Source organism: Notamacropus eugenii, chromosome 3, assembly GCF_028372415.1.
Source record: "Notamacropus eugenii isolate mMacEug1 chromosome 3, mMacEug1.pri_v2, whole genome shotgun sequence".
Classification (NCBI taxonomy): Eukaryota; Metazoa; Chordata; class Mammalia; order Diprotodontia; family Macropodidae; genus Notamacropus; species Notamacropus eugenii.
This window is the reverse complement of record NC_092874.1, coordinates 131,809,627-131,881,715: the sequence shown is the minus strand read 5'-3', so window position 1 is coordinate 131,881,715 and position 72,089 is coordinate 131,809,627.

Genomic DNA, 72,089 nt, shown 5'->3' with positions numbered 1-72,089 from the left:
ATTTTGGTAATAGAAAACTCCCTCTTTCCTCTAGTAATTTATAAAGTGACAGAGGATAAAGATAAACAACAAATTTACTATTTTAAGAATTTATTAGGGTTTTCTGTCTACTTTACATCTTCAGATTATTTCCCCGAACATTCATTTTTGTTAATATAGAACAGTTGAATGTGGGTTACCCTTCAGTAGCATTCCTACTTTTTCTACTATATGCTAAGCTGCCAATCTGATCTCTAGATAACCCACAATTAGTTTAGTAATCAATTCAGAATTTTTGGTTTGTATAATACTGGTTAACTAGCAATTCAATTATAGCAAAGTTTCTAAGACTAAGAAGTTTTTGATAGGCATGAAAAGCATCTTAGCTCAGTACTACAATTATAATAGAAGATTATTTAAGTTTTTTTTCATGTTCTAACAAAAAATAAATTAAAAGTTGTGGTATTATCCATTTATAGAAATAGATACACACATACACATGTATAACCCTTAGAAAGTCCATCCTCTAGCCCTAAACCATTTTCTAATGCTTTTAGTATGTGTGCTAATAGTTAATATTATAATTTTGTGAGGATAATTGTCCTAAGAGACTATAAACTGCTGGAGGGTAGTGACTATGTACCATATAGACTGACAGATAGATAGAAAGAGAGAGAGATACATACATACATATATTTGTGTGTATGTATATATAATATATATACACATATATGTATATATATTATATATACATATATGTGTGTATATATATATATATATATATATATATATATATATATATATTTAAATCCCTCAGTGCTTAACCTAGCAGATGCTTTATAAATCTTTGTTAATTGCAATATATGGGTGGCATTAATCCTAGTAGCTTCAGAAGTAGAACACTTTATAATAATGGTTTCTGAAAAGTTGAATATGTAACTCACAATTCAAAAACTGAAACTGAGAGAATAGAATATCTAATCTGAAGATCTTCACTGCCCTTCTAGCTAATCATAGTTTTACATTTCATGGATTGCTGATACCTAGGAAAAGATATTTTGTTTTGTTCTAAAACATAGATTTTACTGTTCTCACCTGCACCATAGCATATATTTATCCACAATTAGATGTTAAATAATAATTTGTTTTTCATTAGCTCTTCTGAAATGAGTTGCACATGAAATTACTTGAAACAAAACATTGTCCCTTTTCTCAGAGAAGGGAATTGCAAACAATTTTGGAAAAATTAATATGACAGTAAATAAGTATAATCAAGCAATTAACTGTATTGACTGAATGACTTTTCTTTTTTTTGAATAATTTACTTATTGATGAAGCTAATATTTTGATAATATCAGAATAGCAGTGAATAACATAAGAACCAATTTGCTTATTATTAGAAGTAATAATTAGTATTATATGTTTGATCACTTTTTATATCAACTTTTAAAAAATCTGCAAACCTCATAGTGACAGCAACCTCTGTATAAGTCATCATGTTGGAGAATATGAATGACAGCTCTCTTAGGCTTTAGTTTCTGAAACATTGCCATCTAGTGGCTAACATTGTACACTATTTTTCTACACTAGCTCTTAACAAAAAAAAAATGTTCCTCTGTCAAGCTGACTTGACCATGTTCAACTTAAAATTAAGGAAACAAAAGCAATGGGAGTTATCAGTTACCAGTGGGAGTTATCAGTCACATCGCTGAGCTTTACTTAAAGACCAGAGTTATGAATTACTAAAATAATTATGTGGTTAGCAGTTATTGAGTTAATGAATTCTTATGAAAATTCTTAGAAACTGAAGGAGCTTATTCTATAATCTTAGTGTTTAGAGTGTCTGTGAGGCAAAATTCTATTTGAGGAAGCTCTTGTTTATTTTCTGGTACTCTGAGAAGTGGGCTAATACCTTTGTCCCCTTCAAATCTCAACATGTTCTCTTCCCTCAGAGTTAGTAAAAGAAAATTTTATGGAGTTGAATGGAGTGATAGTAGGTTGAATGTGAATCTCCCTACCAGGTGCAGTGACAAAATGACCATACTCAGGGATATGATGTATACCCAAAAAGGATTCTTTGCCCATGGATACAGGAAATCAATATAATGTTTGGTAGTTACCCAATATATTGAGGCATATTTTAACAACTGCATGGAGGCAAGGTGTATTGAAGAAGCAAGATGTCAGTGAAAAGATGGCAGATTTGGAGGACTACTTTTGGGCATAAATCTTACACTTAGAATTTTAGAATCTTAATTTTTAATGTTGAGAAGATTTAATATCATAATTACTAAACTCACAGTACTTTGAAGAGAATTAAATGTTTACATACATATGACAATTTGTAGAGTTAAACCTAGAGTACAAAGACTAAGGTTTTAAATCAGATTGACAAATTTAGAGGATGCTGACAAGCACTTCACAGTAGTTTGTGTAGAAACAATAAAGCATCATTTGGTTAGCAAGAATAATTGGTCAAAATGAGAAACTACCAAATCATGGATTTGAACTCCTATACATTCCTATACCATCCCTAGAGATATGTCCCAAATCAATGACCTTGTGCCACTATTCCATAGTTTTTATCTTCCCAACAGATGAAATTATTCCCAAGCTCACCAGCAAAGAGGGAATGATGTGGGCCACTTGGCTTTCATGCAAATAATATTCTAGTCATAATTCTGTATATATGTGTATACATATTCATCCATATAAATATGTATGTGCATTATGCATGTGCTGTATAAAGATCAGTGCAAAGGATACCTCTCTTGAAAGAAGACAAAGATGAGGCCAATATTTATAAACATTTTAAATTCTACAGGTCAAAAGCACAGCAAGTCAAAAATATGGAGGAAAAGTAAATGCCTTTTCATTTTGTAACTTAAAGAGATTTTCATACTATGAAAGGAAAATTCCTTATGAGGCAACTCTGTCCTTGTTCCAATCCTCTTTTCCATTTTATGCAGCTGTGTAGTAATGTAAGTAATACCAATGAACTCAACCTTGTAGTAAACTCTGCTAATCCTTCTGCCAAGTATTTTGTGTTTCCCTACAGCTAAGTCAGCCCAAATCAGATGCATTCAGATTTTGCTATGCATCAAACCCTAGATGGAAGCCCTAGCAGTAACTCTCAGGGCTAAACTCCCAAGGTATAGTCAAAATCATTGCTGTCCTTCTTTTCATGGCATCACTTGCCCAATTTCAAGGACTCAGTTTTAATGAAGAGGGACAATAAAACAGCTTGGAACAGATAAAAATATTGACATTGCAACACACCAAACAGAATCTTCTTTTTGAGAAATAAGTCTTGCATTAATGTTCACTATTGTTAGTGGCTTAGTTCAGAATAGCATTTGCATCTAATTCATAACAGAAAAGACAATGAAAGTTGTCATTGGCTGTCTATATAAACAGATGAATAGAAACAATTGAATGAATAAGAAGCAGCCCAGCAAACATGTAGAAACTTGTTAAATGAAAAATGGAAGAAAAACTTGGATGTGTTATTACTTCATACTAGCCCTATTTCCATATAGGAAGTTGTTTCAATAATGAAATGCTAGTTATATCACACCTAAAGGACATACTAATATAAACTTATGATTTTCATTAATATGGAAAATAAAATTTTAGTAGATTTATTATTTCTTTGAATTTCCCAGAAAGCATAACCATTGAAAGAATAATTCAGATCTTTTTGGAGCTCTATTTTAAAGCATCAGAAATGTATTTTTTTTGTATAAAAATGGATATCCATGATTTTATGCAATTGCTTGAAAACAGATCTTTAAAAAACATTTTTATACAACAGATGTGGTTCTGAAAATAAGAGAAAAAAACAGAAAAAAGACAGCTTTTAATATCATGCTCCATTTGCCTAAACCTTGACTAAAGGCTCAAATAAGCCTTTGAGTTATTTGGTTTTATTTCCTTTTGGGTGCTGGGAGAGAAAAAAAAAACTCTGAATAGATCTTCACACATTAAGAAATAGCAGGTTGCAAAATCATTCCCAGATCAGAGATGACCGTCTGTTTCTTTGTTAAATGTGAGTGGGTAGTGAAGCAACTCAGTGAGGAAGAATGCCCAAATTCTCTTCTTTGAAATTAAATATACAACCAAAATGAAATACATTTGTTTATCTGATATGATAAAAATGGAATCAAAATTCCATAGAATGGTAAAGCTTTGTTTTCACCTATATACAATTCATAATAGAAGGTATCTAAGAAAGATATGAGAATTTTAAAAGTGATGAAAAGGGCAAACGCATGATCAAGAGCTCATTTCTACTTTATGATGATATATAAACATGATAATTCCTCTGTGCTCTAATTAATAACAACTTCATCTCACTAGCAAAAATTGGCTTAATTTTTTTTCTGATTTAATAATAGGTAATGTTATTTTATATAGTTGATGTTTTTCCCTTTCCCATTTAATGTCTGCCTTGCCCATGGGCAACAAAATTGAAGGAAAAGTGAAAGTTTTACAATTACGAAGTCAGGAAATTGGACCATACTGGCAGCAAGTTGAAATTTTTCCCTTGTGTCCTCTTATAATATCCAGGCTCTTGAAAACTGTAAAAATAGCTTTCCTTCTTCCCTTAGTCTCAAAGAAGAAAGTAGGCTATTGATAGTTTATTGGGTCAAATTCATCACTTCCTTAATAGGAAACATCATTTCCCCCTTACTCTGTTAAATTTTTCTTTCTCTCTAAACCCCATCCATTCCAAATTCATACATACAAAAAATACACTGATATCACTTTGAAAAGAAATCACAGTCCCATTGAAATGAAACACAGCTATTTTTTTTTCTTTAAAACAACAAGCATTTTCCATAAAATTGCTTATCTAGATATAAGTAATTTCCTAAATGGTTCCTTTTTTAAAAAAATAGTCTATCATTTTCACTTCTCCTCTAGTTGCCTAGATTATCCACTAATAAAATGTTATTGATTTCCTTAGTAATGAAATTTAACTCTGTCCTTTTTTCCAGATGACATAAGGAGAAAAAGAAAAATGGTAAACAGAGGGAACAAGTGAAAGACCATTTCTTTCCAATTGAGGGAAATAGCATGGATTACTAGAGACTGAAGGAACACATTTGTGGATGAGCTCATGAAAAGTAGAGTGTTTACAGATTTGACCATGTAGCTCTTCAACTCAATCAAATGCACTAACTTTCTAATTTCTCTAGGATAAAATTAAATTCCTCCTTTTAGTTTGTGAAGAACTCCAACTTATCTTTCTTTTTTTTTGAAGGCTATGAATAATTTTATTGTCTATGTCTTTTAAATAAATAAAATAAGATTGTAAAAAAGATTATATTTAAATACAGTTCTCAATTGATGTATATGCATGCATGTATTGTGTACATGAAGACACATGACACATGCACACATTAGTTCTCCTACAAGATTTTGAGTTCTAAATTTTCTCTCCTTCCCTCCCCTCTGTTCTCCCAAGATGTTGTGTGATCTTATATAGGATATACATATACAATCATATTAAATCATGTCACATTTCTACAGTAGTCATGCTGTAAAGAAGAATTAGAAACAAAAGGAAAAAACCATGAGAAAGAAGAAACAAAAAAGGGAGAGAAAGAAGTGCGATTCAAAATGCTTTAAGATTCCATAGTTTTTTTTCCCTCTAGATGTGGATAACATTTCTACCATCAGTTTTGGAATTTTCTTAGATCCTAGCATTGCCAAGAAGAGCTGAGTCTATCAAAGTTGGTCATGACACTGTGTTACCATTGCTATGTACAATGTTCTCCTGGTTCTGCTCACTTCACCAAGCATCAGCTCATATAACTCCAGTTTTGTTGTTGTTGTTTTTCTGAACCCTGCCTGCTCATGATTTCTTATGGAACAATAATATTCCATTGCATTCATATACCACAACTTGTTCTGCCATTTCCCTATTGATGGACATTCTCTCCATTTCCAATTCTTGGTTACTACAAAAAGAGCTGCTATAAATATTTTTGTATGTGTGGGTCCTCTTCCAATTCTTATAATCTCTTTGGGATACTGACCCAGAAGTGGTATAGTTGGGTCAAAATGTATCAAAGTTTTAGAGCCCTTTGGGCATATCCAAATTGTTCTTCCAGAACTGTTAGATCAGTTCTCAATTCCATCTGCAATTTTTTAGTGTTCCAATTTTCCCACATCTTAGCCAATATTTGTCATTTTCCTGTTTTGCCATGTTAGCCAATCAGATAGGTGTGATGTAGAACCTCAGAGTTTTTTCATTTGCATTTCTCTAATCAACAGTTATTTTTTCATGTAACTATAAATAGTTTTGACTTCTTTATCTGAAAACTTCTTGTTCATATCCCTTTCCCATTTATCAATTGAGGAATGGCTACATTCTCATAAATTTGACTCAGTTCTCTATATATTTTAGAAATGAGTCAAAGGATTTGAACAGGCAGTTTTCAGAGGATGAAATTAAAGCTATCTCTAGTCATAAGAAAAAATTTTCTAAATCACTATTGCTTAGAGACATGCAAATCAAAACAACTCTGAGATACTACATCACACCAATCAGACTGGCTAGTATGACAGAAGAGGAAGAAGATAAATATTGGAGAAGATGTGGGAGAGCTGAAACACAAATTCATTGTTGGTGGAGCTGTGAGCCAAATAAACCATTCCGGAGAGCAATTTGGAAATATGCCGATAGGACTACAAAAATATGCATAACCTTTGACCCAGGAATACGACTTCTAGGACTGTATCACCAAGTGATCATAAAAATGGGAAAGGGTCCCACATGTACAAAGCTATTTATAGCAGCTATCTTTGTGGTGGCCAAAAACTGGAAATGAAGGGGAAGCCCATCAATTGGAGAATGGTTGAATAAATTATGGTATACAAGTGTAACAGAATACTATTGCACTGTTTTATTAGCTTTTTTTGTACAAAAACCTTTTAATTTCGTGTAATCAAAACTATTGATTTTGCGTTTCATAATATTTTCTACCTAATATTTGGTCACAAATTCTTCCCTGTACCTTAAATTTGATAGGTAAACTATTTCTTGCTCTCCTAATTTGTTAATAATATCAGCATTTATGTCTGAATTGTGTGCCTATTTTGACCTTATTTTGGTACAAGGTATAAGATGTTGGTTTATGTGTAGTTTTGTCATACTATTTTCCAGTTTTCCAAGTAGTTTTTGTCAAACAGTGAGTTCTTATACCAGAAGCTGGAGTATTCGGATTTAACAAACAGTAGACTGCCACAGTGATAGACTATTATGCCTTGTGTATGTAAACTGTTCCATTGATCCTCCACTCTAGTTTTTTAGACACTACCAAGTAGTTTTCATGATTTCTGCTTTACAATATAGTTTGAGCTCTGGTGCAGCACAGGCCTTTTCATTTTCATTTGTCTTTATTAGGTCCCTTGATATTGTGGACCTTTCGTTCATCCAGATGTATTCTGTTAGTTTTTTTAGCTCCATAAATTTTTTTTTAGTAGTTTGATTGGTATGGTCCTGAATAAGTAAGTTAGTTTAAGTAGAACTATCACTTTTATTATATTAGCTCAGCCTAATCAAGGACAATTGATTTTTTTCCGATTGTATAGATCCGATTTATTTGTGTGAAAACATATAATTATGTTCATATACTTCCTGGGTTTGTCTTGGCAGATAGACTCCCAAATGTTTTATATTATCTACAGTTACCTTAAACAGAATTTCTTTTTGTATCTCTTCTTGCTGGGCTTCATTAGTAATACAAAGAAATGCTGGTGATTTACGGGTTTTTTTTTGTATCCTGCAACTTTCCTAAGTTGTTAATTATTTCAAATCGTTTTTAGTTGATTTTCTAAGATTCTGTAAGTATACAATCACATCATCTGTGAAGAGTGATGGCTTTGTTTCATCATTATCTATTCTAATTCCTTCAATTTCTTTTTCTTCTCTTATTGCTAAATTTACCATTTCTAGCACAGTATAGAATAACAATAGTGAAATTGGATATCCTTGTTTCACTCCTGATTTTATTGGAAATGTTTCTAGCTTAACTTCTTTACATACAGTACTTCCTGATGGGTTTAGATAGATGCTACTTATCTAAAGGAAGACTTCATTTATTCCTATGATCCCTAGTGTTTTTAATAGGAATGGGTGTTGTATTTTGTCAAAAATCTTTTTATCTGCATCTGTTGAGATAATCATATTAGTTCAATTAACCTTGTTACTGATGTGGTTGGTTAAGTTGATAGTATATTTTCTAATATTGAACCAGCCCTTCATTTCTGGTTTAAATGTCCTGGTGTAATTCTGGTCATAGTGTATTATCCTTGTGACAAGTTGCTGTAATATCCTTGCTAAAATTTTATTTAATTTTGTTTTGCATTCATATTCATTTTTTATTATTTTGTTTTCAGTGTTCTAAAATCACTTCCATATACTTAGAACTTTCTCCCTCCTCCTCCTCCAAATCCCCTACCTCCCTACTCCCTCCCTGAGATGCATACAATTTTATATAGATTCTGCACATGCATTCTGATTAAATACATTTTCATCTTAGTCATGTTGCATAGAAGAATTACAATGAATGGGAGAAATCAAAAAACAAAGCAAAACAAAATACAAAAGAAAATTATCTGCTTCATTCTGCATTCAAAATGCATCAATCTTTCTCTGGATGTAGAAGGTATTTTGCCTTAAGAGACCACTGGGAATTTTTCACTTCCTTGCATTGCAATGAAGTACTAAGTCTACCAGAAAAATTCCTCTCACACTGTGGTTGTTGCTGTCTACAAAGTTCTCCTGGTTCAGCTCCTTTCACTCAGCATCAGTTCATATAAGTTTTTCCAGGCCTCTCTGAAGTCTCCCTTTTCATCACCTCTTATGACAAAATAGTATTCCATTACATTCATATACCACATTTTATTCAGCCATTCCCCAACTGATGGGCTTCTCCTTCATTTCCAGTTTGTGATCACCACAAAGACAGCTACTATAAATATTTTGTATGTGGGGGACCCTTTCCCATTTTTATAAACTCTTTGGGATACAGTCATAGTATTGCTATAGATAAACACACTATTGCTTACTCCACTGTTTTTTCTATTACTGATCTTTATGCCTAGATCACGTATCCATTTGACATTTATCCTTGTGTACAGTGTCAAGCATTGGTCTAAGCTTAGCATCTGCCATATGGTTATCCAGTTTTCCCAGCAATTTTTGTTGAAGAGTGACTTCATTTCTTAGAAGCTGGGGTCCTTGCATTTATCAAAGAGTAGATTGATGCATTAATTGACTACTGTGTCTTGAGTACCTAACCTATTCCACTGGTCTACCCCTCTGTTTCTAAGCCAGTAGCAAGTGGTTTTGATAATTGCTGCTTTATAATACAGTTTGAGGTCTGGTAGAGCTAGGCCACCATCCCTAGTATTTCTTTTCATTAGTTCCCTTGATATTCTGGACCTTTTGTTCTTCCAGATCAATTCTGATATTATTTTCTCTAGATCTAGGTCTAGAAAATAATTATGTGATAGCTTGATTGGTATGGTACTAAATAAATTAATTAATTTAGGTAGAGTAGTCATCTCCATTATATTGACTCTGCCTAACCTAGAGCAGCAGATGTTTTTCTACATACTTAGATTTGACTTTATTGGAATGAAAAGTGTTTTGTAATTGTAGTCATGTAGTCACTGGGTTCGTTTTGGCAGGTAGACTCCCAAATATTATGTAGTGTCTACTGAAGCTCTAAAAGGGATTTCTCTTTGTATCTCTTGCTGTTGAGCTTTGCTAGTAATATATAGGAATACAGAAGATTTGTGTGGGTTTATTTTGTAATCTGCAATTTTGCAAAAGTTGTTTATTATTTCAAGGAATCTTTTACTTGATTCTCTGGCATTCTCTGAATATATCATCATATCATCTCCAAAGAGTGATAATTTAGTTTCTTCTTTGCCTGTTCTAATTCCTTCAATTTCTTTTCCTCCTCCTATTGCTACAGCTAACATTTCTAATACCATATTGAATACTAGTGGTGATAATGGACATCCTTGTTTCACCCCTGATCTTATTGGAAATGTACCTAGCTTATCCCCATTATATGTAATGCTTGCTGATGGTTTTAAGTAGATAGTGTTTATCAATTTATGGAAAGTTCCATTTATTCCTGTCCTCTGCAGTGTTTTCAATAGGAATGGGTGTTATATTTTGTCAAAAGCTTTTTCTGCATCTATTGAGATAATCATGTGGTTTCTGTTAGTTTTGTTGTTGATATGATCAATAATGTTGAAAATTTTCCTAGTATTGAACCAGGCTTGCATTCCTTGTACAAATCCTACCTGATCATAATGTATTATTCTCATGATAAGTTAATGTATTCTTTCTGCTAAAATCTTATTTAAAATTTTTGCAACGATATTCATTAGAGAAATTGGCCTATAATTTTCTTTTTCTATTTTGGCTCTTCCTGGTTTAGGTATAACAACCATATTTGCCTCATAAAAAGGATTTGGGAGGACTCCATCCTCAATTTTGCCAAATAGTCTATATCATATTAGAATTAACTTTTCTTTAAATGTTTAATGGAATACACTTGTAAATCCATCTGGCCCTGGAGATTTTTTCGTAGGGATTTCATTGATACCTTTGTTCAATTTCTTTTTCTGAGATGGGGTTATTTAAGTATTTAACTTCCTCTTCTGTTAATGTGGGCAATTTGTGTTTTTTAAAATAGTCATCCATCTCATTTAGACTGTTAAATTGATGGGTATACAGTTGGCAAAGTAATTTCTAATTTTTGTTTTAATTTCCTTCTCATTAGAAGTGAGTTCAACTTTTCATTTTTGATATTGGCAAGTTGATTTTCTTTTTTCTTTAATTCAATTTGACCAAAAGTTTATCATTTTTATTGTTTTTTTCATAAAACACACTCAGTTTTATTTATTAGTTCAATAGTTTTCTTAATTTCAATTTATTAAATGACTCTTTTGCTTTTCATTATTACTAATTTGGCATTTACTTGGGGATTTTCAATTTGTTCTTTTTCTAGCTTTTTCAGCTGCATGCCCAATTTATTGATCTCCTCTTTCTCTATTTTATTCATGTAGGCATTCAAAGATATAAAACTTTCCCTAAGAACTGCTTTTGCAGTATTCCATACGATTTGGAAGGTTATGCCATTATTGTCATTCTCTTGAATGAAGTTGTTGATTATTTCTATGATTTGTTGTTTAACCCATTCATTCTTTGGGATTAGATGATTTCACATCCAATTAATTTTTGGTGCATCTTTCCATGGCCTTTCATTACAAATAATTTTTATTGCATATGATCTGAGGAGGATGCTTTGACTATTTCTGACTTTCTGCACTGGAGTGTGAGGTTATTATGCCCTAATGCATTGTCAGATTTTGTATATATGCCATGTACCGCTGAGAAAAAGGTATATTCCTTTCTATTCTCATTGTTTTTTTCCACATATCTATTATATCTACCTGATCCAGAGTTTTGTTCACTCTCTTAACTTCTTTCTTGTTTATTTTGAGGTTAGAATTATCAAGTGCAGTGAGTGGCAAGTTGAGGTCCACCACCAGTATAGTTTTGCTGTCTATTTCTTCCTGTAACTCTCTTCACTTCTCCTCTAAGAATTTGAATGCTATATCACTTGGAGCATATATGTTAAGTAATGAAGTTGCTTCATTGTATATGGTGCATTTTAGCAGGATGTAGTTTCCTTCCATATCTCTTTTGATTAGATCCATTTCTGCTTTTGCATTGTCTGAAATTAGGATTGCTACACCTGCTTTTTTTTCCAGCATATAAAGCACCATATATTCTGCTCCACCTTTTTACCTTCACACTTTGTGTATCCCCCCATCTCAAATGTGTTTCTTTTAAATAACATATTGTTGGATTTTGGTTTTTAATCCATTCTGCTCTCCATCTCCATTTTATAGAAGAATTTAACCCATTTAAATTCACAGTTATGATTACTACCTGTGTCTTTCCCTCTCTCCTCTTTCCCACCATTTGTGCTTTCAGTTCTCCCTTCTCCCTTCCCCTCCACAATAGAGTTTTAATTTTTGACCACCACTTCCCTCAGCCTTCCCTTCCTTCTTTCAGTCCTCCTACCTTTTACTCTTCTTTACCCTTACTACTCCTTCTCTCCCTTTTATTTGCCCCTCCCTTTTCTTTCTCTTTTCTGCTCCTACTGCCTATAGACCTAGTTAGATTTACATGCTTAATTAAGTTTGTTCTTCTCTCCTTGAACCAAATCAGATGAGAGTACCTCTCAAACAATGCTCATCTCACTCTCTTCTTTCCCTCTACTGTAATATAATTTTCTGGTTCTTCCTGTGATGTAATTTAACATTTTCTGCCTCCTCCTTTGCACATCTCCTGTTATAATCCTTTTGCATGCTTAAATCACATTTTTGTCATCACATCATTTACTTTATGACCACTCCCTCTATCCATGTATATCCCTTTTATATTTAATAATAAATATAAAATTCTCAAGATTAACAAGTATCATCATCCCTTTTAGGGAGGAAACCAGTTTGTTCATGCTGAGTGAAAAGTTTTTTCTTTTTCTTTTTCCCCCTGCTTTCCTTTTCATGCCTCTCTTAAGACTAGTATTTGCAGATCGAATTTTCTATTCATTTCTGACCTTTTTATCAGGAAGGTTTGAAAATCCCTTATTTCTTTGAATGTCCATCTCCTTGCCTGAAATATTATGCTCAAATTTTCTGGGTAATTGATCCTTGGTTTTTGTCCAAGCTCCTGTGCCTTATGGAATATCATATTACACTTCTTTCAGTCTTTTAAGGTAGAAGCCTCAAGGTCCTGTGTGATCCTTACTGTAGCTCCTCGATATTTGAATGTTTTCTTTCTGGCTCCCTGTAGTATTTTTCCCTTCACTGGTAGTTCTGGAATTTGACAATGGTACTCCTTGTTCTTTTTAGATGGGATCACTTTCAGGAGGTTAACAGTGGATTATTTCAATGACTATTTTGCCCTCTGTATCTAAGACCTTTGGGCAGTTTCTCTTGATGATTTCTTGGAAGATATTGGCCAGGACATTTTTTTCATCATAGCTTTCTGGTAGGCCAATAGTTCTTAGATTTCCTTTCCTGAATCAATTTTCCAGGTCAGTTGTTTTTATGATTAGACATTTTTGACTTTCTTCTATCTTCTCATTCTTTAGATTTTGTTTGACTGATTCTTGATGGCTCATAGAGTCATTAACTTCTACTTGCCCAATTATAATATTTATCAAATTGTTTTTTCAGTTAACTTTTGCATCTTCTTTTCCATCTGTTCAATTATTCCCTTTAAGGAGCTATTTTCTCCAGTTAGTTTTGTACTTTCTTTTCCATTTGTCCAATTTTCCCAATTAGGTTTTTTGTTTCTTTTTCTGTTTATCCAGTTTTCCTTTTTAAGGATCTGTTCTCTTCATTGAATTCTTTTTTCATGCTTTTAAAAATCATTGGCCAGTTTTTCTCCTGTTTCTCTAATTTGGCTTTTAAAATCCTTCTTCAACTCTTCCAAGAGTTTTCTTTGTGTCTGCAACCAGTTCATAGTCCCTGCTAAATTTTCAGATGGGAATATAGTCTCAATGCTGACCTCTTTTGTATTTGTGTTTTGGTCCTTGTCCCCATAGAAAGATTCCATGATCTTTTCTGTCCTGTGTTGCTTCTTACTCATGATAATCACCTTTTTCCTGGATCTTAAAGTAGGTCTCTGCTTCTATGGCACGAGGGTCTCTGTCCCACAGTTCTTGTGTCTTGAACTTGGGGCTTTGTGTGCTGAGGCCTCTGGTTCTTTCAGCTAGAAGATAAAATGTTTCAGTTTACCTGGTGCTGAGCTGGCTGGTGTGAGAAAACAGAGGCCAGGTGAAATCTTTTTGTGTTTCCCCAGATTTACTCTGGAACTAGCTTGTTAAGTGTGGGGGAGGGGTGGTCTGGCCATAGGTGGTCTCCTCTGCTGATCTAGAGCATAGGAAGCCTCAGTAGTTGGGGTTCTTGGCTACCCTAGTGTCTTCCTGATTCCCATGGAGTGCTGAGGCACACCTGTGGTATTGCTGTTGGTGATTGTGGGGCTCCACCACCCTGGGACTCTGGATCTCCTTCAGGTTTGCTTGTGTGGGGCTGTGTGGGACAGCTCTGATCCTGCACTGTTCCCCTTCAGTCACAGCAAGAGGGACCCTGCTTAGCGATTTTCCTAGCCTCACATGCTAAGAGATTGTTTGCCCCTTTTACTGATCCCACTGTTCCAGGATTTTTGTGGGAAAATGTTTTATGATTCTTTCAAGGTCAATAAGGGGAAGGGGAGAGAGTATTTACTGATTACTCTGTCATTTTGGCTCCTGGAAGTTCAAGTGGTGATTTACAGACATTTAATCTGTGGGCTTATAATCTCAGGAGCAGCTAGTGCAGATATCTGGGTCTCCAATCCTGGGCTGATATGCCTGAAATTTCATAGTGCTGCCTCTGTCTCAGAACACTCAGGGCTTCCTGCTAGACCCTGCTGTGGCAGAGGCACATTGGTACAGCCTGTGTACTGTGCACTGTGTGCTCCTCCAGCCCCATGCTTTGAATCCTTTCCGTTGACCTTCCAGTCTATCCTAGGCTGTGAATCTGTCACAGCCTGTCTCCTATTGGAATCTGCCCCTCAAAAATGTGGTCAGATTCTCTTTTTTAGAGATATCTGAAGGAGTTTGTCTAAGAGCTTAGGTGAGTAGTTATTCTCTCTCCACCATCTTGGTTCCCTGCATCTATATTCATTAAGGAAATTGGTCTATAATTTTCTACCTCTGTTTTGGCTCTTCCCAGTTTAGGTAGCAGCATAATATTTATATCATAAAAAAGAATTTGGTAGGGCTCCTTCTTTACTTAATTTTCCAAATAACTTATGTAGTATTGGAATAGATTGATCTTTAACTGTTTGGTAGAATTTACTTGTGAATCCATCTGGCCCTGGAGATTTTTTCTTAAGGAGTTCATTGATGGTTTGTTTAATTTCCTTTCATACTAAAGTTTTTATTCTTTATTTTGTGGTTAAATTTGTATACTTCTGAGAAGTGGAAGTTGAGGTCCTCGACTCGCAGAGTTTTACTGTCTATTTCTTCCTATAAGTCATTTAATTTCTCTTCTAAGAATCTGAATGCTGTACCACTTGGTGCAAAAAAAGTTTAGTACTGATATTTCTTCATTGTCTCCAGTACTTCTTAGCAAAATGTATTTTCATTCCCTATCTATTTTTATTAGATGTATTTGTACTTCTGATTTATCTGAGATCAGGATTGGTAGCCTTGCTTTTTTTTTAAACTTGGAACTATGCCCAAAGGGCAATCAGTCTATGCATACTCTTTGAGTCAGGTTGGTATCTCAAAGAGATAATAAAAAAAAGGGGAAATGACCTGCATGTACAAAAATGTATATAGTAGCTCTTTTTATGGTGGCAAAGAACTGGAAGTTGAGGCGGTATCCTTCAATTGGGCAATAACTGAACAAGTTGTGCTATATGAATGTAATGGAATACTGTTGTACAATAAGAATAGATGAATAGGTGAATATCAGAAAAAACCTGAAAAGCTTTACATGAATTGATGCTGAATGAAGTGAGTGGAAACAGGAAAAGATTATATACAGTAACAAGAACCTTGTGCAATGATCAACTTTGATTGACTTAGCTCTTCTTAGCAATAAAATGATCTAAAATGACTCCAAAAGAATCATGATAGAAAGTGCTAATCACATTCAGTGAAAGAATTATGGAATCAGAACGCATATCAAAATGTACTATCTTTACTTTATTTTTCCCCATGGATTTCCCCTTTTATTCTGTTTCTTCCTTCACATCATGACTAATGTGAAAATATGTTAAAATAATAGAAAGCGTATAAGCTACATCAGATTGCTTGCTATCTTGTAGAGAGGGTTTGGAAGGGAGAAAAAATTGGAACTCATAAGTTTCTTGAAAATGAATATTAAAAAAACAATCTTTACATTTAATTAAGACATAAAATAACTATTTACAAAAAAGGTTATAATTTTTTCGTATGTAAATAACACATAGACACATATGTGTGTGCCCACACACACATACACACACATCTGGAGGTAAAGCCATGTTTAATCTCCAAATGATTGCAAATAAATTCATTCTCAGTTGTAATATAGGTTAAAAAGATGGAAAGCTACCTACTGAATATTAATAAATTGGAAGAAAAATCTTACTATCATAGGACAGAAAGCTAATACTTTTAAGACAAAGAGAAGCTGCATTAATAGGTTATGAGTAGCTAATAGTTTGAGGCAGCTGGATTGCTTGTTGGGTAGAGCACTGGGTCTAGAGTCAGGAAAACTTGAGTTCAAATGCATCCTCAGGCACAAGCTGTGTTTTTACCCAAGTCACTTAACCTCTGTTTTCCTTAATCCACTGAAGAAGGAAATGACAAAATACTCCAGTATGGGGGAGGGGGGACAGAGCCAAGGTGGCAGAGTAGAAAGGTGCACATACACTAGCTCTTACCCCACAGACCATAAAAAACCTGTAAAGAAGAACAAATTCTACAGCAGCAGAAGCCACAGAACAACAGAATGGAAGAGATTTCTAGCCCAAAGTGACCTGAAAGACCAGCAGGAAATGCAATCAGTACAACACAGAATCTGGCAGCTTCAACATTAAGGGATCAAAGGGCTTGGAATGGGATATTCCAGAAGTCAAAGGAACTGGGACTGAAACCAAGAATCACCCAGCAAAGCTGAGTATAATACTTCAAGTGAATAAATGATCATTCAGTGATAAAGAGGACTTTCACTCATTCATACTGAGGAAAAGACCAGATCTGTATAGAAAAATTTGACTTTACAAATACAAGAATCAAGAGAAGCATGAAAAGGTAAACAGGAAATAAAAATCATAAAAGACTCTCTGAAGCTGAACTGTTTACATTACTACATGGAAAGAAAATATTTATAACTCTTGAATCTTTTCTCAGCACTTGAGTAGATGGAGAGATTGTACATACGCACACACACACACATACACATATATAGACAGAGAGTACATGGTGTGTTGAATCAGAAGAAATGATATCTGCAAACAAAAAATAAAATAAAATAAAAATTAAGGGAAGAGGGAGGAAAATACCAGGAAGAGAAAGGGGGGCAGGCTATAACTCATAAAAGAGATAAGAAAAATCTTGTTCAATGGAGAAGAAAAGGGAGAAGGGGAGAGGGGAAAAATGAGGCTACCCTCTTTTTTGAAGGAGGGAATAACATGCTGACAAAATCTGATATGAAAATTTATATCATACCACAGGAAAGTAGGGGAGGAGGTGACAAGTGGGGTGAGGGGAATGATAGAAAGGAGGGCAAACAGTAGAAGGGAGTTACTAGATATACACTTCTGAGAAGGGACAAGGTCAATTGTGGGGGGGGGAAGGGGAAACAGAGTAGGACAGAGGGCAATATAATTAGTATTATACAACATGATTATTATGGAAATCTTTTGCAAAAGAACACATATTTAGTCTGTATTGAATTGCTTCCCTTCTCAGTGAGGCTAGGGAGGGAGAGAAGTTGAAATTCAAAGTATTAGCAATGAATGTTGAGAATTTTTATTGCATATAATCCAGAAATAAGAAATACAGGGAATGGGGTATAGAAATTTATCTTGCCCTACAAGAAAAGAGAGAAGATGGGGATAAGGGAAGGGTGGGGTGTGATAGAAGGGAGGGTACGTTGAGGCAAGGAGTAATCAGAATGTAAAGTATTAGGAAGCAGGGGGAGGGGAGTGATGGGGAGAAAAATTGGACATGTTACAAAGTGAGGTAAAAGCAATTAGTATTAAAACAATTGGCTGAATTAATAACTGAGAATAAATCAATGACATCTTTAGTTTGGGGGAAAGAATTTTAGTCTAAATTTCCTAGAGGAAGGTAACTTTGAGTAAAATTTGGTATTGATGGAAAAGTTAAGGTTTTAATGGTAAATTTGATTTTATGATTGCTATCTAAACAGGAACTAGAACATGTATAGAAAGGCATGGGGAGTAGAAAGATGCACATACACATAGCTCCGAACCCACAACCCATAGAACGGTTACAGGGAAGTAACTCATGGCGAATTTTGCACCCAGAGGCCACGGAACATTGGAGCGAGGGAGATTTCTGTTCCAGAGAGACCTGAAAACCTGTCGCTGGGGGTCCTTTCCGCTGCGGACTGGGCACCAGGACTGGGAGCTGAGTACAGCCCTGCCGTGGCCACAGCACCAAGAGGAAAAGATCAGAGCGGGCTTCAGGGACGGGATCTCCAGCAGCCACACGGGTCCCTCCACCCACAGAGGGACCTGCAAACCTCTCGCAAAAGGTCCGTCGCGCTGCAGATGCGGAGCCCAGCACAGACCTGCTGCGGCCGCGGCACCGTGAGAAACAGATCCGAGCAGGCTTCAGGGACAGGATCTCCAGCAGCCGCAGAAGTCCCTCCACCCACAGGTGATGGGGGTTGGTGAGAGAGTCTCTTTGGCGGGTCAAGAGGGGAGTGGGGTGCCCCCATAACTCAGGCCCCCCCGGGAGGTAGAAGCTGAGAGGCAGCTGCAGACCAGGGCTCCCCAAGCAGGCAGGAGCCTGAATCCATTGTGGAAGGTCTGTGCATAAACCCCCTGAGGGAACTGAGCCTGAGAGGCGACCCTGCCCCAACCTCAGCACCTGAATATAACCTCATACTGAATAGCAGCCCTGCCCCCGCCAAAAGCCCTAAGGCTGGAAGCAGCATTTGAATCTCAGTCCCCAAATGCTGGCTGAGAGGATCAGGAGGCAAGGTGGGTGTGAGGAGAATATTCAGAGGTGAAGTCACTGGCTGGGAAAATGCCCAGAAAAGGGAAAAGAAATAAGACTATAGAAGGTTACTTTCTTGGAGAACAGGCATTTCCTCCCCTCCTTTCTGATGAGGAAGAACAATGCTTACCATCAGGCAAAGACACAGAAATCAAGGCTTCTGTGTCCCAGCCCACCCAATGGGCTCCGGCCAATGAAGAGCTCAAAAAGAATTTTGAAAATCAAGTTAGAGAGGTAGAGGAAAAGCTGGGAAGAGAAATGAGAGGGATGAAAGAAAAGCATGAAAAGCAGATCAGCTCCCTGCTAAAGGAGACCCAAAAAAATGTTGAAGAAAATAACACCTTGAAAACTAGCCTAACTCAATTGGCAAAAGAGGCTCAAAAAGCCAATGAGGAGAAGAATGCTTTCAAAAGCAGAATTAGCCCAATGGAAAAGGAGATTCAAAAGCTCACTGAAGAAAATAGTTCTTTCAAAATTAGAATGGCACAGATGGAGGCTAATGACTTTGCGAGAAAGCATGATATCACAGAACAAAGAGAGAAGAATGGAAAAATGGAAGGTAATGTGAAATATCTCATTGGAAAAACAACTGACCTGGAAAATAGATCCAGGAGAGACAATTTAAAAATTTTGAGACTACCTGAAATCCATGATCAAAAGAAGAGCCTAGACATCATCTTTCATGAAATTATCAAGGAAAACTGCCCTGAGATTCTAGAACCAGAGGGCAAAATAAATATTCAAGGAATCCACAGAACACCGCCTGAAAGAGATCCAAAAAGAGAAACTCCTAGGAACATTGTGGCCAAATTCCAGAGTTCCCAGGTCAAAGAGAAAATATTGCAAGCAGCTAGAAAGAAACAATTCAAGTATTGTGGAAATACAATCAGGATAGCACAAGATCTAGCAGCCTCTACATTAAGGGATCGAAGGGCATGGAATAGGATATTCCAGAAGTCAAAGGAACTAGGACTAAAACCAAGAATCACCTACCCAGCAAAACGGAGTATAATACTTCAGGGGAAAAAATGGTCTTTCAATGAAATAGAGGATTTTCAAGCATTCTTGATGAAAAGACCAGAGCTGAAGAGAAAATTTGACTTTCAAACACAAGAATGAAGAGAAGCATGAAAAGGTGAACAGCAAAGTGAGGTCATAAGGGACTTAGTAAAGTTGAACTGTTTACATTCCTACATGGAAAGACAATATTTGTAACTCTTAAAACATTTCAGTATCTGGGTACTGGGTGGGATTACACACACACACATGCACACATGCACACATACGTAGAGACAGAGTGCACAGAGTGAATTGAAGAGGATGGGATCATATCTTTAAAAAAAAATGAAATCAAGGAGTGAGAGAGAAATATATTGGGAGGAGAAAGGGAGAAATTGAATGGGGCAAATTATCTCTCCTAAAAGAGGCAAGCAAAAGACTCATTAGTGGAGGGATAAAGAGGGGAGGTGAGAGAAAAACATAAAGTCTACTCTCATCACATTCCACTAAAGGAAAGAATAAAATGCACACTCATTTTGGTAGGAAAACCTATCTCACAATACAGGAAAGTGGGGGATAAGGGGACAAGCAGGGTGGGGGGGATGATAGAAGAGAGGGCATGGGGAGGAGAGTGCAATTCGAGGTCGACCCTCATGGGGAGGGATAGGATCGAAAGAGAATAGAAATAATGGGGGACAGGATAGGATGGAGGGAAATATAGTTAGTCCTATACAACACAACTCTTAATGGAAGTCATTTGCAAAACTACACAGATTTGGCCTGTATTGAATTGCTTGCCTTCCAAAGGGAAGGGGTGGAGAGGGAGGGAGGTAAAGAAGTTGGAACTCAAAGTGTTACGATCAACTGTAATGTTCCTGCCACTAGGAAATAAGAAATACAGGTAAAGGGGTATAGAAAGCTATCTGGCCCTACAGGACAAAGGAGAAGACGCAGACAAGGGCAGAGAGGGATGATAGAAGAGAGAGCAGATTGGTCATAGGGGCAATTAGAATGCTTGGTGTTTGGGGGGGGGGGAGGGGAGAAAAGGGGAGAAAATTTGTAACCCAAAATTTTGTGAAAATGAATGTTAAAAGTTAAATAAATAAATTTAATTATATATAAAAAAGAAAGACAAATTATCTATTTTGCAAAAAAAAAAAAAAGAAAGGCATGTAAGCCACTTAAGACTTGCCTCAAAAGATGTTCCTTAGCCAAAGTGAAATTATAACCATATTTGAAACCTGGTTGTTAGAACTTGCCATTTTTAAATGCTTTGGGGCTATTAAGTGACTGTTCTTCTGAGTCTAAATCCAGGTATGGATAGCAAGAAAGGTGATCTGATCCTCCAATTCATAATGCCAGTAAGCTGGTGAGATGCTGGTACGATCTGCAAAAGGTGATCTCATGGGAAGGGTGGGAGATCTGCTGTTCAGCCTGGGCTGAGGTAGGATTCTCTTGGCTCAGTTTCCCCATTGATACCTTGCAGACTTTAATCCTGACTGAATGCAAATGGACAATCTACTGCTGCCTGGAACTGACATGAAATTGGGGAGATATTGTATCCCTGCAATGCCCCTACTCTTGGTGGCAATTTCCTATACTCAAAAGGTTTGTAAGCTTAATACTAGATCTAATAAATTGTAGATTATTGGGAGGGGAACATCCGAGGTTAAGTCTAAAATTAAGCTATTAGTCATAGGACTTTAGACCAGCAACAATAAGTTGGGGTCCTTTAATTCTTAGTAATACTGTGGAGACAATTAAGTCAAGAGTTTGTGAAGTTAGCAACATAAATATTATTTGTATCTCAGTTAATGTTTACAAAAAAAAAATTCTTTTGCAGTCAATATTATAAATGTTTTAAAAGGAAGTGTCACCTGACCAAAAGTTTGAATTGTTTTATCTGTTTTAAACTGTGTTAAAAATGAAAAAATAAAATTTAAAACAAAAATACTCCAGTACCTTTGCCAAGAAAACTTCATGGACAGTACTGTCCTGCTATGATCCACAAAGTTACAAAGAGTTGAACCCAGCTGAACAAGCTAATTGTGTGTGTTTGTGTGTGTGTGTGTGTGCATATACACACATATATACATATATATGTATGTGTGTGTATATATATATATAGTTGTATACACTAAAATGAGATATTTTCCCTAAACTATATTTATTAATTAATTATCACCTTAATTAGGCTTGCAACATTATATTGATTTATGAAGGAATCTAATAAATAGAAAAAATTTTTACCACTCAGTTAAGAAATATGGTTTCAGAACAATTTTTAAGCAAGAAAGCAACAAATAAATTTAACTTTAAAAAAACATGAGTTACACATTTTTTTTCCCTTTCTCCTTTTCTCTCCTCTTCCTAGGGCTGCAAAAAATTTGATATTGGTTTGCAATCATCCAAAACATATAACCATATAGGTCATGTTGTGAAAGAGAACACAGACGCCAACCGCTCCTCCCCCAAAAAACAGATAACAAATGAAGTGAAAAGTAGTATACTTTGATCTTCATGCAGATTCCATCAATTCTTTCTCTGTTGTTGGATATCTGTTCACTTACTTGGCATCGGTTCATGAAGTATTTCCTTGTTTTTCTAAAATCATCTTTTGTCATTTTTTATAGCACTATACTATTCTATTACAATATATGTCACAGCTTATTTCGCCATTCTCTAAACTGACAATGCTCAAGTTATTTGCTCTTTGCCACCACAAAGAGTTCCTGTAAGTATTTTTGTACAAATAAGTGTTTTCTTTATAAAAAAGAAATCTCTTTAGAATACACTCTTTTAGTAATTCCCCTAGGTCAAAAATTATGCACAGAAATGTTGAATGCAATAGCGTCCCAATTTTCCCACATCCTATTGAAGATTTATTATTTTCCTTTACTGTCATATTAGCCAATATGATAGCTTTGGGGGCAAGAACTCAGTATTTCACAAAAACTGTGGGGAAATCTAGAAAGCATTTCAGAAACTAGGTAAAGATGAACATCTCACACAAGGTATGAAGATGAGGTGAAAACATGGGTATGACTTCTATATATCATACAAATGCCAAATTAGGGGAGTGTGGAATAGTTTCAGTGTCAGATCTACGGAGAAGAAAAGAATTTATGACCAAACAAAAGATGGAAAACATTAAAAGATATAAACAGATAATTTCGATTATATTAAATTTAAAAAGTGTTTTGCATAACTTGAAACCATTGCTGGTCAAGTTCAGAAGAGAAGCAGAAAGTTGAGGGAAAATGTACAGTAAGTATTTCTGATAAAAGCCTCATTTCCCAAATATGTAGAGAAATGAGACAAATTTATAAGAGTAAAAGTCATTGCCCACTTAATAAATGTTCAAAGTATGTGAACACAATGTTTTCAGATGAAGAAATTAAAGCTATTTATAGTCATATAAAAAATCTTCTAAATCTCTATTGATTAGGGAAATGTAAAGGAAAACATCTTTGAGAAATCACCTCATGCCTATCAGATATACAGGAGCTCTTTTTGTGGTTTGTTCGTTTGTGTTTTGTTGTTTGTTCTTTTTTAACATCTGGTTCTAATATATCAGGCCAGTTTTCTTTGATCAATTCTTTAAAAAATAATGTCCAGGCTGTTTTATTGATCATGACTTTCAGGTAGTCCAATGCTTCTAAATTATCTCTATTTTGTCTCTAAATTTGATCTCTGTTTTCTAGGTTAGTACCTTTTTCCTGTGACCTATTTCACATTTTGTTCTATTTTTTCATTCATTTGATTTTGTTTTATTGTTGTTTCTTTATGTCTCATGGAGTCAATTGTTTCCATATACCCAACTCTTATTTTTAAGGAATTATTTTCTTCACTGAAATTTTGTACCTCCTTTTCCATTTGACCAGTTCTACTCCTTAAGGACTTCCTTTTCCAGTAGATTTTTGTACCTCTTTTCCATTTGTCCAATACTGCCTTTTAAGGAATTCTTCTTTTCAGTGAATTTTTGAGCCTCTTTTAAAATTTGGCCTGCTCTATTTTTAAGGTGTTATTATCTTCAGTATTTTTGTGCCTCCACGAATCTGTTGACTCTTTCATCACTTATATTACATTTACCCACTTTCTCTGCCTCTCTTACATGATTTTTAGAGTCATTTTTTAGCTCTTCCCTGGCTTGAGACCAATTCACATTTTTTGAGGCTTTGCATATAGATGCTTTGATCTCATTATTTTCTGATCTTCTTTGTCACCATAGTAATTTTTAAAGGTCAGGTCCCAGGTTTTTTTTTTTTTGTTTGCTCATTTTCCAGGATCTTTTCTTCACTTTTTGCCTTTGTGTTAAATATCAGTTCTGCTCCTATGATTGAAGGCCACTATCCCAAGTTTCAGGTTTTTTGTTTGTTTTTATTGCATCAAGGTGGTATGATCTAAGGAGATATGTGGTCAATACTTTTCTGACTTGTGCTCTGATGTGATCCCAACCTATCTTTTCCACCCTGGAAGTGTGAAAATGATATCTCCTCCTGCCACTCTCCCTCCACCTCATTGAAATGTGACCTAACGTTGTGTATAAGCAATGCAACAGAGTCCTGCACCAAATGTCAGCAAAGGATCTTCTGACCAGTTTTCCATACACCTTCCTCTCTGTAGGTTGACAGTTCTGGAAGCTGCTGAAGCTAATTCAGTCAAAATCAAGACCAGCTGCTAGTTTGCTGAGGTATTGCTTATGCCTTCACAGCCTGTGATGATGTGTACTCCTCTCTCACCCAAGTGAAACAGATCTTCCTTGGCAACTTTCTAAGTTGTGTTCTGCTGGAGAATTGTTTCACCTCTTCCTTTTAAGTTGGTTATTCCAGTCTGTAATTCATTTTGGTAGGAGGAGAATTTGGGAAATCTCAGGTGAGTCTCTGCCTTTATTCTGCCACCTTGGCTTAGTCTCATAAGAATTCAGTCTTTCTCTAAATGATTTTTTTCTTCATCCAAACAAATGTCTGGAAAACTGAAAAGTTTATTGTGAACGTGGAAATTCATTTGCAAGCTCATTCATTAGACCATTAAGGTGCTAGTCATTTTTTAAGGTAACCTTCATGTCCTCTGTGTGTATTATTTTCTCCATTTCTAAGAAATCAAGTTTGGGTGTGTGGAAAGAATAATTGAGAGGCTGTAGAACATCTGAATGACAGCAAATTATATATTAAATTTCTTCCTTCAATGAGGTTTTATAACACCAAAATAAATGAAACTTAGTAGAGATGTAGAAATATTGCAAAGGAATAGCAAAACTCTAATTGCTTATATCATTTTAAAAATCATTCTACCCACTCAACAGAAAGCATTTTTGAAAGGTTATAGCCCCTTGTTGACAAATTTCCCAGCTCAATGTCTTATATCCCATATGTTCAAAAATAGCTAATATGGTTGTTTCCATGCACATTCAAGAAATCTAATGCAGCAAATTGGAAATTTCTTTATGAAGCCCAAATTTAAGAATTCTCTATCAAAGAATGTGAAAGTATAATTTGCCACTATGGCATACTTATTTTCCAATAATTCAGAAGTAAAAAGATCATCAAGAAATCAATGTAATTATTCAATATTTTTAAAATACTTCAGCTATTGCCTTCTCCTTGATCTACAGTCTGGGGGAAAATATTATTAAATATTTTTTAAAAGCAATTCAAGTTTTATAAAAGAGCTCAGAATTTTCCCTATAAACAAGGGGTGGGCTGACTATAATAACAAATATTTTTCATTCAAATTAACTTCAAAATACAAATCAAAACTTAAAATATTTTATATAACCAATGAATTAATTTCAACACCCAGGAAACACAAATTCAATTTGTGAGCACTTGAAAACTGTTCATCTTTAAAATTCCATAGTACCTTTTACCTTATTTTAAGATTTATTTGAATGTTGGTTCTGTCATGTAGATCTTCCAAACATTTAGGGAGGTTATTTTTATCTTTTAAAAATCTTTTGACTTAACCTTGCACAGCCAATACAGTTATAGTTTTAAACCTTGCTTATACTCAAAAACACTTGCTCCTGATGGCGTTGTGACTTAATTCCATCCAATAACAGTATGCCACTTTGTGAAATGAGCCTTTTTTCACCTGACACTGTCAGATACATGAGAGTAAAGTCATGATATTTAGAGAAATGATACTGTGTTTTATATTGTTTTTTGAAAGTGAGAGTAGCTTGTTGGAAATGATAAAGGAAATAAAGTTTTATCAGTTGATGATGGGTCTAGAGAATTTTTCCTGTGACGGAGAAGAGAATATATACTTGACCATGCCTTTGCACATTCTCCCAACTATGCAACCTTGTTTTGGAAAAAGACTGAGCTGAATGGAAAAAAAGAATTTTATTGATGATGCAATCAATTTTAACATGTTTAAAGCTTTTGCTGGGTTGTCACCAGCTGAGAAGAGTAGTTTCATCCAAATCACTAAATTTTGGAATTCAGGCAACTTGATAAGTCAGACAAATAAAGTATCAGAGAATTTTCTCACATCCACAATTAGGAGCTGGAAAAGAAGTTTTTTTTGTTTTTGTTTTTTTTTCTGTAGATCCATGGGAAAAAAATGGACACAATAATACTTTGAACGTATATCACTCCTATCTCACAAGGATTTCAAATTGTTTGACATTATAAATATGTGGCTCCTTAGGTAAACTGAAGCAAAGATTGCTAATAAGAGATGCAGTTAATTCATGCAAAATCTAATAATATGAGCAAATATAACAGTTCTGGAGCTGAAGTCAGAAAAACATGGGTTCAAATACAGCCTATGACTCTTACTAGCTGTGTAACCTTATAATTTAACCTCTTTCAGCCTCAGATTTTCACTTGATTTTCTATGCATATGCATGTATACATGTGTATGTCTGTGTATATGTATGTATGTACACATGTGTGTATGTATAGATATATTTGTGTATATATGTATATGTTTGTATGCATGTGTGTGTATGTATAGTAGCAATGAAATGGTCTTTTTATTTTCCTCCTAGTTCTAAGCATCTCTTTCATTCAAAGTCTGCGGTCAGAGTCTTACTTGTAGGTGATAGAGTTTTAATATAATTCTCCAACCTGTCACCTAGAATAGTGGTAGTTTAAGGAGTGCACAGGCATTAATATAGTCTCTTCACTGACGGAGGAGGGAGGTTAGAAAATGTTTATTAACCATTGAATATTTATACAGTAATAACAATAATACTTTGCATTTATATTGCACTTTTAAAAGAGAGAAGCTCAGAGTACTTTGCAGATATTACATCTATTAAATACAAGATTGTAAGGCATACTTCTTAACATATCAGTGGAGGATTGTAAGAGTGCCACTCAAGCAAAAATCTGAATAAACGGATGCGACTGGAACCTATCAACTGCTAGAAACGAAGCAAGTAAGGATGAAACTTGAGAGTCACAGGGCACCATTTTCTTCAATTAGCCAAGAGAATGTTGGATACAATGTTCTGAAAGAAGAAAGAGAGTAGCCACTATACTCCTGTCTAGACAAGTTTTAGTGTTATGCGCCACAGGGAGATTTACAACTCTGCATTTTTTCCTTCAAGGTATTTATGATCTTTTTGAAAGCATTTGGAGACCCCATGCAATCCAAAACTGAAAACTTTCCAAAATGATCCATATAGGAACACTGAACAAAGAAGTAGAAGACATATTTGTAATTATTTAGTCTGACTCATTTGTTTTTCAAATGAGTAGACTGAGGCTCAAAGAAGTAAAAAGATTTTTTTCTAAGGTCATAATGTAATATGTAGTAGAGCCAGGATTTGAAATGATATCCAGTGGTTCTAGGGCAATGAAGTGATATCTTGGATAGAGCTCCAACCCTGGAGTCAGGAAGACCTAAATTCAATTATGGTCTCAGACATTTGCTAACTGTGTGATCCTGGGCAAGTCACAACCTTGTTTGACTCAGTTCCTCTTCTTCAACATGAGGTGAACCTGTTTGCCTCAGTTCCTCATCTGTAAAATGAGCTGGAGAGGGAAATGGTAAAGCACTCTAATATCTTTGCCAAGAAAATCCCAACTGGGATCCTGAAGAGTGAGGATTGAAATGACTCGACATTGGTTCTAAAGCTATATCTACTATACATTCACTTTTTAAAAATGACATTTTCTCTGCTCATTCTAAGATTCATGCAAAATGCTGAAGAGAATTTTTCACTGACATTAAATCTTTCTCAGGCAAAGGATGACGCTTGGGTGGCTGGAATAAGGATGTCTTGTTAACAACCTGAGATTAGTAGTTATCTCAATATTAAGTGAGATGATCTTCTATCAGATCTTTGTAGGATCTTTTATCAGGTCTTTATATAATCTTTTATCAGATCTTTATACAATCTTTTATCTACTATGCTAGTGAATGACTCTTCCTATGATCTTTCTTACACATGAATCATCACTGAGATGGGATTACAGCATCATCAGCAAGAAATGTGCCTAATATGCAGTCTACAAATCAACTTCTTTAGAACAGATGCCTACAGCCTTATGTGGAAGAGCAGGAGAGTTCATCTCCAAGGTTGTGACTGCTTGAATAGAAGAAGACTTTAGAAACTCTCTTCAACATGTCCTATTCCTGAGGAAAATACTTTAGAACTTATTTCCCTCACCTCATAAATAACTTCAAGAAAATCTCTAAAAGTGAAATCTCTAAGGGAAGCAATTTCATTTGAAATTATTACTGACGTTTTGGATAAAATGAGTCATTACCCAAGAAAGCTACAGAATCCATCATGTGTTATATCTGGGGCCTTATTAGGGTGAAGATACAGCATAAGAATTCTGTTTATGAGATTCAGCTTTGAATTTCTCAGGTTTACCTTCTAGTACATGACTGACATTCAGCCAAAGGCAATTCAGCAAAGATAACAATAGAATAAAAGCTGTTCAGGAGTCAGAAAAATATAGACACAGTATGTGCCCCTGGTCACTTTTCCAAGGTTTATTGAAGTGGAAAAGACACAAAGAGAAATGCCAACATTAGAGAAGACCACAGGGAATCACAAAGTGACAGCTAAATTGTTCCAGAGCATCAGAGGTTATTTTGGGTCCCCCAAAACTAAAGCTGCTCTCGTGGCTCTAAAAAGCAGGTTATCTATATCTACTATCAGTAATCTCTAATCTTCTTAAATCATTCACTGTGTACCCTACTATAAACCCATAATGGCACCACAAAGTGGTGAGTGCCTCAGTGCTTTCTCTTGTTCTCTTCTCTCATGTTGCCTCTAGCTACTGAGCATCATGTCCATACTATGATCAGGCATTAATTATTTATAACAACAGATATGCAATGAAAAGAAATAAAAGTAAATAAAAGGTACAGAGAAAAGTTCAGCCTAAGTTTCTACCTCCATCTCTTATTTATCTTCAAGCATTAAAGAAAGCCAACAAATGTAGGAGAACAAAATTTCCAGATAATATATGCAAAATGTTTTGAAACTTAAAAAAAACTGTATAGTTCATAATGTGACCGTGGTGATGAAGGTGGTGATTATGGTGGTGGTGGTGGTGGTGGTAGCAGCAGCAGCAGCAAGAGGGGACATTTGGCCTAAGAGAACTCTATGCAACACTTAGTATAATAGCCACCAGGAACTCAGATACATACATTCATACATATATATATATATGTAAATATGTATATGTTTACATATATATATATGTAAATATGTATATGTATATATATACATATATATATATGTAAAAAGAAAATAGAGAATCCAGTTTATGTAAGTGCTTCTGTGGTAGTTCTAGAAGCTCAAATAATTAATAATAAAATTGGTAAATTGGAATACCCAGCAATGTTTAAAGTTCTGAAGGCAACTGTCATCACAGAAACCTAATCATTAATATACATACCCAGGACAGTCACAAACACATGCATATAACAATTTACATAAATATACCATATACTTCTGTGTAATAAGTAAATGTTATATAACACATATGTTATATATTAAGACTTTTTAAAGTATATATAACATATAAATAAAATATGATATATAAATCTCAAGTTGCCATCTCTAGATGATGCTGAGAAACTGGTCAATAGAACTAAATATAAAACTAATTGTAAAAGATTTTTGAAAAGTAAGACATTTTAAAAATAAAGAAGTAGGGAATCTTTGTGAGTAGAAACTGTATACTCATAATATAAAAAGGTAACAAAGGAATAAATTATATATTACCTGATCAGTATGATGAGAATTAGAATATTAAGTGAGACAATAGAAACTTCACTGTTATGCCAGTTACTAACAAAGGGACATTGTAATCACCCAAGTATAGATTGGCAGAATACTCTATTTGAATGAGAAGTATGAGTAAGGTTTTCAGAGAGGACAAATTGCTGTTTCCTTGAATAAGACATTAAAGAACCCAAAAGCAAGACATATAGAATTTTAGTTGATCCAAACTAATAAACAGAAATCTGTCCAGAAAGAAGTTGTAGATAAGTTTTTATGTAACTGTGATTACAATACAATTCAACTCCACTTGACTTGGAAAAGGTGAAACCCAAGAAATTTGTCACAAGTATTAAATTACAGAAAGGGAAAATACAACAAAATGTAGAAAACAGATATAAAGACAGCATTTAAAAGTCAATAACCCTTAAGAAAGTTGAAAGGTATTTAAAAACATTTTATATCTGTCTGAGGAATAATATACAATTTTCAAAATTATCATGGTGAAACTTAATGGATAACTGACAGTTACAAAATGTGGAAGGGAAGGGAGGAATTTGTTTTAACATGAAGATTAGCCCAAATGAATAGTCCAAGGAAGTCCACAGAGAAAGTACAATAGATTATACATATTAATTAGAATATTGAGACATTTTTTCATAAGAAATAAGAACATGAATTGAAAATTATTTCTAAATTACTTAAAATATTAAAGAGAAAAGATAGTTATGCAGTCAGTTGGATACTTTGATGATTGTAGGGTGAAGGATGTACTAAGGATAAAATAAAAGGATGTTTCTAATAATACAAATTACATACCTTACTCCAATCTTTATTAAGAGCAACATTAAAATCATCACACTCTCAAATTTTCCCCTGTATTAAAAACGTTTAAAGTACTAGAGGTAATAGTGGTCAGTATTTAGAATGTACTTGATCACAGGAACAAAATAAATATAGCTAAATCACCAGGACCAGATGGTATTTTCCTGAGAATTTTGAATGAATTCAAGGATGAAATTGGGGACTTGCTGGCCAAAGCATATAACCTGTTATTGTAAATGGCCATTGCAAAATAGTGCTGTTAGATGTCAAGCATGTCTTCTGTTGCTAAGAAGAATTGTATAGGATATGCTGGGAAGTGAAAATTAGTGAGTTTTACTTAACCAAGGTGCTGGAGTCTATAATAAAGTACAAAATTACAAAAAAAAAAGAACTAATAATAATACCTATTGCATATGGATCCTGGTAAAAATTTTGCCAAGTGCTTTCATATATGTTTAGAAATAATGATGCAGCATAGGGAAGGGCTGCATTATGATCCCTGATTCACAGATGAGGATATTGAAATTTAAAGAAGGTAATAAGGAGACAAATGATTTCATTGCTGACTGTATAACCCATCTAAATATATCTGTAATTTTTCTCCCTCCTCATTTAAGAAGCTCACATCATTCTTACATATATGATACTTACAAGGAGGTAATAACTAATTTTCAAGTGTGATACACTAAGATTCTGATCTGATTTCCTTCTGATAAATTGGCAAAACATAGAGTGGCTACTAGTTATCATGGAAAACTTATAGTAGTGTCTTTCATGATTAATATGGAGTGGGGTATGAAAATGGTAAATGGCTCATGGAAAATTTCTGGCACATGACCTTTAGTGTATATTGCCAAGTTGATCATTTGTTCCTCAATATTATTTTACTTCATAAATAGGTCAGAAACTGACATTTTCTTTCACAATGTGATAAACATGCTATGTAAAAAAACCAAATAGCATTGCAGCAATCCCAACAAATTTAACTGGGAATGTTGAAATATAAGCTCTAAGAGTTTTGAAGTTGCTATGCTTACCCTCAACTCCTAATATTAAAGTCAAAGAAAAAGTACGACTATGATGGAAGCCTAAACAGTACTCATGGGCATTTAGTCAGGCCAAGAGTTTCCACTAGGTCACCATGTCACTAAAGTAACTGATATCTACAAATCCAATTGATCATATGAATTCAGAATAAACATTGTCTAGGAGCTACCAATTAATACATAGTTGAAATAGCTTAAATATATAAGGGTAAATCTAAACATTTCAATGGTGTCAATCAGTCAAAGATGTTAGACTTAAACATTTAAAAAGCAAAATCCATTCTCTAACTTTGCTCCTTTCGATCCTTAGACTACTCAATTTTGCATTTTACACAAACATAATTGCTATTAGTGTGTAATATAAAGTGCTACTTCCATAGGACACATGATACCTGTGATCAGATTCTAGACATTTCTTTCCAAACTTAAATATTTCCTTAAATTTCTTTCCTGCTGTCTTGAATTTTTTGTGAGTTTAAAATAATTTTAATGGTAGTTATAAAATGATGGCATGGGTAAAGCTGAAATAGTGATTGATGTTTTCTCAAAGGTTTGGAAATCTGGTCTCATTTCAATAGATACAACAATTTCATAGTTAAGGTCTGCAATTAAAATTAACACACATGAAGAATTATAGCAATACATTTTCATTTTTCCAATATACAAAGCCAATCATCTATACTCAAATAAATTCATACATATGTATGCATGCATGTATGTATGTATGCATGGGTGAAAGTATGTATAGCCTAAAGGCATGACACACTGAGGTTTGACTAAGATATTCCCTGTTTTCACCTTGAGATTTTAGGTGTCAAGAATTTCTAGGAAAAAATATGGAAAATGTGTTATGACATGGTTTTTACTATAAGAACTACAAATTTAAGAAAGTTCCACATGCCCCTCACACCTGTGCCACCTCCAAGATGAGGAAGGCTAGAGGTCAGAAGTTCAAAGAGTGCCAGAAAAAGAGGGTCCCCAAGAGGGAGACAGACAGCAAGCAAACAACTGTCTACTGTAGTATCTCAACTGTATAAGTTGATGTTTTAGGTTAAAAAAAACCTCTCCATAAACCTCAATTGGTACTTTTAAAAAAAATGTTGCATTGGTATTGAATTTCATAAATATCATTCATTCAAGTGGTGCTTGATGCTCAGGATGAGCAGGCAAATAGGCCAACATATTTTTTTCTCTTTTTGTACAAGTGAAAATGCTTTCCCAAAACCCCACCAAAGGCTCCATAGCTTACATTTCAATTCAACGAAACTGATTTAAATCCTGTCTATATTATTGTGGTCCTGATATATAAAGAATCTATAAACACAATCCTTTCAAATTATGCCAAGCTTTCTTAAATTTGTTTCCACATACCTTACACTCCCTCCACACAAATTTCAGCACTGATCCACAGAACACAACTCTTTTCAACTTTGATGCTTGTTTAAAAGTTATTTATCCATGTATTTCTAAAAATAGTGTGGCATGGTTTTTAAGGAATGAATTTGTACTTGCAGGAATCAATTTCAAAACCAAAAGTTTTATATGCAAGAAGTCTAAGTGACTGAGTCAAAAGTCAGATGCTTGGCTTTATCCTTATGTTTGGGTAATTAAATTTCCTAACTGACAGGAATATGTCAAAAAAAGTGTTTTAACGATGCTGATACACTGAAATTCTTATGATTACTTTTTGGTACTATATCATGGTTTATTTCAGTGTTTCAAATCTCTCTCTCTTCCCTTATTTTTGCCACTAAATGTAATTCTATAGTTTAAGCAAACATAAGTAGGAAATGTTTCAGTTTGTTCTTTGTATTCTCAGTGTTCAGAAAGCCCTTTGCACAGAATAGACACATCATAAATGCATGTTGATTCATTAATTGGTTGATTAATGGGTTGCAGAAGATTCCAACAGAAGAGGAAAATTAAAAGAAGGATAAAGGGATGGAAGGAACAAAGCAATGAAGGAAGGAGGGAGGAAGTAGGAAAGAAGGTGTCTTAAAAGTGTTAATATCAAATGATTACAATAATAATTGAAGTATAAATGAAAGTATTATTAATTCAAGGGTAGATAGAACATACTAGATTTGAGCACATGAGATTAAGGGAAAAGACCACGTGAACCGACGAATTGATGCAAGGTACTTTTTCTCACCACTCTTCTCCTTTTACATCTCTCTTACCTCAAGACTTCCTTATACATCCTTCTTTATTTTCAATTTTTTTTTCTCTTTTTTGGACCTAACGATAGTCTAAATCTTTCTCTCCTCTTGAAATTTACTAATTTTAAAATTTGATCATTTTAATTCACCTTTATGTTTATTGTGATTACAAAACAAGGAAGTAAATATACTTCTTTTCTAACCAGAAAGTTCAGCTACCTCTTGCTTTTTTTTCACTAGAAAGAGACCACATGTAGATATAAAATTAAAGTCCTATCAAGGGAAGAAATAAACTTGGAGAGATTATACAGCTATATATTGTAGAGAATGATCACAGGAAACTGACTCTTGCCAAAAGTTTTTTCCTATTGGAATTATTTTAAAATTTATTTTCAAAAAAATATTTGTATTTTTCATAAATAGTACTTAACAATATGTAACAATTTCCCATTAAAGGTTTTCCCAAATATGTTGATTATCTAGCTTTGGAGGTGAGAAAGGAAGAAATTCCATTTATGGAACTGATTTCATAAAATGTACACTTCTTTACAACTAAAGAAAAAGACATTTTAATCATGTAAATTTCAATTTTGCAAATGGAAGCATGATTTCTGAATGGCCAATAATTCTCAGATTATGCTCTGTGAAAGTCCAAGCTACTTTCAAAATCATATCTCTTTTTTGTCTTGATATCAAAAGTTAGTGGAGAGAAATAATTAATTTCATTCTGTATTCATAAAAAGCCTAAGGGGATATAAGATAATTTATATTTTGATTTGAATATTTAAACTTGAACTTAGTGACCATGAGCTACCACCAGCCATTTGAACTTATTTCTCAATAAGTGTCATGCGACCATTTATGGGATTAAAGGTAGGATGCTAGTTTAGAGGACAGTGTTAAAGTATTACTTAGTATATCTATATCTATATGAATATATATGTATGTGTATAGTGTATAGTAAAACATTATTTAGTATAACTTAATAACAACTGTCTACCTAAAAGCATGGACATTTCTAAGTTGTTATTGATGTTCACTTATATCACTAATTTTTAACAGAGTTTCATTTCCTGCCTTCAAGAAGATGTGATAGTCAAGAACATAAAGAAAAATAAAAAACTTCAATCATTCTCAACAGAGACATTATTCAAAGGCTCAAATTGTAGCTGCTCAGAAGTAATTACAGCCATTTTAATAACTTTTTTCTGGCAAAATTAAATTTTGGTCTCTAAAATGTTCTCATTTGTTTTCTCTTACTTGTACGTATGGGAGATACTAAGAGCTCTGGCTCCAGCCAACAAAGCTAACATTGATAGACACTAAGTATAAGTGAAGCTAATTTCTTTCTCAATTTTTGGTACAGCCTAAAAGCAGGACATTGCATATCACTTGTACACTAAAATGTGTCGAAATCATGAAATTTGGTTAATGACAGATGGGCAGGAAAGTTGTAATGCTCATGTTGGTCCAAATCCTCTTTAGGTTTGCACCTATTATAGAAATTTCTCAAAGAACTTGGAAAATAAAACCCTAGAATGTTGATGTCTATACAAGCTATGGTGCCAAAATGAAAAAAAAAAAAAGAAATGAGGTAAGATATGAGATCAGTGAACAGATTCATATTCTAAGTTCTTGGGAGAAGTGGTGAGATAGACTGTAAAGTATTGGACTGGATGTCAAAGGAACTGGATTCATGTGTTGATTTTGACCCTTGGCAGCTCTCTGAGCCCAGATAAGCCAAGGCCCTGGTCTGAAAAGCAATTTCCTCATCTAAAGATTGAAGGGTTTAGACTAATGATCTTTAAGAAACCTTCCAAAGCTATGTCCACAACCTTAACTGAGGAACTCATTACATTCTGAGACATAGCATTATAGCATACCCCATGTAGCTGAAGACATATATAAATAAACAATTATGGTTTTCATACTTCAGCTATTAATTGTGATCACTTGGTGTTTATATTTTCAAGAGCCTTTCTTCCTTCTTTCATTCCTTCCTTTCTTTCCATATGGCTGAACTCATTTAGCAAAAACAAAATTGTGTAATTCCCAAATCACAAATACTTGCAAAATGCAGCTGCAGGAAGTTTCTCTGACTGGCAGGTTTTCCCTTTCCATCTACTGGCTATGCTGGGTTCCTTTCAGTCTCAACCAAAATTCCATCTCCTGAAAACTTTTCACAATTCTTCTTTATTCAACGGCCTTCACTTTTAACTCTTTCTTATTTATCCTATATACATATATATATATATACATACATACATATATAGCATGTTTGCATACATTTATTTGCTTCTTGTCTCTCCCTTTAGCTTGTGAACTCCTCAGTGGCAAATTCTGGTTTTTCTTTGTTTGCTTTTGCCTCTTAACAGAGCTCAACACAGTGCCTGGCCTATAGAAGAGTGTTTATTTCATTTTGTGTTTAAGCTTTCATTAACTGTCTGCCACTTTTTGACACTATAGACTACCCTCTTCTCCTCAGTATTCTCTTGTACTTTTAGTTCTTTCTCCTGGTTCTCCTCTAATTGTTCCCTCTCAGTTTTCTTTGCTGGTCAGTCATCCATATGATAGCTTCTAAAAGTCAGAGCTCCTTGAAATTCTGTCCTGTTTTCTCCTCTCACTCTTTCATTTTTTTTTTAAATTTTCACCTCCAAATTCTCTCTCTTCCTCCATGTTCTTCCACAAACACTGAAAAGGCAAAAAATACAATGTCCGTTATACATATAACTCAAGCGTAGCATTAACTCCATATTAGCCATGTGTATTCCTTTTCCTCTGGGTGAATTCACTAGCTCCTATGTGTTTGTCATTTCTATGCTGATGAGTCAGAGATCTTTATAACCAGCTCTAGTTTCTCCCATGAGCTGTAGTCCCACATCAACAACTTATTTTTAGACATTTCAAACTAGATATTTTAGAGCTATCTGAAACTCAGCATGTCTAAAAAGACAGTTCTTATACTTCAACTATTTATTGTGATAATGCCTTTCTCCTAGGCCCATCCCTTTTCCAAACTTCTTTACTTCCCTCAAAGGAATCATCATCTTCCTCATTTCCCAGGTACATAATCACCATCATTTTCAAATCCCCACATAGCCAATTCTCTGCCAAATCTTGCTACTTGTACCTATATGGCATCTCACAAGCTTACACCTTCTTTCTATTTGTATTATCAGTAGCTTAGATCAGTATTATATTATCAATTGTTTTTCAACAGTCTCCTAATTGGTCTCACTGCCTCAAGTCTTATCCTCTACTCTGCTGTAAAAGCCATTTTTCTTAAGCACAGATATGACAATGACTCTCCTGTATTCAGTAAACTCCAGTAGTTTATGAATTATAATTTCCTTGGTTTGTCTTTTAAATCCCTTCACAATCCAGTACCAACCATTTTTTACAAGCTTGTTGGACATTATTCTCCTTTCCACTTGTTGTAATGGAGCCAGATTGACTTTCCGTCTCTAAAACAAAGCATTCTAGCTTTCTGCCCCACACCTTTATACTGGCCTTTCCCCATACTTAGATCACAACCTCTCATTACCAACTCTAACAAGCACCATCTGTTTCATGAAGTTTTTCCTGTTCTATCCAGTTACCGTGAACTCCTTCCAAAATTGACTTCTATTTAACTGCTTTGTACTTATTTATATTTGTTCTACACGTATTCTTCATATACTTGCATATAGACTAATTTTTTTTCCTATTGGAATGTTACCTACTTCCTTGAGAGTAAGGATCAATTCCTTCTTTGTACCCCCACCACCTAGTGCAATGCTTGATGATAGCATGTGCTTACTAATACATATAATTTAATTGATTAACTTCCCATATTAAATTTTAAGCTGTTTAAGGGCCAGGATCATTTTTGTTATCTCTCAGCACCTAACAAAGAACCTAATATATAATAATTAATAAAATGGCTGTTGACTGGAAATAAAGTTAATTGAATTTTCATTTTAAAAGTTTCATCAAAGGATCTGTTTAGCACCACAGCACCCCTTCTTCTTCCACAGCAGTCAACTCTGACCCCTAAGTCTCCAGCAACAGAATTAAAGAGATTCCCAGTTAACACTGACCTTGGCACCACTTGTTCCTATGATGGAGTCTTCCAATACAGGAAAGTGGAGATCATTGGTAATGACCAAGGGAACAAGACCCCCCTAAACTATATAGTCTTCATCAACACAAAACATTTAGTTGATGATGTTGCAAAAAAGTAAGTTGCAGTGAACTCATTCAACACAGTTTTTATGCCAAAGATCTGATTGGTCACAAATTTGATGATGCTCTTGTATGATCAGTCATGAAGCAATGGCCTCTCATGATGGTGGATGACACAGACAGGCCTAAGTTTCAAGTGGAGTACAATTTGAAGACTAAACGTTTTTATCCAGAAGAAACATCTATGTTCTTGACTGAAATTGCAGACACTTGCCTTGAGAATGGTCACAAATGCTGTTGTCATAGTACCAGACTATTTCAATAATTCTCAATGCCAGACCACCAAAGATAGTCTAGAACTGTCATTGGTCTCAAAGTACTCTGAATCATCAATGAGCCAGTTGTTGGCACTGCTTAAGGTTTGGATAAAAAGGTAACTGTTAAGAGAAATATGTTGATCCTTGACTTCACAGCCATTATTTACAGTTTCTCCATTCATATGATGAAGGTGGCATGTTTGAGGTCAAGTCCATGGCTAGGGACACACATTTTGGTGGAGAGGACTTTGATAACCTCATGGTCAACCATTTCATTGCCAAGTTCAAGTGAAAGCACAAGAAGAACATCAGGAACAACAAGAGGACTCTCCATTATCTACACTCTGCTTGTCTACATGCAAAGCACACTTCTCTTCCAGTACCTAAGCCAGTATTGAGATTGACTTCCTCTATAAAGGTAACAACTTCTATACCTCCATCACTAAGGCACATTTTGCACACTGGACCTTGTGGAAAAGATCTTAAGAGATGCCATGCTAGATAAAAATACACATGCTTCTGCAAAGCTTCTTTAATGGCAAGGAGCCCAGTAAGAGATATCCTTTGTCATTGCTCTTTCACCTTCATTAACCTGAACAAATGGTAAAGGTCTACATCTGCTTAGTGGGAATAGTGGTATTGTATTTTATCAGAACTGATCCTTAGATTGAAGTAATATTTGACAATGATACAAATGGTATCCTCAGTATTTCTGCTGTGGATAAGAGCACAGGCAAGAGAAACAAGATGACAAAGGTTGTCTGAATAAATAAGACATTGAGCTTATGGTCCAGGAGGTTTAGAAATACAAGGTTGTAGATAAAAACCACAAGGCAAACTTGTTGATGAAAACAAATAGAAGATCCTAGACAAATGTAATGAAGTAATCAACTGGCTGAATAAGAACTAGATTTCTGAGAAGGAAGAATTTGTGCATCAGCAGAAAGAATTGGAGGTCTGCAACCCCATCATTGCTAAGCTGTACCAGAGTGCAGGCAGCATGTCAGGAGGTATGCCTGGTGGATTCCTAAAGGATAGAGTAGCCCCATCTGGATGTGTTTCTTCTGGACCCACCACTGAAGAGGTCAACTAAACACATCAGAAGAGAGAACATTCCACACAGCTTTCCAAAAGTTGAAGGACTCAGATACGTAGCCTGGGCACTAGCAGTTTGAAAAGTAACATTTAAATCTAGGAATTTTGAATACTTGACTGTGTGCAGAGGAAGAGATGTGAACAACATTGCACTTTGTCAGTTCTGTGCACAAGAGAAAATGCAATTCTTTTCCTAGAGAATAAGATTTATTTAAAATTTGAAACATAAAAATTCAAAAGAAATGCTGACTTTAACTCTTATTAATGACCTGGATAGTGAGTATTCTCCATTTATTAATAGTAACCTAAATATGTACTTAAGCTGTACCTGCAAATTACTTATCTATATGCTGTATAATTATTACACTGGAACACCTTCAATTTTCAAAGACCTTTAGAAGGTGCATTGTCTTTAAGCCTGTTTAGTTCACTAAGTGGACTAGCAGCAAAATATTATATCTAGAATATGCATCCATTTAGTTGACGTTGTATCTGCTTTCATTTTTTTCTCCCTTTAATATCTTGCTATCTCAAGAGAAATACACTAGTAATAAATTGCTCTAGTTACACTGTTGATTTGACTAATTTGCTCTAAATTATTGAGAATTCAATTCAACTCAACAAATATTTATTTAGAGACAACTCTGAGAAAAGCCCTGTGTTAGTGCTTGGGTGTTGTGATTTACCCCTGCTTACAAGAAAAAGACAAAAATATAAAGAAGCACCTTCCCTCAAGTCCCTTACATTCCACTCTATTCTTATCAGTATAGATATTCTCTAATAATAATTATATAGAATGATGACCTGTTAATCTTAATCTTAAGTAACAATCATGTACATATTGTCATCACATAGAAAGCTGAACTTAATATTATCTGGAGTTATCACTGAAGTGGTTTGATGATCATTCTGCCATTAACGGTGGAGATATAAAGTATAGACTATATGGATTAGGGACTGACCTGCAGTGGAGTTTTCCTTCTTCCATCTACAAAGCTTTGGTTTATAGGATTATAGGCTCATAAATCAAGACACAGGAGGACTTCAAAGGCCATCTAGTCCAAACCTGTCATTTTACAGCTGTAGAAACTTAAAGAATAGTTTTATCCAAGATGAAACAGTCAATAATCAGCTGAGATAATATTTGAATTCTAGTCTTCAGGCTCTTTACACTGTACCACACTGCCACTCTGTCAGAAGACTTATCTTTGAATACTGATTGTATGACTACTGGTATGACCCTGAGAATATCACTTCATTTCTCTTGGCCTCAGTTTTCTCATCTGTAAAATGAAGTAGATATGATAAATAAACTCCAGGGTCCTATTAATCTCTACATTGATGGTCAGTCCTATCCAGCTCTAAAATAATGACAACAATTATTTGAGTGATGCTTTTAAAAACATCATTTGAAAACAAGTAACAGGTGCATAGCTTTGTTTTATAGCCAGTGACTCAAAGTCTTTTTTTGCCAATAATGATTTTACTTTGCTTATGCAAAAGTAATAAATATTTATCAGAACAGAAGATCATGTTTTAGGGTACCTCTTTCTCAACATTGAAAAATCTTTGATTCAGAGGACCAAAAGCCTTGATACTTGAATAAATAAAGGTAAGTGAGGTGAATAATCTTAATTTTTATGAGGATTCATGATTTGGACCTGTGGGGAAATGACTTATGAGGTTATTTAGGAGGAGCAAGTTTTGTGGAGCCTGGAGAGGGGAGGATATTATTGAAACCTGTCGTAGGATACTTTCTACACTAAAAGGAAAGCAAGTAGGATTTTATACTAAAGCTACTTACGAGAAGACAACAAAACACACAAGGTTCTATATCTTCTAACTAATCCTAGTAATGAGTAGAGAGAATATATGGGAGAGCCTACTAGAAGCAGCTTTGATGTCTGTGAGTCCTTGACATTAACTTTTTACTTCTATTTTTATGGATTTGGTTGTCTGTCAACTTGTCTGGTAAAGACAATCCAGACACCAAGCAACACACATCTTCACTAGGTAGTTTCTTTGTGCTATAAATGTGCCCTCATGTTGTTCACAAAATCCAGACATAAGCAATACCAAAATAGGAAGATGAGAGATGTGTTCACAATTTAACCTGTCTTCTTATCTGACTTTTCTAAAATATTTCACGCTATATCTTGAAATACCTGGGAAATACTCCCTTATAATCATGCCCCAAAGAAAAAAGAGCCATCCCATATTCAAGAGACTTTGTAGGTTACCACCTACTCAAAATCAAAGCTTAAAATATCCCATAGTATTCCCAGGTATGCATGGGTTACTCTCTTCCACAAGATACCATACCACCACTGAGTTAAGGTACACAATATGTGAATATATAAGCACGCATGAAAGGTACACACATAGAGATCACAAGTTCACAGAATATTAAAAATGAAATACATGAAAGGAATTCCTGTGGCCAGAGCACATAACCAAAGAGCACACATATAGGGGAACATCAATGTTCAGAACAGGTGTGTGACCAGGAAAACCCATGCCTCTGATGTTGTAGGACTTTCAATGTTTCCTTATCAATGTATTCTCTGCTAATCTCTGTTGGTTTCATATCTCTGCTAAGCATTTTGTTTCTCTACTTTATTTTACTCTGTCTCTGTTAGTTGTCTCCACTCTTTTAATTTTCTCTTGAGCTCTCTACTGTACCTCTACCAGCTTCTTATATTCATCTCCTCTGGTCATTAAAATGCAAAGATTAGAAAGACTCTCTCTGGGTTTGTGGAAAAATTGGGACACTAAGATACTATTGGTGTAGTTATGAACTAGTCCATACATTTGGAAGAATAATTTGGAATTACATCCAAAAGGATTTTAAAACTTGCATATCCTTGGATGCAGCAATGCCACTACTTTATCTGTATCCCAAAACGATCAAAGAAAAAGCAAAAGTACCTACTTGTATACAAGTGCAGCAGCCCTCTTTGTGGTGGCCAATAATTCATCATTGAGGGGATGCCTATCAATTGGGGGATGAGTGAAGAGGTTGTGATATATGATTGCATGAAATACTAATACTTTACATGAAAGTAAAGTGAGTAGAACCAGGAGAACGTTATACATAGTAATAACAATTTTGTGAGAAAGATCACATGTAGAAGACAGCCACTCTGATCAAGACAATGATTCAAGATAATTCTAAAGGACCCATGATGAAAAAATGGTATCTACCTCCAGAGAAGGCACAGATAAACTCTGAGTACAAATTAAAATGATTTCTTTTAAACATTTTTTTTATTTTTCTTCATATGTGTGTGTGTCTACGTGTATATTTTCTTTTGCAGAATGACTAATATGGAAATATGTTTTCCATGACTTCACATGAATAATGAATATCATATTGTTTGCTTTCTCAAAGGGTGGAGGATAAGAGGAAGGAAGAGAGAAAATTTAGAACTCAAAAACGTATTTCAAAAAAAACAAAAGGAAAAGAAAAAAGTCTCTCCCTGGAAATAGCACACTGACAGCATTTTTAGTCTGTGACTGAGGCAATGAGTCACCACACCTCGTTACAGGTAGCTTAAGAAAAATTATCCAAAGTATCCAACTACTAATCCCAAGTTATTTTTTGACTGATTGTGTTTAGCACTGTTCCCAGTCACCTATCTCTACTTCGGGTTGAAAAGTTTTTGAAACTTCCATTCATGCCTCTAAAATGAATGTTCATTAAAGTCAGAAGTTCCAAAACCTACACCTAAATGAAATTACTAGTAACACAACTCAAGGAGAAGAGAAAAGACCCATACACTTGATCCTCCTAGACTATTTCTTCTCTTTCATGTAAACAGATAAAGATATTTATCAGCAGCAATAATGATAACAACAAAGCCTTGGTTCCTTTGCTATTTTATAGTCAATGTACAAATCTACTTTCTCTTCACACAACTAGCCACTATTTTCAGGGGAGTATGTGTGTTAGTAGATTTACCTGGGTAGGTAGAAATTACAAGACACAATTATATGCCAGAAGGGGAATACAGGCAGAAGGCAGTCTAGTAGTAAAATATAACAATGAATTTAAAATTCTAATGTACCTTTACAGAGATAATAATTTACTATCACTGTGCTAGAGTTCTTTGTCATCCATATGCAAAAACTGCGTGATTCTCTTAAACCATAGATCACCTCTATAACACATATGTAGCATCATCTTAATGCAGGGTTTTGAAAAACTTTTTTGCATGTGTGTCACAGACTCCTTTTGCAGTTGAGTGAAACTTATGGAATCTTGAGGCAGCTAGGTGGCATAGCAGATAGAGTAGCAGGAAAACTCATCTTCCTAAGTTCAAATCTGGCCTCTGACAATTACTAACTGTGTGATCCTGGGCAAGTCTCTAAACCCTGCTTGCGTCAGTTTCTCCTCTATAAAATGAGCTGGAGAAGGAAATGGTAAACCACTCCAGTATCATTGCCAAGAAAACCCTACATGGGATCATAAAGAGTTGGGTATGAATGAAACTATTAGAGAACAACAACAACAATGGACTTTTGAGAATAATATTTTAATTGCATAAAGTAAAATACATAGAATTGCAAAGGAAACTGATTATATCAAAATCAAACTATATATTTTTCGCATTCATATCCACAAACAGTTTGAAATATATACATGAATCCCTTGTAGCTCAATGGATCCCAGGTTGAGAATAATTGGCTGAATTGGTTTAGAAAATAAATATCAAAAATACTTTGATATGAGCATTCTATTCAAATATAAATGAAACCTGTTAATCAGAATTTGCCCAATTCTGCCTCCTTAACCAACCTCCTTTCTTAAACTACCTTGCTGCTATACATATTACTTTAGCAAACATTATAGTTATGTTGTACCAGCTTTAAGAAAGGCAAAAAATAATCTTTATACCCTTAGCACTTAGTCCAGTGCTTGTCATGTAGTTGCATCCTAGGCCATCTCCAGTCATCCTGATGAATATCTGATCACTGGATCCAAATAGCTCAGGAGGAGAAAGTGAGACTGGTGACTATGCACAAAGTCAAGTGCAACATCATTTCTCTGATATCATGGTCTTCTTCAAAAACAAAGGATGAACACAACCTGTGAGTAGACCCAGGTGCCTGAATGGGGACCCAGATAGTTGGCCAACTCAGCTCATTCTCTTCCTTCTGTCTCCCTCTCCCCTTCCTTCTCCTTTCCAAAGGAAGGTAAATTCGGATGCTCAGAGGTTGCCCAGTAAACTTGAGGTTTACTAACAAGATGTCTTTCTTTCTTCCTTATTTTCTTTCTTTTTTTCTTCCTTCCTTTCTTTTTTCTTCCTTCCTTCCTTTCATTTTCTTTCTCTTTTTCTTTCTTTCTTTCTTTTTCTTTCTTTCTCTTTCTTTTTCTTTCTTTCTCTTTCTTTCTTTCTCTCTTTCTTTCTTCCTTCCTTCCTTCCTTCCTTCCTTCCTTCCTTCCTTCCTTCCTTCCTTCCTTCCTTCCTTTCTTTCTTTCTTTCTTTCTTTCTTTCTTTCTTTCTTTCTCTTTCTTTCTTTCTCTCTTTCTTTCTTCCTTTCTCTCTCTTTCTTTCTTTCTCTCTTTATGACTTTCTATCATTCTGTCCTTATGATTCTCTGTCTTTCTTTATGACTTTCTTTCTTTTTGCTTTCTTTCTTTCTGTCATTCTCTCTTTATGACTTTATATCTTTCTTTATGACTTTCTTTTTACTTTCTTTCTTTCTTCCTTTCTTCTTTCCTTCCTTCCTTCCTTCCTTCCTTCCTTCCTTCCTTCCTTCCTTCCTTCCTTCCTTCCTTCCTTCCTTCCTTTCTTTTTTTCTTTCTTCCTCTTCTCTTTCCCAAAACCTTAAACCCAGTGCACTCTGAAACCCATAGATTGGAGAACAAAAGGTTCCTGTCCAAGTTCCACTTAATGGCTGTTTTCTGGGTCCTCCTGGCTTAGAACGATTATCCATGGTAACTGTTTCTCTTTCCCTTTCAGCTTGATTTAGTTATTTTGTTTTCTTTTGCTCATTAAAGAGGCCATTCCCTGACAATGTCTTAAAGAGGCCTATTCACTGAATGGGCATTATCTCCCTCTAAGTCAGTACCTGAAAAGGCCTTAGCCTAAAAAGACAAATGTTTCCCATTGCATCCTGGATCATCTCCAGTCATCCTGATGAATATATGATCACTGGATCTAGATGGCTCAGGAGGAGAAAGTGAGGCTGGTGATCTTGCACCACTCTTCCTCACTCAAAACAAAGTCAATTACAAGTCATGTCATTATTTCTCTGATGTCATGGTCTTTTTTGTAAACAAAGGACAAACGCAACAACAACCACAACAATGTGGAAATATGTTTAATATGATTACACATGTATATTGTTTATCAGATTATTTGAAACCTTGTGGGGGGAGCCAATCTGGGCCCAAGAAATGACCAAGTAAGACTTGGCCTGGAACCTTTTATTTGTCAAACAATGAGAGTAAAAGTGATTTGGAAAGCCAGAGTGGTTTGGGGTTAAAGCTGGCTCAGAATGAATGTAAATAGCAACTGTTTCTATTTTGATCAGAAATCCTGAGCATCTTCCCCTCCCAGATCTATTTTTTTTAAAAAGGTCATACTTTGTCTCATTTGTCATTAAACCTTAATCACTGAATGGGCTTTGCCTTAGTCAAACTGAGACCTGTTAAAGATCTTAGCTTGAAAAGACCAATAATACTGTGGGGAACCACAGTATCCTGGAACATATCCAGTTGTCCTGATCCGTGTCTGGCCACTGGATCCAGAAGGCTCCAAAGGTGAAAGTAAAGCAGATGACTTTGCATACTCCTACCCAACGTATATGCAATTCTCTTGAATGTTGTGGTATCACCTTTCTGATATCATGGTCCCCTTCAAGAAAGTAGGATAAATAGCAGCAAGCAAGGGCTAGATCCTTTGAGTTTGATAGGGACGGACTTTCTGAGGGGAAATAAAAGCTTAGGAGGAGGAGTTACAAAGCTTTTCTTGGAAAGCATCATGTATTTTTTGTAGAACAAACATGGAGATCTGGATCAACAAGATGACCATATTACTGTAGAATTGGCAAGAATCTAAGTTCAAATATCAGCATAAATTAATGGCTCATTTCATAGGATCAACTTTTGGAAAGACGCATGACTGAAGGACATTCAACCTGGACTCTTATAACAAGCTTATTTGTAAAAACTAGAGAAGTGAATTAGTGTCAACAGGGAACCATGGAAAACACGAGATTGCTTCATTTTGTTTCTCATCCAGAATAAGGGGTGAGAAGCCCACTGATTTTGAAGCTGGTATGAAAGCTTGTTTGAAGATACTGCTCCAAAAAGAGCAATAAAGATAAAGATAAAGATAAAGATAAAGAGCAATATGATGCATGAGATTAAACTGGAATGAGAGTACGATAACTTGCTATAGCAAAGATCTAGTTTTCATTGACCTGCACCAGCTTCTATCAAATACCATAAAGTTTATGAATACCATATCCAGGGAAGAATATAAGTCCAAAGTGGACAAGGTTCACTTGCACATAACAAAACTCAACCTCATCTACCATTAGAGTGTCCTCTTGTGTATAGGCCACTTAACCGAGGCAAGGGAGACTTCCACAGATGGCGTAGCAAAGATAGTGGAGCACAGGAAGCACTTGGCCAAACTTTCACTCAAATTTCCCTCCAAACAATTTTAAATAAACATCAAATCATATTGTGAAGTCAAAAAAAGTTAGGAATGAGACATTCTTCAAATCCAAGACAACTTAGATCAGAAAGAAAGATCTGTGACATAGCAGTGGGTACCTCTATGGAAGCCCACAAGGATGCAGTACCAATGGTGGGACTAATTGTTGGCAACAGAAAGAGAAGAAGCTTCAGAAACTCTCAAGCCAGAGATGATAAAGAGACCTGGAGACTGGTCAGAAAGAGATAACAGGGGACCCTTGTGTTAGTACTAGACATAGATCCAGATGCTATTTGGAAAATCTAATGCTTTTACTCCCTTACGGGTCAGAGTTCAAAAGTAAAGGGCACTTTCAGTCTAGAAAAAATGGAAACCATGAAGAGCAGTACTGCTTTTAGTCACAAAGGATTAGGGACCCAGAGGAACAGTATCACTTCTAGTCTCAAGGAGGAACAAGGCTTCTGAGGAGCCATATTAATTACAATATTAAGGTATTCAGGGATGTTCTTGGGTGAGAATCAGAGTACAGACCAGGAGAATAGTGATCACCTTTCTCCCCAGATCACACAACCTTGAAAGTACCAAAAGTTACCAAAACTTCAGAATTAGTACTGAAAAATGAAGTGCAAAAAATCCTGAAGCTTGAGACTGTACCTCTTCATCCCCACACTGGGAACAGAACCCAAATTCAACAAAGTTCAAAATCAAGAAATGGGTAAAAAAATGAACAAACAAACAAAAAGGAAAACATGTCCATAAAAGTTTGCTATGGTGGCAGTGAAGATCAAGGCAGAAATTCAGAAGACAATGAGGTAAAAAACATACAAGTAAAGTCTCAAAGAAAAAAACTGAATTGAATACAAGCACAGCAAAAAAAAAAAATCCTCAATGTACTAAAAATAATATCCATAATTTTTTTTTAAAAAGAATGGTAGGAGGGAAAGTAGGTAAAGGAATGAGAGCACAGGAAGAAAAATATGAAAAGAAAGTAAATAACTAAATAAAAGAGACACAAAAATACAGAAGAAAATAACACCTTAAAAGGAAAATTGGCAAAAGGATAAAAGAGATATAAAAGTTTACTAATGGAAATAACTCCTTTAAAAGCAAAATGGGTCAAATGGACAAAGGGACACAGAATCTTATAAAAAAATAAATCACCTAAAAATTAGAATTGGACAAGGTGGAATGAAAAAATGGAAGAAAATGTGAAATGTCAATTCAAAAAAACAACTTTCTTGGAAAAGATAGATTGAGGAGAAATAATTTAACAATTATTAGACTACATGAAAGTTATGATCAAAGGAAGAGTTTAGATATCTTACAGAAATTATCAAGGAAAACTGCATCAATATCCTAGAACCAGAGGATAAAAAAAAGTTGAAAGAATCTACTGATCAAGAACTAAAAGAGATTAGTAAATGAAAACTCCCAAGAATGTTAAGGCAAAATTCTACAACTCTTGCTGTAAAGACTGTTTCTCAGCTTTTAGCTTTCCTTCTAATTTTGGTTACATTTGTTTTGTTTGTACAAATTCTTTTCAATTTAATATGGTCAAAATTACTCATTCTACATTTTTCAATGTTCACTATCACTTGTTTGGTCATGAATTCTTCCCCTTCCCATGGATCTGGCAGGTATACTATTCCTTGATCTTTTAATTTGATTGCTTCATTGTCTGGAGCAACTGTTAGCAAGGTATAATTTCTTTCCCTATCTCTTATAATTAGGCTTATTTTTGCTTTTACTTCATCAAAGATCAGGATTGCTACAGCTACTTTTTTTTTACCTTTAACTAAAGCAAAATATATTCTGCTCCAGCCCTTACCTTTATTTTGTGTTTTTCTCTGCTTCAACTGCGTACAGCAACATGCTATAGGATTCTTTTTTTTATCTACTCTGCTATCTGCTTACATTTTATGGGAGAGTTCATACCATCCAAATTTAGTTATGATTACTACTTGTGTATTTCCGTCCATTCTATTCTTCTTCCTGTTTGTCTTCTCTTTCCTTTCACTCCTTCCCACATCATCAGTGTTTTGCTGCTCTCTGCCACTTCTCCTGATATGCATCCCTTTACGTCAGTACGCACACCTTTACTTGATCTCCTGTCCTCCTACTTCCCTCTCAAGTAAGATAGATTTCTATATTCAACAGATTGTGTATATTATTCCATCTTTGAGTCAATACTGGTGACAGTAATATTCAAGAAATACCCTTTGCCCACTTTCCTTTCTTCTCCACTCTAATAGGTCTTTCTCACCAATTCATGTGACATACTTTACTCCCACACTACCTCTCCTTTCCTTCTTTTTCCTTTGTGTTCCTCTTTTTCATTCCTTAATTTTTATATCATTCCATCAAATTAAACGTTTTCCTATATTCTCTCTATGTTTATTCCTTCTATCTGTACTATTAATGATACAATTTTTAAGACACACAAGTTTCATTTTCCTGTATCGGGACATAAATTGTTTAGCTCTATTGAAACCCTTATATTTTCTTTTTACTTTATACCTGTTTACACTTCTGTTGGGTTTTGATATTGGAGGTCAAATTTTTGGTTTCATTCTGTTCTCTTTATGAAGGCTTGATATCCTTCTATTTCATTTAATAGCCATTTTCTTCCTTGATGCATTTTGCTTAATTTTGCCAAGTAAGTAATTATTGGTTGTCCTAACAATGCCTATGTCTTCTGAAATACATTCCATGACCTCTGATTCTTTAAAATTGCAGCTGCTAGGCCCTATAGGATCCTAATTGTGACTCTCTAATATTTGAATTGTTTCTTTTTGACCACTTATATTTTTTCTTTGACCTGATCATTCTGAAATTAAGCTATAATATTCCTTTTGAAATCTCTTTCCTGAGGTGATTAGTGGATTCTTCCAATGCCTATTTTGCCTTCTGGTGGGCCAGGGATGCTTTCCTCGATGATTTCTTGAAAGATGCTGTCTTGGTCCTCCTTTCGATTATGAATTTGATTATGATGGTGCAATGATTGTGGTACTATCTCTCGTGGATCTATTTTCTGGGTCAGCTTTTTCTCCATGAGGTATTTTACATTTTATTCCATTTTTTTTTCATTCTGAAATATGGGAGAGTGACAGCAATTTAATGCTTACTCTGCTATCTTGGCTTCCAGAAATTTCCTCGTTGATAATGTCTTGCAAGATGCTGTCCAGGTACTCCTTTTAATTATGGCTTTCGTGTTGTCCAGTGATTCTGACATTGTCTTTCCTGGAACTATTTTCTAGGTCAGTTGCTTTCCCCATGAGATATTTTACATTTTCTTATTTTTTAAAATTATTTTTATTTTGTTTGATTGATTCTTGTCATCTCATGAAGTTATTTGCTTTTATTTGCACAATTCTGACTTTTAAAGTGTTGTTTTCATCATTTAGCTTTTGTATTTTCTTTTCCATTTGGCCAATTTTGCTCTTCAAGGAGGTGTTTTCTTCAATATTTTTTACATCTCTTTTTCCATTTGGTCAGTTATATACTTTAGACAGTTTTCCAAACTATTAACACTTTTTTTCACAACTCTCTTCCATCACTCTCATTTCTTTCCCCAATTTCTCCTCTGCCTTTCTTATATGATTTTGAAGTTCCTTTCAGGGCACTTCCATAAGGCCTTTCTGCATTTGAGAAAACTTCCTCTTTTTCTTTGGGTTTTTGTGCATAGGTGTTTTGTCACTGTTGTCTTCTTCTGAGTTTGTGTTTTAGTCTTCCTTGTCACCATGGTAATTTTCTATGGTCAGATTCTTTTTGTGTTCTTTACTGTTCATCTTCTTTTTTTGGCCTTTTCCCTTTCTTTTAAATTTGATCTCTGCTTCCAGGCTGGAAAGACCTCTGCCTCAGGTTTCTTGTTGCAGGGGCTATGGCCCTGAGTGTTTACCTGATTTGTACTGACATTTCAATGAAGTTCACAGGGCAGCATCACATGTGATGCTATGTTGATTGGGGAATGGGCAGGCTGGTACTGCTGGAAGCTATAGGAAAATGGCACCTTACCCGATGCTGAGCTGGGGATCCTAGTGTTGGTGTCAGGAGTGTGTTGAGGGGTTTCTTTCCATTTCCCTGGAGCTACACTTAAGCATGTAGAGGTCTGGTGCCTGGAGGGTACCTGTTTGCCACAGGCTACACTGAAGCATGTGGTGATTCTCAGTGCTGAAGTCTGCTGGTTCTCCTGGCTATAGTAAGGCACATGGAGGGTCCTTGACCATTTGCTGTTCTATCACACTGGGGCTCAGGATCTCTCACTGACTTTCTGAGGATGGGTTTGATGCTGGCTTGTTGGGGCATTTCCTGTCCTAGAACGTGCTCCCATTTTTCAAAGTGAGACAGACCTTTCTTATTGATCCTACAAGTCTCCAGAACTATAGTACAACTTCATTTCATCTTTCTACTGGCTCCATTGAACCAATATTTGTTCTTGGGTTCTCTTTTATGATTGTTGAAGGTGAATATTGGAAAGCTACAGGAATTTACTTTGAGCCATATTTGTGAAAATAAAAATCATTTCCCAATTGATAAATGGTAAAAGTTTATGAAGAAACATTTTTCAGAAGAACAAATCAAAGCTACCAATAGTCACATGAAAAATGCTCTAAATTACTTCTGATTATAGAAATTCAAACTATAAAGACTTTGAGATACCACCTCAGACCTATTAGTTTAGATAACATGACACAAAAAGAAAATTAACAATGCTGGAGTAAATGTGGAAAAATAGAGACAATGGTGCATTGTCAATGGAATTGTGAACTACTCTAATCAATCTAGAGAACAGTTTGGAACTATGCCCATGAGTATCTTTTCACTGAACAGTGCCACTAAACTATCTCCATTCTCAAGAAATCAAAGGGAAAAGCATCTATTTGTATAAATCTGTTTATATCTCTTCTGTTTCTGTGTTGGTAAAGAATTGAATGGAAAATAAAATGGCAAACCATTCCAGTATCTTGGCAAGAAAACCCCAAATGGGGTCATGAATAGTCAGACATGGCTGAAATGCCTAAACAAATATAAAATGAAAAATCTAGTGAATGCCTATCAATGAGGGAATGGCTGAACATATTGGGATATATGGTTGTGATGGATCACTGTTGTGCTATAAGAAATGATGAGCAGAATGTTGCAGAAAAATCTGGGAAGACTTAAATGAACTCATTGCAAAATGAAGTGAGGAGAGCATTGCACACAGTTACAGAAGTATTGTAATATCATGAAAATGATCAGCTATGAAAGATGTAGCTGCTCTAGTCAAAGATCCAAGACAAATACAAAGGTCCCAAGATGAAAAATGCTATCAACCTCCAGAGAGAGAAAAGATAATCTCTGAATGCAGATTGAACCATGCATCTTTATGTTTCTTAGAGTAATTTTCTCTATGTTTTCTTCTGTTGTTGTTCAGATGTTTCAGTTGTATACAATTCTTGGTGACCTCATTTGGGCCTTTTGTGGCAAAGATAATAGAGTTTCTTGCCATTTCCTTCTGCTCATTTGCAAATGAAGAAACTGAGGTAAATAGGGTTAAGTGACTTTCTAAGGAGTCACACCACTAGTAAAAGTTGAGGCAAGATTTGAACTCAGGAAAACAAATTTTCATGAGTAGAGGATGGGGCACTATAGCCAATGTTTCCCCTAGCTGCCTCTCTTTTTTTAGTTGTTTTTTTGTTTTTGCAACATAGCTGATATGAAATTATATTTTCCATGACTACATATGTACAATCAATATCACATATTTTTTTCTCCTCAAGGAGGAGGAGGAGTTGAATAGATGGAGTTTAGAACCCATTTGTTAAGTGAATGATAAAAATTTGTACATGTAATGAAGAAATATTTAATAAAATGAATAAAAAATATATTTAAAAGAATCAAAGTAATGAAGGTACACTCTAAATGGAGAATAGAAGACTTCAGTGGGAACTGTAGACAAATTGTTCCATTTGTAAATACAAAAGAACAAGTTTATATAAGTCAAAACATTCTGATGCAAAATTACCCTAACAAGTATAAACATATTAGAATTATTGTCTCTTGTAACTGTTTTTGGATGAACAATCAAGAGTGTTAAATGTACTTATAAGTGCAATGTAGAATTGGTTTGTGAGATACTAAAATCCAAATTATCAGTATCAAGAAAAGTACCTGGGGAGGGAGGAGGGAGCAAGATGGCAGAGTAGAAGGATGCACCTTTGGAAGTTCTCCCACAACTCATAAAATACCTGTAAAAAATGACTCTAAACTAATTCTAGAGCAGCAGAAGCTACAAAATGACACAATGAAAGAGATTTCCAGCCCAAGGCAGCCTGGAAAGCTGACAGGAAATGTTTATCACACCAGGAGCAGAGTGGAGTGCAGTCCAGCCTTGGCCGTACCACAGCAAGGACAGAACTGGAGCAGGCTTCAAGGTGCCACTGGCAGCAGCTACAATTCCCAGATTCCTCAATCCACAAATGCCAAAGGCAACTTCAAAGATCAGTGAGAAAGCTCTTCCATCTAGCTGAGAAGGGAATGCAGCAGTCTAGTCCTGGTCCCAGGTGGTGGCAGCTTCCATGGTTGGAGTCCTGGCCTAAAGAATCTGAGGAAATTGAGCTGCTCATCTCTATCTCAGTCCTGAGTGGCAGTCCTGGGGTGAGGAGGAGTACTAGGTGGCATGGTCGATCTGGTAGAGGCTCTGGAGTGGGAACTCTACTGGCAGATTCTGGGCAGAAAAGAATGCTTGTAGCTGCTTCCAGACCAGAGTGCAGGTCAGGAGAGGAGCAAACTCCTCTCCCTTCATTGTGCCACCCTGAAGGAACTGAGAAATTACGGGATGCCAGAGCATATCCTACTCTTGAGAAATAACTCAAAAGTCAAATTTTTTGAGAAGTTTTTTGGGCTTGGAAAATGCCCCAAAAAGGGAAAAAGAGTAAGACAATTGAAGGTTACTTTCTTGGGGAGCAGGAATTTTCTTCCATCCATCGGGATGAAGAAGAATTCATACTATCAAAGGAAGACTTAAAAGTCAAGGCTTCTGAATCCAAAACATCCAAAATAAATCCACAATGGTCTCAGGCCATGGAAGACCTCAAAAAGGAATTTGAAAATCAAGTAAGAGAGACAAAGGAAAAATTCAGAAAATAAATGAGAGTGATGCAAGAAAATCATGAAAAGCAGGTCAACAGCTTGCTAAAGGAGAAGCAAAAAAATGCTGAAGAAATTAACACCTTTAAAAACAGACTAACCCAAATGCCAAAAGAGAACCAAAAAGCCAATGAGGAGAAGATTGCTGTAAAAAGCAGAATTAGCCAAATGGAAAAGGAGGTTCAAAAGCTCACTGAAGAAAACAGATCTTTACAAATTAGAATGGAGCAGATAGAAAGTAATGAGTTTAGGAGAAACCAAGAAATTACAGAACAAAACCAAAAGAATGAAAAAATAGAAGACAATGTCAAATATCTCATTGAAAAAAAAAATGACCTGGAAAATAGATTCAAGAGACACAATTTAAAAATTATGGGACTACCTGAACACCATTATCAAAATCAAGCCTCGACATCATCTTCCATGAAATTATCAAGGAAAACTGCCCTGATATTCTGGAACCAGAGGTTAAAATAAATATTGAAAAAATTCACTGAACATTTCCTGAAAGAGAGACAAATCAAAAAACTCCTAGGAATATTGTAGTGAAATTCCACAGTTCCCAGGTCAAGGAGAAAATATTGCAAGAAGCCAGGAAGAAACAATTTGAGTATTGTGGAAATATAATCAGGATAACACAGGATCTGGCAGCTTCCACATTAAGGGACTAAAGGGCTTGGAATAGAATATTCCAGAATTCAAAGGAACTAGGATTAAAACCAAGAATCACCTATCCAGCAAAACTGAGTAAATACTTCAAGGGAAAAAATGGTCATTCAGGGAAGCAGTGGACTTTTAAGCATTCTTGATGAAAAGATCAGAGATGAATAGAAAATTTGACTGTCAAACACAAGAATCAAGAGAAGCATGAAAAGGTAAACAGGAAAGAGAAATCATGAGGGACTTACTAAATCTGAACTGCTTACATTCCTACATGCAAAGATAATATTTGTAACTCTTGAAACTTTTCTCAGTATTTGGGTAGCTGGAGGGGTTATACATATACTTGTATTATATACCCTTCCCTCCTCACTCATCCCCACTGAAGTCACAATCAATATCAGTTATATATGTGCAGTTATGCAAAACATTTCCATAGCAGTGATGATGTAAAAACTAACTATATTTTCCTCCATCCTATCCTGCTTCTCCCATTTATTGTATTTTCTCTTTTGACCCTATCCCTCCTCAAAAGTATTTCCTTCTAATTAACACTTCCTCCCATTTTCCCTCCCTTCTCTCATGGCCCTATCCCCTGCTTTTCTCCTTCTCCCCTACTTTCCTATAGTATAAGACAGATTTTCATACCAAACTGAGTGTGCATGTTATTCCCTCCGTAACTCAAATGTCATGAAAGTAAGGTTCATTCTTTCCCTGTCACCCTGCCCCTCTTCCCTGCCATTGAAAAAGCTTTTTCCTTGCTTCTTTTATGTGAAATAATTTGCCCCATTCTATTTCTCCCTTTCTCCTGATTTCTCTAGGAAAAATTTTCGGATTTAAAAATAGAAGACCTGCATTTTCTACCTTCTTTTTGATAGTAGCAAGATTCTTAGAAAAGTGTAAAACTGGGAGCAGAGCCCAGATGGTGGAGTAACAACATGGACTTGCTAGCAATCTCCCCCCAAACCCAGCCAAATACCTGTAAAAATGACTCTAAACCAATTCTGGAGCTACAGAACCCACAGAATTATGGAGTGAAGCAAATCTCTAGCCCAAGACAGTCGGGAAAGTAGCTGGGAAGTGTCTATCATGCCATGCTTGGATTACTCTAATGTAGTAGTATAGACCACAGTCCAGGCACAGACAGGACCTGAGAAGACTTTAGGAGGACTGAATCTTGGGCACCTGTGTTGGTTTCCAGACTTCTCCATCCCAAAACACACAGGACAAATTGGAAAGTCAGTGGAAAAAACCTCTGAGACATGTGTGAGAGAGTAGAGTGGTTGGGCATTAAAGTCAGGGTGGTAGAGGTGGAGGAGGAACCAACAGAGGAGGAGCCTATGGAGGACCTCCTGGCACCAGAAGGAGGGGTTGAGCAGAGGCAGTGGGAGTGACTATTTCTGGTGCTCTAGGCCCACACATTTTGGGAGGAATCAAGCGGCTGACAGTACACACGCCACTCCCACTGGAAGCAGCAAATTACCTTGATAAAGACTTCAAGAGTCAAGGAAATAGCTGGGGAAATGAGTAAAAACCACAAAAAGAATCAGACTACAGAATCCTACTTTGGTGACAAGGAAGATCAAAGTATACAAACAGAAGACAACAAAAATCAAAGCTCCTGCATCCCAAGCTTCCAAGAAAAATATGAATTGGTCCCAGGTCATGGAAAAGCTCAAAAAGAATCTTGAAAATCAAGTAAGAGAAGTAAAGCAAAAATTAGGAAGAGAAATGTGAAAGAGGCAAGTAAATCCTGAAAAACAGACCAACTGCTTGCTAAAGGAGACCTAACAAAGTTCTGAAGAAAATAACACTTTAAAAAGTAGACTAACCCAAATTTCAGAAGAGATCCGAAAAGTCAATGAGGAGAAAAATGCTCTAACAAGAGGAACTGGACAGATGGAAAGGGAGGTCCAAAACGTCTCTGAAGAAAATTATGAATTTCTGCTTTTTGAAAGTATTGGTAACGTTTGACTTGGTATGTATAAACTTTGCAGCATAGGTATTAGCAAAAGATTCATAAAGAAAATAACCCTTGATCTGCACTTTGATGGAGCTAATTCTTTCCAAAATTCAGAAATGAGAAAGGAGTACATTCCAGGCACAGGAAAATAGCCTGTTCAAAGGCTTTTTTTTTTTTTTTTAAATCTCACTCAGCTTTTCTCTTTGTACTCCAGTGCTTTTCAATGTTTTGCTTTTGTTAAGCACCTAATAAAAATTTTTTCACTTAATCTTTCCTTTTTTCAACCTTATAAGAATACTATCAGGAAAAGAAATGTGTTTTCTGACAATATCCCCACAAACCCCAAACACTGAAATACTTTAATATTTACTTCAGTGAATCAATACTGTGATCCATGTGGTTAATCTCTCTCACACTTCATATCAAACAATTTAAACCTTTACATCTTGGTCACTCTTGTCCATGTCCTTTCATAAATTCTCCATGAAAGTTCATCTAATTTTGTGAGGATATTTCTTTTTTTATTGACAACCTGTGGCCATAATGGCCAATTATCTATTATCTCTTAATCTGTCCTAATGACTCTCTACTTTTGCTTCTGCTTAAATATTTTTGGATGACTTTTAATTATGAAAGAACCCCAACTCCTACCCACCCACACCCACATCCAATAAAAACAAGAAAATATAGAATGAAACTATACAAAATATAAAGATTTTGACTAATCTACCTTATCATTTAGCCTACTTTTTCAAGGCTCTTGACATATTGCTTAGTGAATTGTTAAGTGAATAGAATAAATGTATTCTAACTCTGCTGAAATTTCAATTCAGTAATTATATTTCATTTATGATGCTGTTGAAAGGCCTGGTATGGGTGGCCAAAAGAACTAAATCCTGGATTAGTCTGGATGCCAGGTAAATCTGAGAGCATATCTGGAAACAAATACTGCTGCCTTCTAAAAGACTTCTCTGCCAATATTTTGCCAATTCTTGACCTAATTTTTGGGTGATGATACCTCCATTTTAATAATGAAATGTGCCTTTTACTTCCTCTGAGTATCAACATTAGGCACCACAGTAAAAGAAAGCTTTTAAAAGAAAATTTCACACCACTTTTGTGTTTCTTGTATGTCTTTAGAGAAAGAGAAACTAGGTTTAAAAAACAATAGAAAAGGAAACCAGATTCTTAAGACAGCAGCAGACTTGAATGTCTTCTTGGCCGCTCCCACAGCCTTTAGCATTCAGTGATTTTTTGCCTATGATTCTTATCATTATAGATTTGGAACTGATATAAAATCAGTTTCTGCCACCCCACAGATGTAGGAATCAATGAAAATAAGCACCTTCAATTTAGAAATAAACACATTATCCAGGCAAAAGAAAGCACCATAGCATTATGAAGACCGTACATGGAAGAAGACAGAGACATACAAGGCAAAACTGATTCAACTGGAAATGTGTCAAAAAGAAGGATATTGTTTGCCCAGTAAATTCTAATATAAACATAAAAATTACTAAAGAAATACACATTTTCAAATCATGCAAACAGTTTAAATGTTCTCATTACTTCCTGTTCTATTAACTAAAATGCACATTCTACATTTGTTGCAATAGTAAAGTAGTTGTATGTTCTGAATGCTTTCCAAATAAAGGTGTCTTAAGTAATTCACATGTATTGTTTTCATGCTTTCCTTGGATAGAAATAGATATGAATTAGGACTGTGCAAAGCTTGCCTATTTGAGAGTTTTAAATGAATTTAACTGCTTTTCTGAATGGAGGATTTCATTTTCAGATTTTTTTTATGTGACATTTTGTTTAGCTTTGTGATTTCCCATTAAAATCTATAATTTTCAAACCTAAAAACCTACAGACAAAAAATTTCACTGGAACAGTTTTTAAAGTGTCTGGTTCATGTTCTAAATAATAAACATCTCTCGCCATGAAACCCCTCAGCAACATCATTTCCCTTCTCTCTGTGCTGCAGTTCTGCAAACAAAGCAGTAAAGAGAAAATGTCCCACAGGGCCAATGGTTCTGCCTGTCCAAACTGGACCAAATTCAAATCTTCCCCTAGACCATCACTACTGTATTTTTTTCCACAGTGAAATTGCTAAAGGATCATAAGAGGACCATTGAAGTCTCTGAAGAAGTTGTGAATTGGTCCCACCATGAATAGGCAAAACCATTTCCCTGGAGGAAAAAAGAATTCAATACGGAAATTTGTAATGGAGACAAAAAAAGTGGTGAATAAACCCCCTCTTAGGGAAAGGAGAGCTTATTTAGCCTTTCCTTCTTAGAGGACAATGACAGTATCTTCTTCCTTGTTCTCATTCCTCTTTTAAGCATCCACATCCTCTTCTTTAAGTAAGACCACACTCTCAAAATCAAACATCTGTCAGATCTCCTGTTCCCTGTAGAGTTCAGTAACTGTACTATTCCAGGTTTCCCTCTGAATTTGTATTTTAATATGCAAATCCATAGAATTCTTATGTCTTCTATCATTATAAGCTCAAGGGTGTGATGAAAGCCAACAAAGATTCTTTTTTTGTTTTGTTTTGTTTAAATTTTGCATTTCTGGTTCAATTAATTTTTCTGTGGATTTATAATCTTATTTGAATAATACTCTTCCACTGAGAAGATATACTCAATACAGAATTCTTACTCTAGGGAGTGTTGCAAATGATAATTAATTCAGTTGTAAGAATAGCTATCTAAGGTCAGCTAGGTACCTGTGATGTATTCATTAGAATAAGTTCAAATAAATGAAGGAGAGTCCTCTTGAGATTTCATAAAATAACAAATAACATGATATATAAATGCAAGGAAAAGATCAAAGTTTAAGAGGAAAGAAAAATACAGAAGGAATCAATGAACAAGAATTATAGGAAGATCAGCCCAAGGCTTCAGGTTGCCTGATAGATGGGTCTCTAAAAAGCTTTTTCCTTGATATTATTCTTGCCAACCCCTGGGAATGATATTATGCAAATGATTACATTAATTCCATGAGGTTTCAATTCTTCAGTTATGTTGCCTTTAGATATGATATCCATTTCTTTGCTTTGTGTGCTTTAAAAATAATCTCCTCTAGAAATTTGATCAGGGAACTGTACAATGTGGAAGTGAAATGGGCATCATAATCTGAATTTGGAAGGCCAAAACTAGCTGCCCCATTTTCCATCACCCCCACTCTTATGTGTTCACACACCATCCCAATCTAGGTAATCAAAATCAGGATGAAGGCAACTTGAAATAGAAAAGGCAACATCCTTTGCTCAATAAACAGGCATGTTCCACTGTTATCTATTAATTAAAAGTAGAAGAGACATTAGGTAGAACATTATCTCATCTGATCCACTTTGTTACGTCAGCAAAAAGAGTCTGCCTAAATTAAGGTAAAGGTACTTCTAAGATCTATTGACTATTTCAGGTCAGACTATTATCTACTACCAGTGCAATCTCCTAAAAATATAAAAAACCTTCAGGGCCCCACTACAGTAGAGAAAATTAATAACAAATTTATTAGCCTAGCATTCAAGGCTCTCCACAGTCTTCCACTTCAAACATGTCTCTTATTACTTCCCTTCATATATTTTACATTCTGAATGAAATAGAATATTCATTGCTCTTCATTTAATATTATCCTGTGGGCCTGCTCTCCTTCCCCTATATCTTCACCAAATGAAACTTACTTTCATTCAAGGTATTATGGAAGCAACATCTTTATCAAGCCTTCACAAGTATCCTGGATACTTTTTGTCATGCCTCCTTTCACAATTTTCTCATAAAACTGTTTACATTTCTATGCATTTAGATTTTTTAAAAAATTAACGTTCTTTAAAATAATTGACAGTACAATCCCTACCCATTGAAAAGACAAGAAATATGATATAGACTATATATGTGTAGTCTCATAAAAACATACTTCATATTATCCATGCTACAAAGAAAAAAATTACAAGAATAAACACGAAATAGACAAACAAAAAAGTTTGTGCTTCAATCTACACTTAGAGATAACCAGTTTTCTCCCTGGAAGTAGATAGCTTTCTCATCATCGGTCCCTTAGAATTGTCTTGGATCATTGTTTTGATTAGAGTTTCTAATTCTTTCACAATTATCTTAATAACATTGCTGTTACTGTTTATAATGTTCTTTTGGTTCTGCTTACTTTACTTTGTATCAGTTCTTATAAGACTTCCCAGGGTATTTTCTGATAAAACCCTGCTCATTTTTTCCTATAGCAAAATAATTTTCCATCACAATCACATGCCACAATTTTTTCAGCTGTTTCTCAATTGATGGGCATTCACTTAATTTCCAATTTTATGCCACCAAAAAGCTATTATAAATATTTTTTGTATAAATAAGTCTCTTGCCATTTTCTTTGTTCTAATTGGGATACAGACCTAATAATGTCATTGCAGGGTAAATGGATGTGTATAATTCCAAATTCTTTCAATATAGTCCCAAATTGGTCTCCAGAATGGTTAGACCAGTACACAACCCCAACAACAGTGCATTAGTGAACCTATTTCTCCACATCTCCTCTAGCTTTAGTTATTTTTCTTTTCTGACATGCTAGTCAATCTGATATATGTGATGAGCTATCTCAGAAGTATTTTAAATTGTATCTCTCTAAGGTGACTTGGAGAATTTTTATGTGATTTTTGATAGCTTTGATTTCTTCTAAAAATTTACTATTCCTATCCTTTAACAATTTATCAACTGGGAAATGGCTTAAATTTTTAAAAAATTTGGCTAAGTTCCCCATATAATTAAGAAATGGGGCTTTTACCAGAGAAACTTGTTATAAATTCCACCCCTCTACTTTTCCTGTTTTCCTTCTAACTTTTTCTGCATTATTTTTATTTATGCAAAAGCTTTTTTAATTTTATGACATCAAAACTACCCATTTTACTTCCCATAATCTCCTCTAGTTTGGTTGTAACATTTTCCCTTATGCATAGCTCTGATAGATACATTTTTCCATGTTCACGTAATTTAATTATGATATCACATTTTATGTAAAATCATTTCTCCTTTTGACCTTATGCTGTTATGTGGTGTGCTATGTTGGTCTATACCTAGTTTCTTCAAAAATGCTTTTCAATTTTCTAAGAAATTCTTATCATATGGTGAGTTTCTCTTCCAAAAGCTTAGATCTTTGGGTTTATCAAACACTAGATCACCATGGTCATTTAATGTGGAGCATTATGTAACTAATCTATTCTACTGATCTACTTAGCCAATACTAGATTGTTTTCACTATTATCACTTAAATTCAGGTTTACCAGGCTTGAATTGTGGTTGTAATTCTTACTCTCTTGCCTTCTATAATATCACTTTTCAAGCTCTCCATTCTTTTAATGGGATTGCTGCTACATCATATGTTATCCTGACCGTGGTTCCATAACCGAATGGTTTATTTCTGGCTGCTTGAAGTATTTGCTCTTTGAGCTGGTAGCTCTGGAATTTGGTTATAATATTTCTGAGAGTTTTCATTTTGGAATACCAACAGTAGGCAATTGGCAGATTCTTTCAATTTCTATTTCTTCCTCTGGATCTAAGAAATTGGGTCAGTGTTCCTTGATAAATTCTTCCAATATGATGTCTAAGTTATTTTTTTATATTGACTTTCAGGCATATAATTCCAAAATTTTAAAATATATAATTCTAAAGTGATCTCTCATTGATTTATTTTCTAGGTCAGTTGTTTTCTGATGAAATATCTTGATTTTGTATTTGTTTTCATATCTTTGACTTTGTTTTATTGTTTCTTAATGTCTCATGGAGTCATTAACAATCACTTGCCACATTTTAATTTTTAAGAAATTTTTTTCGGTAGTGAGCTTTTGTTTTTCTTTTATTGTTTGGTCAATTCTCTTTTCAAAGGTATTATTTTTTCAACATTTTTTCCATTTCATTTACCAAGCTTTTAATTTTTGTAATCTCTTTAATCACTCAATATTTTTTCCTGATTTTTCTTCTACCTCTCAAGTATAATGTACAACATAAGTCCTCTAATATATAATGTACTCTTAAAGGGAAGGATTTGAATGTATATCTAAACCATTTACTAAGAGCATTGTAAAGCTTGCTTTTTTTCCTTTCTCCCAGTGTCTGAATACAATCAAGGTAAAGAATAAAACACTCTGGCTTTAGCATTTGGATTACACAGTACTTTAATAGCATTAGATAATCAGAAATTCTATAGTGAAAAGTTGACTTTTCAAACACGTTAAACGTTTTAATGCTAAATTTGAAGGAGGAATATATAAGATACAATAATATATATATTAAATACTAATTGTTCAAATAAGTAAACAAGAGTCCAATAAATAATCCATAATATTTATATAAGAATAATGGTTAGAGGATGGAAGTTCACAGTCCTACTGTGCTATCTTTTTGTAAGACTGCAATTGAAGTGTTGCATTCAGTTCTGAATATCAAAAGCTCCTCTCTTCTCTATACCAATTTGAGGCACCACAGTCTTTCTAGTAAGTGAGTTTGACAGCTTCAAACTAGCCTCTAATCATTCTCCCTCATCCACAATATTTGAGCTGTTACCAAGTTTTTAGGTTTTTACCACTATTTCACTTATCTTGAATCAGATCCTAAAACTCCATTAACAATGTTACCACCTCAGGGTATCACCTATTGCTTATTGAAATAACCTATTAATTGGCATTCCTGTAAATCTTTCCTCTATTTAATCAAACTTCAATATAACTTCACATTCATAAAGCACAAATCTGTTCATTTACTCCCCTACTCAAAAAGTTGCACTGTCTCCTAGTTGCTTCTTCAATAAAATAGAAACTCCTCTTTTTGGCATTTAAATCCTTTCATAATCAAGGAACAGCTATTTTTTCATGCTTAGACTAAACCTAGCAGCTTAAAACTGCTGGAATTCCTAGCATCCTTCAAGGCTCAGGACAAGTGACAAATGTTATAAAATAACTATAGATATTGGATTGGTAATTAACATAAGTAAGTATGAAATAGTGGTAGGCGTGCTTGGTTGTTTCAGTACTCACACAGAAAGACCACAATTGGCAGCAGGAAATCAGGTGGTAATCACATTTTAATTTATGCTTTGTCCATTGTTACCAAAAAGGACCATGACATCAGCAAGGTGATGTTATGACAGGCAAGTGAATTGAATTTGAGTGAGAGATGGCCATGCAAAATCACCAGCCTCATTTTCACCTCTGAGTTCAATGGCTGGTTATAGATCAGAATAATAGGAGATGGCCCAGGATGTGATGGGGAAACTTGGCCTTTTCAAGCTGAGATTTTTAACAGATCTCAGTTTGACTGAGTCAAAGCCTATTCACTGAATGAGAGCAAAAAGCCCATAAAAGCAGAGAAAAGTAGTTAGCAGTGGTACAGAGGTAGATGGCAGCATACAGATATGCAATGGGATGGCAAAGGAAGATAGGCAGCATGGGGAAAAGTATAGGGAGGAGAGGCAGAAAATTTTATTCACATAACTTTGGATTAAAGTTGGGAGTGCTTGGAAGCATGGACCTGAAGATGATGAAAGAATGCTTGGGTGGAACTGAGTCAAAATTTACAAGAATACAAGTCATTCCCCAATTGATAAGTGGTCAAAGGACATGAACAGGCAGTTTTCAAAGGAAGAAATTAAAGCTATCTATATACATGACAAAAATGCTCTAAATCACTATTGATTAGAGAGATGCAAATCAAAACAACTCTGAGCTACCACATCACCCTTATCACAGTGGCTAACATGACAAAACAGGAAGATGATAAATATTAGAGAAGATGTGGGAAAATTGGAACATTAATTCATTGTTGATGGAGCTGTAAGTTGATCCAGTCATTCTGGAGAGCAATTTTGAATTATGACCAAAGGACTATGAAAATATACATACACTTTGACCCAACAATATAACTTCTGGGACTGTATCCCAAAAAGAACATAAAAATAGGAAAAGGTCCCACATGTACAAAAATATTTATAGCAGCTCCTTTTGTGGTGGCCAAGAACTGGAAATTGAGGGAATGCCCATCAATTGGGAAATGACTGAACAAGTTGTGGTATATGAATGTAACAGAATCCTATGTGCTATAAGAAATGACGAACAGGTAGACTTCATAAAAACCTGTAAAGATATATGAACTGATGCTTAGTGAAATGTACAGAACCAGGAGAGCATTATACGCAGTGACAATCACAGTATTTGTTTCTGATAGACTTAGCACTTCACAGCCATGCAAGGACCTAAAACATTCCCAAAAGACTCTTTATGCAAAATACCATCCACATTCAGAGAAAGAACTATAGAATCAGAACACAGAATGAAGTAAACTATTTTCTCTTGTGCTATGTTTTGTTTTGGTTTGCTTTTATCTCTTGGTTTCTCCCATTCATTTTAATTCTCCTATGCAACATGACTAATGTGAAAATGTGTTTAATAAGAATGTATGTGTAGAACCCATATAAGATTGCATGACATCTCAGGGAGGGAAAGTGGAGGGAGGGAGGAGAAAATTTAAAACTTATGAGAGTGATTGTTGAAAACTGAAAACAAATAAATTAATTTAAAAAAGAATGCTTGGAGAAGGGCAGGACTTTCAGGTCCCATTTTTATAGAGTTTTTTGGGAAATAGGACAACTGTTATCTGTGTCATCTTGAGGATAGTTCATTACCTATTCAATTTATCTCAAAGTTATTGGTAAAATTCAAAGTCATCATCTCAAAGTTATCAGCACCTTTCATGATCTGGAGCTATGGACATCTGAATTTTGTTTGGAATTTGTCTGTCATAGGACTAGAAACACTGAAAATCAACATCTAGATGGCTTCCCTTGATTCAGTACATATTACTAGGATGTGAATTTTGATTAATATATAATCTAATTTATAAATTTTAATCCTTTGATGTTTGGGATAGTTTGTACCTTACTTTCAGGTTTCCCTTTGCAATCTAATGTTTTGTTGTATCACCTTATAAATTTCCTGTTCAGATTAAAAGTGGAAAGGTTCAAGGTGATCAGAACACGAAACAATAGTAATGCACATTTGCTCTCTTCTACTGTCCCCAGTCAGTTGCCAAATGCTTGCCCCTTCATCTCACCCAAAACTTATTTTGTATTTTTTTCTCTATATGTATTGCATTTAAAAGACCCTGTTTTAGTAGAAGATAGAGATACAGCATCAGAGTCAGGTGGCTCTGGATTCAGTCCAAAGTCTGGATTAAAATTCAGTTTCTTGTACATACTGATTGTTTGTTTGGACAAATAACACAAATTCTTGGTGTTCCAAACAACTCTCTGAGACTGTAACAAAAAATAAAAACTATGGTATTATGCCTTCGTTTGAGGAGTGTCTTCTCTGGAAGCTGTAACCATGTTGATCAGAAAGACCCAATCAAAATTGATAATCATACAGAGGGAGAGAGAGAGAGAAAGAGAGAGAGAGAGAGAGAGAGAGAGAGAGATTTATGTGTAATGGAAAAATAAAATGTCTTTCAAGAAATGATTAAAAAAGTAATATGTTGAAATATGTAATTTTTAAAAACTCTACATAATGGATATTTGTAACTTCATACATACTGCCTTTTCTCTTCTAGTTTTACATATATATTTTTATGTTTGTTATATTTAGAATAAGAAAAGAAAAAGGAAAGAATGACTTAAGTAAAGAAGAAATAGATAAATGATCATCATTCTTACAGTTCTTTTAAGAGTTCAATAAACTGAAACATTGTAATGTCGTGTGTCGTAACTCTTTGTAAAATGTTTTGTTGATTTAACTGTTATTTATAATTTAATAGAAAAAATAATTTTATTTTGAATCAACAATCTTACTATGTGACTTTTGATGTTTTCTATTTACTGTACTTGATACTTCATAATGTTTATTCTTCCATCTGCCTGTAGGGATGCCATCCTTTAGAGGGAAAAAATATTTAAATTCATTTTAATTTAATTACTTTTTTTTCCTTTAAAACTATGCTGACAATTGCTCCTGGGTTATATCTCAGGAATCATATGTTGTTACTTGAGACTGTTACTATGACTGGCAAAAAGAAAACATCTTTCACTCCATTTGATTATGTGTGTATGTATATATGTATGTATGCATATAGATAGATAGATAGATAGATAGATAGATAGATAGATAGATAGATAGATAGATAGATAGATAGAGAGAGAGAGAGAGAGAGAGAGAGAGAGAGAGATAGATAGAGAGATAGATTGATAATGGCAGAACAGTCACACCACAACATTAGTATTCTTTGAAATTGTGAAAATGGCTTCCCCTAAATCACAATGAATTAGAGATTGCATGTAATCTGCAGAAGACAGCAGAATAGTAACACTTGACATTTGCATAATTTTTAAATATTACAAAACATATTACATACAGTTATCTCCTTTGTATTATTATTTGCACCTGAGCTAGGTGCAAACTTTTCAGGAAAACTAAAATATAAGACACTGCAGCATAGAGGATAGGGGATTTCTTCACTGTATGAGAGGGGTCTGGGAGAAACACTTAGAGGATTCTGAATTCTGCAGGCTTGCAGACTCTAGCATATTATGCTGTGAACAAACTTTGATTTTTGGAGAACTTACAAAATTAGGAACAAATAGGGAGAAAGATCCAACATGAAGTACCTTCTACGATCACATTTTCTTTTGCTCATATTTCCAACCTATTGTATAGCTTTTAATTTTACATAAAATTGGGCTCTATTCCTGGGGTTGAGGGAGCATTGTCTCAAGTTTCTTGTACAGGTGGCATGGAATACTTAGCCACTGACCTGCATTGTGGTATTGACTTGCTGTTCTGGGAAGGAATGGGATCTCTCCTCTGGTTTGTTTGATGGAGGAGAGGGGTGCTCTAACCACTGACCTACATCTGGGCCTCCTGCTGCTGGTTTGCCTAGAAGACATCTGCACTGGACTACATTCCTCTTTTTACCAGAGTGATATACCTTTCCTCTCAACCTCCTAAGTTGTGTTGGGATAGAAATTTGTTTCACCCCATTCTATTGCTTGTTCTGCCATTCCAAAAATCATTTTGAGACATTTTTAATAGTTCTTTGGAGGTGAATTCGGAAGAGTACTCCCTCATCTTGCTTCCATCTCTAACACATTACTTTAAAGCTGGGCTTTTTAGTTATCTCAATGAATTTTCTCCTTTCACCATAGTGCACATTAAAAATGATTCTTTTCTTCATTGTTAATAACTCTAGGTAATATAGCTAAATCTGTAGCTCTTGTTTCCCCTACCAAATTAAACAAAACACAATACTACAACATTCAATAGGCCATTCAAGCAAAAAATAAGAATTTGCTATGTCCAATAAAAAGCATAGTTCTCATTTTATCTTTAGATTGCATCACCTCTCCCCCTCCTCCCCCTCCCTCCCTCCCTCCTTTCCTCTCTCTCTCTCTCTCTCTCTCTCTCTCTCTCTCTCTCTCTCTCTCTCTCTCTCTCTCTCTCTCTCTCTCTCTCTTCCCCCCTCCTCTGTCTCTGTATCATTCTTATATATTATTTCTCCATTGGTCCTCTTGTCTGAACAGTGATAACATTTCATTGTAGCTTTTCCTTACAGTATCACTTCTAATGCTTTTCTTATGTATCAGTTCATACAAATCTTCTGAGCTTTCTCTGAAATCAATCCCTTTTGTCATTTTATGGTGCTATATTATTCTATTGTATTTGAATACCATAATATTAGCTATTACTTTAATTAAAGAGTACCTCACTCTTCCAAAACGTCAAAACAAAAATGCTATTTTTTTTAATATATTGTCCCTTTTCCTCATTCTTTATTCTTTTTACTGAATTGGTCGAGTAGTGATGTTGTTTGCTCAAAGGTTATGTTTGCAACTTACTAACTTTTAAAGTGTAATTCCAAATTGGAATGACGAATTCGTGGTTTAGCAAATCATTGACAAACTGACTGGCAATTAAATTGGAGCTAAGAAGTAACTTTTTATGGCTTCTGTTAGGTTGAATTTTTTTTTCCTTGGAGAGTTTCCTTTTCGTATTCTTTAACAATTTATCTATAGGAAAATATCTGTTATTTTTAAATATGTTCTCTGTTGTTCAGTCATTCAATCATGTCTGAATCTTCATGAGTTTGTAGGGGTTTTATCGATAAAGGAACTGGAGCGGTTTGTCATTTCCTTCTCCAGTGGATAAAGGCAAACAGAGATTACATGACTTTTCCAGGGTCACACAGCTAGTGAATGTCTGGGGTTGGATTTGAACTAGGTCTTCCTGATGCCAGTCCCATCTTTTATCAACTAGGTCACGTAGTTGCCTCCAAATCAAAAAGAGATTAGATGACTTGCCCAGGATCCTATATCTAGTAAGTATCTAAGTTTGGGTTTGAACTCAGGTCTTCCTGATTTATTTTTATATAAAGTGTACCAAAATCTTGCTGTAATTTTAATCTTATTACAATTTGAAGTAAGCAGAAAAAGGAGAACATTATATACAGTAATAACAATGTTGTAAAGATATTCAACTGCAAAAGACTTAACTAGTCTGATCAAGATTCAAGGCAATGATCCAAAACAATTCCAAAGGACCTCTGATGAAAAATGCTATCCATCTGCAGAGACAGAAAAGATGGACTCTGAGTACAGATTGAAGCAATATCTTTATCTTTCTTGATTTTTTGTGTTTTGTTTTGCAGCAAGGATAATATGAAAATATTTTGCGAAACTTCAAATGTAAAACTAATATAATATTGATTGCCTTGTAGTAAGGCAGAAACAGAATTAGGAACTCAAACTTTAAAAAAATGAATGTTACTTTTTTAAAAGTACAGTTGTGAAATATTTAATGTCTTCGGTAGTCTAAAGGAAGGCAAAGAATAATGACCAGGAAAGACAGGATAATGAAGGTTATTACTGGAGAAAACAATTTAACTTTCTCTTCAAAATAGCTAAATTTAAAAGTTACTATATTGTGGAAGAAAATCTAAAGTAATAACCATTTAAGTATTTGGAACATATGGTATATAATATATGAAACACCTTAACATTCAATTACCATCTGCAATCTTAACTAAAAGAAATCCCCACACATTGTAAGAGATGTGGCTAATATTTTATAATGACTTACCACTTTAAGGTTGTATTGCAAAACAGGTAATTTTATAAAAACAAAACAAAACAAAAACAAAAGCATAATGTATTGGCCTGCCAAATTAAGGAATAAAATTATTTTCTTTTAAAAAAACTGAAATTAATCACTCTATTTGGTTCTCCTGGACCATTTTATTCAAACCAAGAAGCACTTATATAATATATTGATTTGCATCTAAGATCATAGAATTAGAGCTAAAAAGGATCTTAAAAAAATCAGTCCTCTTATTTTATACATGAAAGAGGTGAAGTAACTTGCATAAGGTCATACAAGTAGGGCATGCATGGTAGACTCAAGATTTAAACCAAAGCTTTCTGACTCTTAGTCTCGCACTTTTTTTCACTGTATTATATGAAGGCAAGTCACTTAATCTTTATGGTTGAGGGGTGATTCCATACAACTTCTTTATTAGTCATAGATGGCTTTTCTTCTGAGACAACAGAGTTTCCACAATGAAAGCTAAATAAATAATGATATCCACAATGCCTTCTTAAATTCACATGTGTGTGTATTAAATACCTACGGTTTGAATATTACTCTTAAAACAGCCTCAAGTATAAGACCTGCCCAAAATGGAGATATAAAATACATAACTCATTCTACATATTTCGTTATAAACACTTCTAAAAGTATAATTGATGTTATGTCATTTGTAATAATCCTAGGTAACAGGAAAAGAGAAGTTATTTAATAAGCTTAGATTTCTATATTTCTCTTAAATTTTCATAAAAAATGATACCAAACTTGTCATGCTGGTGATTTATTTTCAAAGTAATCAAGTATGTCAAGGAATACTTCTTAAATCATAAAGCAAATGTTTATTAAGCACCTAAGCCACATATTCATACTTCAGGGCCAGTATACCATTCAATGGGTAATCCTACCTTTCTCAGGGAGTTTATAAGCAAGGCAAAATGAAGGACAGAAGTTTGGTGTCAGTTGCCTTCAAATGTAGCCTTAGGGAGGAAATTTTCTTTTTAAATACATGATCTCCCTATCTCACCAAGACTGGAAGTGAAGGGAAGGACAATCAGTGGACCTGACAACATTCCTTATTTATGTGGAAACTTTGACTGTTTCTTTTCTGACTTGATCCATAGATTTCTTTCTAGAGAAAGACCTAATTAGTCACCTGATCTTACTACAATTACTTGTCATAAACCTTCTAAACACCCTTTTGTCTCAAGTAAAGGGAATTGGAGAAGAACAAACAAAAGGAAACTATCAAGATCATCCTGTTCTTAAACTGAAGTTGGTCAATTTCCAGCAATAAAGTCACTCAGAATAACCAGCCATTCACTTGCCCTTCACTCTTCTTCTGATCCATCTTCCCATATGCCCTTTCTAACTGTGCTGGCTATACCTCTCAGACAGTTAGTAAACTTTCCTAGCAATTTGGACCAATACAAAGACCACAAATATGGAGACTAGTCTTTAAATGCCTCTACTTTAGGAGAATATAATCAATTGTCCCCATAAAATAAATACAATACAATCTCCATTTGAGTGCAGATTCATGGGAAAATGATACAGACAGACAGAAAAAACAGTATATTCAATTTCTTATTTGCCCTGGTACCTAATCCTAATTAGGTTTATTCTAATTATTCTAGAATGTTCTGCACTTATTTACATGGAAACTTGAAATCATGAGTATATGCTCATTTTTTGAATTCTGGCTGATTTTAATCTTTGATATACCATTCAAGTTAAGAAAACTTTGAAACAAATTATATTAACAAATGACATGACAGTAGTGGAGAAAATATCAATTTGTTTTCAAGTGGAAATCATTTTCATAATTCCTCTTTTAAGTGTTTTAACCATCTAATGCAACCTCCTTACTAATCTCATTAGGTCACTATAGACTTAAAATTATTATTGTAGAGAGGAATCA